Source organism: Wolffia australiana, chromosome 6 (genome assembly GCF_029677425.1).
Source record: "Wolffia australiana isolate 7733 chromosome 6, ASM2967742v1".
Taxonomy (NCBI): Eukaryota; Viridiplantae; Streptophyta; class Magnoliopsida; order Alismatales; family Araceae; genus Wolffia; species Wolffia australiana.
Window position 1 is genome coordinate 2429854 of NC_135840.1, and position 60948 is coordinate 2490801.

The 60948-nt window shown below is 41.1% G+C and overlaps 5 protein-coding genes across 10 annotated transcripts; 3 read left to right on the top strand and 2 right to left on the bottom strand.

Annotated features, from left to right (window-relative positions):
• Positions 1-14512: 14512 nt before the first annotated feature.
• TIC22-IV (Tic22-like family protein) lies at positions 14513-17841 on the top strand. The gene is made up of 9 exons (XM_078576873.1): positions 14513-14917; positions 15145-15207; positions 15990-16064; positions 16767-16817; positions 17026-17085; positions 17150-17221; positions 17301-17336; positions 17412-17557; positions 17656-17841. The coding sequence occupies exons 1-8, from the start codon at positions 14513-14515 to the stop codon at positions 17499-17501; spliced, it is 852 nt and encodes a 283-aa protein (XP_078432999.1). The 3' UTR covers positions 17502-17557; positions 17656-17841.
• Positions 14839-23303, bottom strand: LOC144704448 (Leucine-rich repeat (LRR) family protein). Of its 4 annotated transcripts, XM_078576871.1 has the most exons (10): positions 23038-23303; positions 22435-22975; positions 20262-20731; positions 19450-19585; positions 19294-19365; positions 18891-18959; positions 18722-18793; positions 18569-18640; positions 18409-18480; positions 14839-14949 (listed from the first exon to the last, which is right to left on the bottom strand). In XM_078576871.1, exons 1-9 carry the CDS (start codon positions 23135-23137, stop codon positions 18441-18443), a joined length of 1572 nt encoding a protein of 523 aa, XP_078432997.1. In that variant the 5' UTR covers positions 23138-23303; the 3' UTR covers positions 14839-14949; positions 18409-18440. The 4 variants fall into 4 exon arrangements, 3 of the variants coding, with proteins under 3 accessions (XP_078432997.1, XP_078432996.1, XP_078432998.1); XM_078576870.1 differs by lacking the exon at positions 14839-14949 and having other exon boundaries at positions 17961-18480; XR_013581817.1 differs by lacking the exons at positions 14839-14949; positions 18409-18480; positions 18569-18640; positions 18722-18793 and having other exon boundaries at positions 18890-18959; positions 19294-19379.
• Positions 23304-25390: 2087 nt separating this feature from the next.
• LOC144704447 (protein WEAK CHLOROPLAST MOVEMENT UNDER BLUE LIGHT 1-like) lies at positions 25391-30211 on the bottom strand. 3 transcript variants are annotated; one of them, XM_078576868.1, is made up of 5 exons: positions 29929-30211; positions 28848-28890; positions 28412-28749; positions 28173-28315; positions 25391-27336 (listed from the first exon to the last, which is right to left on the bottom strand). In XM_078576868.1, exons 3-5 carry the CDS (start codon positions 28734-28736, stop codon positions 25480-25482), a joined length of 2325 nt encoding a protein of 774 aa, XP_078432994.1. In that variant the 5' UTR covers positions 28737-28749; positions 28848-28890; positions 29929-30211; the 3' UTR covers positions 25391-25479. The 3 variants fall into 3 exon arrangements, with proteins under 3 accessions (XP_078432994.1, XP_078432993.1, XP_078432995.1); XM_078576867.1 differs by lacking the exon at positions 28848-28890 and having other exon boundaries at positions 29929-30210; XM_078576869.1 differs by lacking the exon at positions 28848-28890 and having other exon boundaries at positions 28173-28306; positions 29929-30208.
• Positions 30212-42119: 11908 nt separating this feature from the next.
• Positions 42120-44603, top strand: LOC144704790 (Homeodomain-like superfamily protein). The gene is made up of 2 exons (XM_078577315.1): positions 42120-42999; positions 43455-44603. Exons 1-2 carry the CDS (start codon positions 42139-42141, stop codon positions 44151-44153), a joined length of 1560 nt encoding a protein of 519 aa, XP_078433441.1. The 5' UTR covers positions 42120-42138; the 3' UTR covers positions 44154-44603.
• A 6072-nt stretch (positions 44604-50675) lies between these two features.
• On the top strand, positions 50676-60716 carry EMB2765 (P-loop containing nucleoside triphosphate hydrolases superfamily protein). Its single transcript, XM_078576438.1, has 14 exons — positions 50676-51159; positions 51255-51344; positions 51731-51793; positions 53059-53145; positions 53225-53377; positions 53477-53625; positions 53789-54023; positions 54146-54256; positions 54653-55711; positions 55798-56046; positions 56326-56511; positions 56765-57916; positions 58723-59073; positions 60392-60716. The coding sequence occupies exons 1-14, from the start codon at positions 50734-50736 to the stop codon at positions 60608-60610; spliced, it is 4530 nt and encodes a 1509-aa protein (XP_078432564.1). The 5' UTR covers positions 50676-50733; the 3' UTR covers positions 60611-60716.
• The last annotated feature ends 232 nt before the right edge of the window (positions 60717-60948 follow it).

Consider the following 60948-nt stretch of genomic DNA (forward strand, 5'->3'; position numbering starts at 1 on the left):
AGCTCTAGGAGAAGTCTAAGAGGTGTCACGCCCCTCTTCTTGCTCTCACAACCAGAGGAAGGTTCCTCCCCCATGGTTCTGGATCTTGGTTGAAAGATAAGAAAAGTGGGGCCATAGTGCCCCTTTTAAGGCCTAGGAAGGATATCCCATTGTCGTCAATGGAGGGGGATGGCCTTTGGGGTCCTTCCAGGCTGTCAGATTTCTGGATGTAGTCCCCCTTCGGGTGGAAACCGCCGCTAGTTCGACGGAGACGACGGGCAGCGACAAAGATGGATAGATTTGCCCCTAGCCTTCTGATCTCCTTAAGAGTAAAACCAACATCACCGATTAAATCTTAACCATGGTCAACTCTTAAGTGGTGCACCCACCACGCCACCTGAGCTGGCCTCATCAACAAACCAGGTTGACGGCATGTTGAAAATCAACAAACCACAATTTATTCACGTTGAACATGTGCATCAAAAACATCATCATAAAGGCATACATCACATTCAAGTTGATTTTCATCAAAATTGTCCTCCTATGATTCTAAATAATGTTTGATCTTAATTTATCAAAAAACATTTTCTTTTTTATCTTGTTCATTTTCATTATAAAATAAAATTTCTCAATGTCATTGCATCGTTCAAACAATATTGGCGATAAAGAACCAACATCTCGCAAAAAGTCCATAATCTTTAAAGAATATTCTTCCTTTTCATTAGTGTCAATTATTTCAAGAAATATGTTTCTAAGCATATTTCATTTACTCAGCCATGGCATATTCTACTAGCTTGCAATCCTCATACTTCCCCCTCTTTGTGGTTGTAGGGAGGTGATGTGTGGCATGACTGCCACTTTTTTTCTTTGGCAAAATCACGATGTCGGGTATGTCCAACCCTGAGGTTGTGCCCGTAGATCGATCCATCCATGCCCTGGACGACACCCAGGTTGTTTTTCATCATTTTTAGGCATGGAGCAAGCGTCCATGTCCCAATTACACACGGACCCTACTCGCCCACGCCCATGTTGCAGGAAAGAAAAAGGTACATAGGTGTTACCTAGTGAAGGCCGGCAGATGATCACTCGTGCCAGCAAGAGTTGGGGGAGCCCTTATAGATGCCAAGTGTGGAGTGGGTAGTCCACCCGGCCTTTCACAGATGTCATCGTGGAGGTGCGCGACTTGAGGAACTATCATGCAAGAGGGTGAGCTCTCCCGCCTCCACCACTCCATGTTATTCGCCACTCCCGCGAGCCTTCCTTCGACAATGTGCGACGTGTACAAAGGGCCGGCAAGCTGAGGTGTTCAACGCGATAATATCCACAAGCTATCAGAGGGAGTGCCTGCCAAGAAAGGAAAAGGGAGGAAGGGGTTTATGTGTGTACCACATGGTTGGCAATGGCATCTGCTCTCTGATTCCCTAGCGCAGTTGGTGACGGACACTAGTTGTGCGGGAGCAGCACCACATGATGTCCTGCCATACACGTTGCACTTGCCACTCAGAGCATTTGCCTGCACGAAGAATGTCATCTAATGCCTATGAGTCCGATTCTACGATGATATGGTGAAGGTTTCATTCCTCGCATAGGAGTAAACCATCATGTATCGCCATAGCCTTGGCTATTGTATTAGTTTGTATGCCGTAAAAAGAGGAGAAAGCAAATATAATACTCCCTGTATGATCGGGTAGGATACCACCTCCCCGTGTTGGCCTTGGGTTCCCTTTGGCTGCACCATCCACATTTAGCTTGAGGATACCTATTGGTAGTGGGTGCCGAAGAACAATTTGTAGCCGAATGCGGATGGGGGTGACGGTCACCAAAATACTCCAAGATCGAAGGAGGTCATGGGCTAGGGCTATGCGACGGGCACGAGGTGGTAAGAGGTGTTGTGTACGTTGTATCCATTGCTTGACTCATCGCATGATATCCAAGGCGCACATGGGAGTTCCTGCAAAACAAGAAGAATTTCACTCTTTCCAAATCTCTCATAGTAAGCAATGGTGACGTGTAGGAGGGGACTTCATTTGGAGTGTGTTGACGAGAGATACATCTTGCCAAAACACTCTAACGATGTTAGAGTATAGGAGGTACCGAGGAGTGGACGCCAATGGTGTGTGATTTTGCGCCAACAATCTAGAGCTGACTCACTATGGAAGAAAAGTGATGTAACACGACAGGTGCCAGGATCAAACGACTCGTGTTACACCACCGGGAGAGTGATGACAATCATGTCATGTAGTGGAGATGACTAATGTGGACGTAATGCGAGTGAGGATGATGCAATGATGAAATCACTGAGAAATACAAATCTGGCGTCGACGGACACCAACGACCATTAAGCTACGGTAAGTGCAATCTAGGAATGCCACTAGGCTCCTGATGATCTGGACGTCGGGTTGAAGGAAGACGGTGCAAGCTCGGGTACTGTCGCTTTTGTGCACGCCTTCGACGGTCTCAACCAAGGACGTATTGAATGAAATCCTAATCCTAATAACGTGAATCCTATCTATCACTAATCTAATCTCTGCGGTGGAGAAAACATTTGGAGGCACTAAAAGAAATAATACAACGCCGAGAAGGAATTGAAGAGCTTTCCAAGAACGGTAGGCTCAGGAGGTTCTGATTCGACAACCATGGAAGGCAATGATGGCGCATGCAGGGGCGGCGGCGCAAGCAGGCGTAGCAGAAGTAGGCGGCTAGGAACGGCAACGGGCGCAATAGCAAGGCACCGCGGTGATGGGCGATGGCGAGGCGCGGCGATGGTTGTAGCCATGAGCACGGTGGCGAAGTGCAGCTTCGGGTGTAGTGACAGGTGTGGCGACGGCTAGGTGCGGCAACGGCGATAGGGCGCGGCAATAGACGCATGGTGGCCGTAGCGTCGATGGCAGTGCACGACGGCGGCAGCAAACAGTTGGCGGCCGCGGCGGTGATGGCACGGCATGATGGCACCGACAGACAGCTGGTAGTCGCAACGGCGATGGCAAGACATGACGGCGGCGGTGGCAGGCGGCTGCTGGTCATAGAAGGCTGGTGGTTGCGGGTGGTTGAAGTGACGGTGTGATGCTACGACGGTCGCAGGCTGATGTTGTAGTAGCCGTAGGCGCCTCCAGCATCCGCTAGCGACTTGTGCGGCAGCCACGGGCGGTCTAGGATGGCCTAGGCGGCCGCGGGTGGCTCTGGGCAGCCGTGGGTGGGCTTGGGGCGGCCTAGGGCTGCCCGGTGGCTGCGAGCGGCTTTGGGCGATCGCGGCCGAACGTGGGCAGCTGCAGGCGGCCGCTAGCGGCCTAGACGGCCTTAGGAGCATCAGCCGGAGCTCCAGTGAAAGTGGAGGCGGTGGCGCTTGTCGGCGGGGTTTTTGGCAAACTCTAGGGTTTTCTTTCTCTCTCCTTACTTCGTAGTGGCATTTTCAAAAAAACTAAAAAATCAGGAAAATCTTTCAAAAATCACACGTTTTCAATCTTTCTTCTCTTCTCTCTTCCTATGGGCGGGCCCCACCTTTTATTGGGCAAATATGGGCCTTCCCCCTTAGAAATAAAGGGGAGAAGGCCCAATTAAAAGTAATTAGGGCCCCCTAATAGGAGAGAGAGACACACACTAACATGCCCACACATGCGCTAACACACTCGCAAACATGTAGGTCCGTACAGCGTTCCAGACACATACAAAAAAACAAAAACAAATACATATGTGACCGACAAACAAGGCCTATTAAACAAAGAAAATATAAGGAAAGATAACACCAAACCTTTGTGGCCCATTGACGAGGCCACGTATTCCGAACGTTGGGTCTCAAGTGTGAGCCATCGCTCGACGAACTAGTTCGACTAGGTCTTCGAAGCTGGATGGTCCTCCATCAAAAAGGTGCTCCATAGTCTCAGCCTGGGGAGATGCGGGGCAACAATAGCAATGTGAACTGAGAGATTGACTGATCTGTGTCACTCGATCATCAGTCGGGAGACCACAATGCAAGAGTCTCCAAAGGAAGGAGACACGAGTAATAATCACCGGATGCCAGATTCGGCGACCCCAGTGCTGGGTGGGGGATTTCTCACGGAAATGCTCCCAAGAAGAGCGGCAAGAGAATGATCCATCAAGGGTAAGCATCCAAATAGGACGATCTTGAGAGGGCACAATGGGAGTACTCAAGGCCTGGGGTAACATGTTGATGGGAAGGCCATGCTGCTCCCAAAGGTGGTGTGTGTCACCTAGAAGTAGCTGCGCCACGGTCAATCTACGGTGATGGGGCTCGAAGTGGGGGTGACGGGCTAGGGGTGTGTTAGTGAGCCATGTATCATACCACGTGTTAATCGCGCCTCGACCGACATGCCAACATGTGACCATGGCTATCTCAAACCAATGTCGCTGCCAAGTTTGCCACTTGAGATGGCCCCGGATATCCATCTCGCTACGCACCCACTCGTCATACTTCGATGAAATGAATCTCCCAAATGGGGAGTGCGTGGTACGCATACGCCACACGAGCTTCTTTTGAAGCATGCCTTGGATGTCCAAAAGATGCCTGATCCCTAGACCCCTCGTTCGTCGACCGACAAGCTTTCTCCCAATAAACCCAATGGTGGCGACTCTCTCCCTCAAGGTGACCGCCAAAAGAAACGTGCGCACAATCACTCCACAGAGCGGAGGATTGTTAGAGACAATAAATGGACTCCAAGGGTATGTAGCAGAATACTCATGAGGACGTGTCTAATAAGTTGGATACGTCCTCTAGGGGATAGAAAATGAATTTTCCATCCCCCTAGTTTCTTTCTCAATTTGGCCAGCAAGGCATCAAAATAATGATGTCTCGCACGTCCGAGAAAAATATAGGGCATCCAAGATAGTCGAAAGGAAGGCATCCTTGTGAGTACCTAGTATAGTGTTAAATAATCTAAGAGAGCTTTATAGTGGTAGATGGGTTGATCATAATGCGGCTCTTCGAGGCATTGACGAGCTGACCAGAAGCCCGCTCGTACGTAGTGAGGACACTCATCCATTGAGGAAAAGGATGGCATCATCTACAAATATAGAGTGTGAGTGGATTGCGCATCCCCTTTTCGTAAAATATGGTTGGATGAGGCTGTGAGCGATCGCTCGTGTGAGTGATCGGCTAAAGGCCTCCTCTATCAATATAAAAAGGGTGGGTGAGATGGGATCACCTTGTTGTAGACCTCTCTTGGACGTGAAAAAACCTGTGGAGTTTCCATCCACCAAAAGAGAGAAATGATTCTCTCTAATGCATGCATCCACAGGAGCAATGAATGCAGTAGCGAACCCAAAGCGACGTAACACTTTGGTAAGGAAATTCCACTCGTCTCGATCAAAAGCCTTCTCCATATCCAGTTTGATGATGACATTCAATCCTCGAATATGAGTATGTAGTGACTTGGCTAACTCATGAACAAGCATGATATTATCTTGGATCTATCGACCCTTGACAAAATTGCACTATTCAAGTGAGATAAGTTTATCAAGGAAGGTCCTGAGTCGATTTCTAATGATCTTAGATGCAACTTTATAGCATACATTACAAAGACTAATAGGGCAAAAGTCTCTAAATGAAGCTGGGTTGTCCACTTTTGGGATTAGCGCCAAGAAAGTGGATTTCCAACTTCAAGGTAGGACTTTGTGAGTAAACATCTCCTTGATAGCAAGCACCAAGTTCATGCCTATGATATCCCAACATGTGATATAGAATTCTTAAGATCCATCCGGTTCCGGAGCCTTGTTCCTGCCCAAGAAAAAGACTACCTCCCTAATCTCTGCTCGCGTAGGAAGGGCTGTGAGTAATGCGTTTTCCTTGTTGGTCAATTAATGAGGGATGGAGGCGAGTAGGTCCTCACTCACGTTAGTCGGTTGTGAGGCAAGGAGCGAGCTATAATATTCAACGTGAGTAGTTGCTAGCTGGGCGGGGTCCTGACTATACATCCTAACAAGGTTGTATAATTGGCAAATCGAAGCGTAGAAGAAACATGTATTTCTATCACCTTCTCACATCCATTGGATACGTACTTTCTGGAGGTAGAAAATCTCATGTCGTCGCATCACATCCTCAAGCTTCTCATGTAGCCTAAGTTGTCGCTCCCCTGCTTCGTTTGTCCAACCATCCTGTAGTTATCTCTCAATAGCAGCTAGCTCCATTTTGAGTGCTTCAACTAGTGCATGTACATCTCTGAATACATGTTGATTCCACCATTTCAGGTGTAACTTAAGGTTCCATAGTCTATAACTGAAGTTCTCCATAGCCGATGCAGAGATCGTTCCATGCTAGTGGATGTGCACAAAACTATGAAAGTCTTTATACTCGAGTCCGTTAGAATGATGATCGGGGAGTGGTCCGAGTAATGTCTTGATAAGAGATCAATCGTGATAATGCAATGCACTAGTGTAGTAGCATTAGTAAAGCAATGATCGAGTTGCTCATACATACGCGTGTCTACTTGACGATGATTGAACCACGTCCATCTCTTGCCTATAGTGGGGGGTTTCACTAGTGAAACCTGACGAAGAAAGTCATTGAACGCTTTCATGGATCTTGACCTGGGCGGCTGACTTCTTTGGCATTCATTGACTGCTCGCACGTAGTTGAAATCCCCTGCTATAAACCATAGGAGATCAACAATACGTAGATGGGTGTGTATATGCTGGACAAGTTCCTCCCACAAGGCCTCTCTCTCGAGGTATCTATGCGAGGCATAGACTACCATGAGTGTATACTTCGTCGAGGACCGAACGGCAAAGGTGACATACTAGGTCCCTGTGCCAAGGAGCTCCAACGAATAGTCTCATGTCCAAAATAACTAGAACTTATTCAAGGAGTGGCAATAGACGTGATCCATTCTGAGTTTCTTCATAATGGAGTGAGTGATGTTCAATGTAGTCATCGGTTCAATAAGCCCAACTATTCTTAGTTTGTGCTTATTAATGAGGGGCAGGAGGTGGGAGTGGGTAAGAGGGTTGCCTATCTCTTGACAATTCCAGACGAGACTAGGAATTACAGTACAATTGTCTCTCGTGGCGCACCCTCGATCGGGTGTCGTATATGCTATGAGTGTGAGGTGTATCTGAGTGATGTCCAGGAGGTGGTGGTGTCCATAACTGAGTCCTTAGATATGGAGGCATCGTCATCCTCCTTGCCCGTGGAAGCGAGTCCACTAATGTCCCACATGTGTCATCACTAGGGAGAGAGGCTTGACAATCGTTCAAGCATTCATCCATAGCAAGTGGTATATGGGATGGGTGAGGATTATGTAGTGGGTCTGACGGGTGGGGGAGAGACGGAGGGGGTATGTCAAGGGGTGGGGTAGTGGTCCAATAAGTGGGGGTGAGTGGGAAGATGGGTGGGAAGGTGGGTGGGGGGATGGCAAGGGATGGGCTAGCTGGGAGGCGTAGGTTGGCTAGGAGATGGGCAAAGAGGGGTACGTGTTGTGGAGGGCGTCGGGACTCATCAGGGAGAAAGTGGAAGGATGGAATGGCTAAGAGTAGCAGGAGATGGGGGTAAAGGACGGGGGGACGGTTGCTGAGTAGGGGGTGGTATGGAGGGCTGGGAAGATATAGGCCAAGAGGAACTAGGGGAAGGGGCAATTGGGGCAACATGTGGGGCACTATGAGTGCATGTTCCATCCGCTACCTCTAAAAGAGCAAAGGCATTCGAGGTTAGTGTAGGGGACCGAACATCTTTCCTTTTGTCAGATAAGGGCTAGTAGATGGGGCACCTGGTGCCCCTAGGTTTGGGGGGCTTATCAACACCCTTCTTCACCCATTGTGTCGATGTAGGAGTAGGTCGAACAGAAATAGGTTTGACCGGCACGGGCCTACTAGATACACCCTGTGGTGAGGTGGTCGGTTGTGCAGTAGGCAACGGTCTCTGGTTAAAGGCTTTTACCTCCACTATATAATCATTGTAGGGCGATGTGGGGAGGTAGTCCATTTGGGGGGATGAAGTGGCATGTGTCACCTTTTGGCGACACGTGTGAATGGTGTGTCCCAAAAGTGTGTAGTATGTACAAAACTGTGGAAGGTTCTTGTACACTATGGTTTGGTGAATCATCTCATCCACATTCCTAATAAGAATTATGCGATGGATAGGGGCTAATAGGTCAATCTCCACACAAACCAGTGCGTATCTCGGGCGATTGAACAGATGTACATCTTGGTCAAGACGTATAAATGTTCATACAGCACTGGCTAATGACTCCAAGGAAGTGGGCATGAAGAGATGAGGTCGTACACTCGGGAAGCCTATCCACACTAGGATAGAATGGGGGGCATGATCACGTGAGGTGCTCAACTGCTCTATAGTTCATCGGTACGTATGCATGATGGAGCCATTAATATTCCAGGTGGTACGGCTCCATGCTTTTCTAAAATCATCTTCCAGTTGGAAGCAAATATAGACACTCTGATGGTTGCACGCCCCAATGACCACTGGTTTGAGAAAGTGCCCCATTGCTAAATATATCTGAGTGATATCATCTATAAGGGGAGCTTGGTAGCGAATCTCCCAATCAACGTGTAGGTGAGTGGTGCTGTCATTCTTATAACCTCCTCTTTGGTGAATGCAACAAGGTGCACTTCCTCAGATTTGGTATAACCTCACATCAGAGTCATGTCATCATAATGAGGGGGAAGTACAAATTTTGGTAGTGGTTGTGCATTAGTCGTCTGTGTAGGTCCAACAACCCTCGTCGCCCATGTCATCGCTGGTGTCAATCTATCTATCTATCCATCCCTCCCTATTCCAACACATGTGGGTCTAGGCTGTGTAGCCCGTTTACTCGTAGTTTGACCTGGTCCACTCGTTTGCCTGACCAAATCAGTAGGGGCGATAGCTAAATCAATCTCAAGAGTGGCATGTACGGCCACGTCGTGCCGCCCCGAGTCTGGCGAGGCAAACTGTTCAGGATAAACCAATTTGACTGTGTCATCCCCAGCCAAGGCAGCGGGTTGACTCATCTTGGGTTGGCCGGTTTGGCCATTTCGGCCAGGTCAATCCGATCGAGGTTGCTCGATTCAACTGGTTCAGGGTCGCCCAATGCAATCAGGGCTACCTAGTCTGTGCCGGCCGATTTGACCAAGTCAACCCAGTCGGGGTCGGCCAGGTCAACTAGGTCAAACCTGGCCGATTCGATCGAGTTGATCAGATCAACATGGCCTGAGTCGACCGAGTCAACCGAGGGGTTTCGGCCAAACAAAGCCAGGTCGACTTGGGCTGACTCGCCTGAATCGGTCGAGATGACTGGGTCGACACGACCTGACTCGATCGATTTGGCTCGGCTTGACTCGACCAGATTGACTGATTCGGTCTCGGGCGAGTCAACCTGGTCAAAGTCGGCCGAGTCAATCTGGTAAGACCAGACCAAGTCGACCGGGACGACCCGGTAAGACTCGACCGAGTCGACTGGGTCGATCCTGGCTGAGTTGAATGGGATGAAACAATCAGAGTCAACGGGGTCAACCTGATTGGACCCAGTCGAGTCGACCGGGTTGACCTAGTCAAACTCAGCCGAGTCGATCGGGTCGATCTCAGCCTGATCAATCGGGTCGGTCCGATAGGACATGGCTGGTCGACCGATTCAACCTGGTCAGAATCTCTAAGGTCGACCGGCTCGACTCGATCAAAATCGATCGGATCGGATTTTTCCCGGTCAATCAGGCTTGTCCCGACCGAGTCGGCCAGGTCGACTCGGTTGGATCTAGCCGAGTTGGCTCGGCCTGACTCCGCCGAGTCAGTCAAGTCATTTTGCCCAGTATCTGCTAAGTCAGCAGATGGGGCCAGCTGAGCTAATGGGGGTTCATTCTATCCGCGTCGTCCGATCCGTGATCCAGAGATGCATCCAACGGCATGGATAGCTTGGAAAAGTCAACAAGTGTGGGCAGCGCCATGGGCAATGCGTCTGACAATGCATTTAATGCATTATCGGCTGTTAAAATATCAAGATTGGTGGCAGCAAATGTGGCAAATCCAATAGTGGCGAGAGGAGCGATCAAGTGTTTCAATTGAATATCATCCGTCGGATCTGACGTGGCCAGATCAACATTTTCAAGGCAAAAAGGGGTAGTTACTGAGCCGTCAGCATTTAATGCCAACGGCTCAATTTTATGAACTGTAGAGCTTGGGTCCACGGGTCCATCAATCGAAGCGTCGCGATTCTGCCACGTGGGCATCGCAACAGCCCAAATGGGCCCGTTGATTGCAGCACTCCCAACATCATTTAATGATGTCAGAGGTGTGGCAGGTGAGTCTTTATTTTGATTTTTTATTTTTCTGTTTTTTTCATTTTTAGTTAAATATGAGCCGTTGGATTCATCCAGGCTGGCGTATCCTGTGGCCTGGACAAATCCCACTGCTGGTGGGGCCGAGTCATAGTCTTCTGATGTGGGATACACGTCAGAAGAATGAGTCGTTGGCTCGACCACGTCACCCTTCATTCCCAGCTGGCCTACTCACGTGTGTGACATGTCAGTCAGCCAACAAGGAGGCACCGCCCCTTCACTAGCCCACATCGGAAATATGCTCGACCGCCGAAATATGCTCAGTAATGGATCTTTTAAAACATAAAAATCTTTGTACAAATCAAAGGATGTAATAGAAAAAATAATACTAATATAGGTACCTCGCCGAGACAAACCAATAGAGCCCCAATTTGATATATTTTCGTTCAATAAATCGTGAGATATTTCCAATTAACCTTGAAGCTTCAATTCCCTCGATCCAGAGCTATACTTCTCTGTTTGAGAGGATTTTGTAGTCGATTCCTATGGATTAAGGCATTAAGCAGGTTGAACATTTTAGATGTTGGACAGAATATTATCATTTTTGAACTCTTAATTAGATCTATCTCTGAGCGCCAGTCCGTGTGGAGACGACCTCACTCATCTCTTGACAACCCAAATAGGTTTAAAAGCATAAAATTTCATTTGATTAAATCCCATTAAAATGTAGCAAGATATGTGTTTGTTTAAATTACACCCCTTAATCTGTTTCTTGAGAAAGTACTCTAATATATACTCAGTTAATTGATGAGTTAAAAATTAATATAAAATAAGGATACTCAAACTAATTGAAAGCTTTGTATTATCCTAATTTAATGGAGGGAATTAGAAAGTTATTTTGGAATTAGTAAATTACTCTGGTCTTGCCCATGGTACTATTAGTGGAGGATTCACAATTGTAGAAGCAGAGCTATAGGGGAGCCTACAAGCGAGCATATCTCGTATGTGCCCCTCTCGACAGGTTTAATGGGGAGAACGAGTGGTACACGTGCCATTGTAGATTTTAGACATAATATTCTTATTATTGAACTCAAATGTTAGACACAAGCACGAGTCCTTATGGAGACAACCTCACTTATCACCAGACATCCTGAATGAGTTTTGAAGAATAAAAATACACTTGATTAAAGCTTATTAAAATGTGACAACGTAAACATTTGGTTAAAATAACACCATTTAGTCTGCTTTAGGTTTGGACATTTAGGACTGAGGATTGGTTGGACCAGACCAAATTGGGACCGTAGGTCCTCCATTTGAGGGTGGACTGGTTGGTTGAGCAGGTTTAGGTCCATAGGTCAAACCAAACCGCAAGTAAGTTATTAAATATTTATTTAATATATATTAAAAGTCTATATAATATTAAATATAACTTTTCGTAGAGGTTTATGTTGAGATCAGCATAGCCACGACACATTTGACTGCCTGGGGACACCCATTTGATGAAGAGTAGTTCTTCTTCGAAGGCGGGCTAGAAGAACCCATCTAAAACATCTTCCTCTAGTCAATGTTTCTTCCTTCTCTATTCCCCCCAACATTCTCTATGAAGAAAGATAGATGTGAAGGGAGAAAGACCCAGGGAGGGAGATAGAGGAAGAATGGGGAAATAAGGGAAGGGAGATGAAGGGGCATTTGTTGTCTCTATTCTAAAGCTGGTTGTGATGATAGTCAGCATAACTGTGAACGTACATTTTCTACTCTTGACTATGACATGTCAACCTGACTAGACCAGGACCAGACTAGTACCGGACAAGACCAGACTAAAGTTTAGATAAATTTTACTTTCTTGCTTAAAATTGGGACCTGACCAGACCATCAAACCCTAATGTGCTTCATCTCAAACAATTCGAGTTTGATGGTTCCGGTCGAGTCTAGGTTTTCAGCAATGACTTAAATCTTACCTAAAGTTCGGTCCAGTTCCATTCTGATATGGATTAACATCAATGACTTAAACCTTACCTAAAGTTCAATCAGGTTCTGGTCCATCCTTGCTCGGTCCCAGTCTGATCAGTTTGACTAGTCAATGTCAAAGTCAAAGTAGAAAATTATGTTGATTGGGTATGTTGAATATCCACATGAGTTTTAGAACAGAGGGAAATGAATGCCTTTTCCTCTGTTCCCTTCTTTCCCTCTCTCTCTTAATCTCCCTCTTTAGAATAGAGGGAAATGAATGCCTTTGGTTCGGTCAAACCGATCCGCGGTCCTAAATCTCCAATCCTAGAAACAATGCTAGTCTATACTAAGTCACTTGATGAGGGTTAAAAATTAACACAAAATAAGGACACCAGGAGCAAATTGAAAATGTTATATCATTATAATTTAAGGAAGGGAATGGGAATGCTAATTTGGATAATATAAAGCTTCAGCCTCATCCATGGCGTTAGTAGGGTTGGAGGGATTGGCGAACGGGTCCACCCTCAATTGGATGACCAACGGTCATGCTTCGGTCTGGTCCTCGGTCCTACATGTCCACTCTTAGAAACAATACTAGTCTATAGTCAGTATTAATTGAAAACTTGTTATTACTATAATTTAATGAAGGGAATTGGAACGTTACTTTGGATTAGAGAATGTCCGTCAGATATCCGATATCCGGAAAAAATCAGGACGGTGTCTGATATCGGATATTGGACGGATTTGTATGGCAGGTGACAACGGATATCGGGGATGGATATCGAATGGCTAAGGACGAGGCAGATATCGGATACCAGATATCGAATTTTGATATCTGATAGGATATCTATTTAAATGAGGTAGGATATATATTTAACGAATTAATATTATATTTCATTTATATATAATACATATATATTTACTATATTATTGACTCCTCATAATTTTTGTTTTATTCCATATGGGATAATATGATTAGGATTTCAAAATTAAACTCTTAATCCTATTGTCCCATATGGAAGAAACCAATAATTTTGAGCTGTATATATTAAATGAGGTATTCATCAAATTAATAATATATTTAGTACATATATATATTTACTATATTATTGGCTCATATAATAAATACACCTCAAAATTTTTATTTTCATTAAATAACATATGGAGGAAAATATAAATTCTGAGTTGTATATATTAAACGAGCTACTAAACTATTTAGAAAGCTCTACGCTTACCTGCTGGCCCACAGATTTCCTCTATAAACCTTGTCACTGTGATAGCTACGACAAATTTAATTTATTTTTACAACCATTCTATATTGGATATCAAAATCCGATATCCAACTCCGATATCTGACATCGTCATCCTTCCCATATGGAGGAAAATATAAATTCTGAGTTGTACATATTAAACGAGCTACTAAACTATTTAGGAAGCTCTACGCTTACCTGCTGGCCCACATATTTCCTCCATAAACCTTGTCACTTTGATAGCTACGAAGAATTTAATTTATTTTTACAACCATTCTATATTAGATATCAAAATCCGATATCCAACTCCAATATCTGACATCGTCGTCCTTCCCGAGAGACGGATCACGATATTGAATATCAGTACTGTAGCAATCGTTATCCGATACCCAAATTAGGGATCTACATGCGTCATCTGTCACGTCGCATGTCAACGTGATGAAAACGTGACAGATGATGTGACGGTGAGGGCGTTGGAAATAGGGGTCTGTGATGGTGACGGTGACGGATTGGTCATGACAGGGGTGTGATTGTGACGGGGTGTCTCGGACGCGTGACGTGATGGAACGGCCGTCACGGATGACGGTTGTGACAGATTTTAAAAGAAGTTAAAAATGGACAGAAAATACATATTAAAATTATTATTTTTAAGCTTTCTGACGCTCGAGATTTTGCCAATTGGCATCGCTATTTCAATTTCTTTGTATTTTGCACAGAAGTCCTTGTTTTTTTTGCAGGCATAAACCGACACCGCATATAAATAATTAGAGATATACCCTCCGATTCTCTGTCCTTTAAATTTCCCTAATAATTGAAAATAACTATTTAGGGTTTTTCACATCGCTGGCGACAGTGACGCCTCACGGAGGGACACATGACGGGAACGTGACGGTTTTTTCTCCATATACTGGGACACGTGACGGAATGGTGACTTTCATCACGTCACCGTTCGTTATGTTTCGTCATCCGTACAAGGCGTCACTTTCAGCATCGTTCACGATACCATAATCCGAAATCCGATGACGGGACGGGCGATACTACTTTGGATAATATAAAGCTCGGGCCTCGTCCATGGCGGTAGTAGGGCTGGAGGGAGTGGCGATCGTCGGAGCGGAGCCATGGCGGAGTCTTCAAGCTCGCAATCCTCGTCCGTGCCCCTCTTCCCCTTCTCTTCTCTCCACGGCCACTGCGCTCGCGCGGGGGCCGAAATCGCCGCTCGAATCGAGCTAGCCAGGCGCTCCGTCGCTCGGGCGGCCGCGGAATTTCGCCCTTTCCAGCCATCTTTTCCCCTCTTTGCGGCCATCTCGCAGCGCCACGCCGCGGCTTCTGAAGTTTCGGGAAGGCATGTCTTCGATTTGGCGTTGAATCCGGAGTTCGTCGCCAAGACGCTGTCGGGGACGAGTGTTTTCACTGTTAGCAATTCGAATAATGAGTTCGTCCTCGTCTCCGATCCGAATAACAGTCTCAAGAGCCTCGGCCTGCTCTGCTTCCGCCAGGAGGACGCGCGATCGCTTCTTGCTCAGGTATCGAGATTGAGGTTTTATTGTTTATTGATCTGTAGAAACTCAAAATCATGATGAAAATTTCAAAATCAGAATCAAAATCAAAATCAAAATTAAAATCAAAACAAAATCAATAACACAAACAAGATTTTGAAAAAGGAAGATCGAATCAAGATCGGGGTATTTGGTGTTTTTAGTTGAATTTTGATTTTTATGCAACAGTTTAAACTGGAGTCGTTGGTTTGCAGGTTCAGCTTCGTCAACCCATGCTTGGGAAAGGTGCCAGAGTCGTGCCCATTACGCTTGATCAGGTCTGTTACAAGCTTTAAAAGTCTGAGGAAATCTAGAAAAAAAAGAATCATTGAAGAAAGAGAAAATCTAGGAAATTACTTCGGACTTGTGCTTTGGATTGTTGCTTTAAAAGTTTTAATTTATGTTTTGAAAGCTTTTAATACTCAATCACCAGGTTTTTTTTTTGCTGGGTTATTGAGCTAGGTGAAGATCGCTGGGGTGGGTTTCAAAGAGGCAATCAATTGCTCTCATTTCTGTGGATTTTGCCTTAAATTATGACTTTAGAGATATGTTTTAAAAGCTTTAAATGTATGTTTTCAAAAGATTAAATGAAATATTTAAACCCTTTTAAATAACTGGTAAAAAAAATTTTCTGGGTTTTTGAGCTGGGTGGGTTTTAAAATAGTCATAAAACACGCCGTCCATTATTTTGGCCCCGGTTTTTCTTATTTTAAATGGATTTCCGTTAAAATTTGGTTTCTAAAAGCTGTGACCATATGTTTTGAAATATGTAAAGATATTTCTTTAAAAAACTTTAATATATTTTTTCAAGGTTCTCGAATTAGGTGAAAATCAATGTTCTGGGAGTGTTTTCAAATTGTAAACTATGGAGCTATTCTTTTTTTCTGGCCCTTGAGTCTCTTTTTTTCCCTGATTCCACCATAAATAATAGGTTCAAATATATCTCAGACTTAAAATTTTTTAATATATTAGAGACATGATCTAGTTTCTCAATTCTCTTTTGCTAGCACTTGCTTGAATCGCCTAGTTGCCTTGTCTAAAACTTGAGATTCTATTGTAGGTTTACATGTTGAAGGTAGAAGGGATCGCGTTCAGATTTTTGCCAGATCCCCTACAAATAAAGCATGCTCTAGATGTTGGTATTTATAACTCTTATTTGATGTTTTTTATTCATTTTATGTGTCGATATCAAGTTGTTAAATCATTATTTTTTTAATAATGAGAGGAAGATCACCGAAAAACAGTGATCCTCCGGGTATGATAGATATATATGATCAATGAACACAAGCAATACCGAGCGGGCCTCCACACCCTCTGTTCGCGTCCATCTAAACCAAAAAGAGGTAAAGGTCAGCATGGCTTGTTCGACGCCATCCAGCGACGTCTCCGTTCCCTCGAAAATAACCTCATTCCAATTCAGCCATATTACCTAGAGAAACAATGAGAAACGACGAAAAACACTACATTTTATCAATAAACACCCCTTGGGTGGCGTCCAGGGCACAGATGGATCGATCTACGGGCATAACCGCAGGGTTAGACGTACCCGGCACCGTGATTTTGCCCATTTAATATATATATATATATATATATTACACAGAGCACTCGAAGGGCCGGCCTCGCCCCGGTTAGATTCCCTGAAGGCCTCCGATTATGGACCGGATCCACTTTAGTAGTCTTAAAGGCCCATATGTGTAGTTTTAATATAATTTTTTGCCTCTCAAGTTATACTAGAAACTTCTGCTTTTCTTTTAAGGGAAAAATTAATTAAATTACTAGGTATGGATATGTGTATCTATTGACTGACTAACTTCTATCAATTCAATTTCTTTTGAAGTTGAAGTCTGTGGATCGTTCCAAAGGATTCGACGGAGTTCCGGTTTTCCAGGTAAACTAACACAAAAATCTCACTGGAAAAGGACAAAAAAGACCTTTTGTTCTTCTTAACAGTATCTTAGCTACGTCTTCGCCAAAACTTCAATTCTTCAGTTGAATGTTCTTGACAAATGAAATATGAACTTTTATCGGGTCATCTCTAAATGGTTCAAACCTGACATCAATCGGATCAATTTCTAACTGATAATTTTAAAATGCAGTCTGAACTTTTAGTCATCAAGAAGAAGAACAAGCGTTATTGCCCAATATACTTCCAAAAGGTCCGAAATTTCTCTTCTCTATCAAAGCAGAATCGTATTCTAATTGATTATTTTTCTCTTGCAGGAAGACATAGAGAGAGAACTCCTAAAGAGCTCAAGAGTGTCAAAAGGGTCGGGTCTCTCGCAGTACATTGTGGTACGAAAGTAGATTTAAGGCTTCAAGGAATATTTTAGCAATTTTCCTTGATGCGGATGAAATATCTTGAATCTCTCAGGTGGGAAGTTTGGAAGATGTCTTGAAGAAGATGGAGGTGATTGAAAATTTTCTCATGGTTTCTGGGTAGTTGGGTTTTGGCTCAAATATAAAAGTATTTTTCGTATTTCAGATAAATGAAAAGAACTCTGGATGGGAAGATTTGATCTTTATACCACCAGGGAAGAACATATCGGAGCACATAAAAGAGGTTGCTGCATGATGGATGCCACAATGGGAGCCTAGTGAAAACCTAACCAACGCCTGCTTCATTCATGGGTTTGATTCTCCATCCCCTCCTATCGAGAATCGAGTTTTGTTCTATGTTTCATGTTCAACTTTGATCTTAATATTTTTGATCCGGGGTTCTTACGCAGGTAAGGTGTCCCCTGCACAGAGGTAGGTGTAAGAAATATCCTCCAGAATTCATTTGGAGGAAGAGTTTTTCGACTCTTAGAATTTTTCCCCAGAGAAATCCTGTAGATTCCGACGTTTTTTTTGGTAAAGTTGGACAAATAATCATTTGTTTTTCTCCACCGATCAGATTCTATCCTTGATCATGATATGTCTATCTCTACCTTTGCCTCTATCTCTGTCTCTATCTCTATTTACATATCCTTTTTCTACCCTTATATCTATCTAGATCTCGATCAACCTCTCCCATTACCTCTCTCTCTCTATACATACATACATATATATATATATACATACATATATATATATATATATATATATATATATATATATTTATCTGCAGGTGTCTAACTTTCTGTTTATGTCCCCATCTCTCTCTCTAAGTATCTTTACCTTTATCTTTGATATCTCCATATCTATCTGCACCTATGTCTGGACATCCATCTGTCCCCATATCTCAATCTCTTTCTCCATCTTAATCCCCTGTTCTACCCTTCTCTCTATCCAATTTCCTAATTTTTTTCCTTTCTTTCTCTAAATCTCTTTTTTTTTCCCAAATCTATCTGTTTGAACTATATTCAAAATCTCCATACTTATCTACGACCATCTCTATCACCACATGCTCAGTCTCCATTCCTTAATGTTGTGCAAACAATAATTGAATATCACAGTAAGATAAACATACAGGGATGAATGCATAATAACGAAAATATTACCATTTCTTGAGATGCAGAATCATCATCCCATTCTATGATCCAACTGTAATTTTATCGTTTCCGGGGGTTATCCTGCGAGGAGTATGTAACCTTGGTGAGACTGATACATTCCAATAGATTACTGATCATTCCAAAGGACGTGGAATTTTGATTTTCTCACTGAAAGTTTATTCCGTTCCTGTCTTTGAGGCTTTTTGGAATGATGCCTTCGAGATCATTATTCTGGAGGAATCTACAGAGATGGACCAAAGAAAAAAAAAAAATTTAAAACCTAAATACTACTATTCATGAATGGTGGTGTTAGTGGGCTTACATTTCCTGGATCTTCTTCAGGCTCCCCATTGACGAAGGGATCGGCCCAGATAGCCGGTTATTCTCAAGCCGCCTTTCCTCAAATTAGGAGATTAATTAGCGCTGAGTTTTATATAATTTGGGTAAATTAAACTAAAAACATATCTGTAGGAAACGGGTGGATGAGTTACAGGGAAACAAGCTGCCGTAAAGAGCTCAAGTCTGGAATGTTGCCGGAGATTTGGTTTCCACTCAACCAGCTACAATTTGTAGAAATAAATTAAAAATAAAGAAAAATGACACCCAAAATTCCTTGTCAGTACATGTTAATAACAGGGAAAAAAACCGAATTATTGTGGGGCGAAAAACTGCTCTGCCCACCGCTCGAAACCACCCCATCACAGGACTAAAATCAGGCTGGGAGAGTCTACTGATGACTAAAATATTTAGCCAAAATTTTAGCCAAAAGTATGACTAAAATCATTCGTCCACTAAATTTTCGCAACTATGCAACCACCCAATGGACATTATCAGACCATCCCTTACATTCGGGTTTTAAATTTTACCCAAAAACCCAAAACCCAAAAAGCTTACATTCGGGTTAATGCGGTCAGGTTATTGATCCCAGCTGGCAGCGTCCCAGTCAACCCTCGGCTGGTCAAATTCCTGCCTCAAGTAAACTATTATTTTCTTAATTTTTTGATATTCTACGTTTCTTCGATTTTTTTTAAAAATATTGGATTAACTTACAGCGATATTACTCGCGATGGCTTGCCCTGAGAGCACTCGATCCCAGTCCAGGCTGTTCCAGGGGGAAGGCAGGGATCGCCGGTCCAGTCAGAAGGTATATTGCTCAGGCTTCTGGCCAGTTCTTCCATGGCGATCACTGGAAATTTTTGAGAAAAGAAAAGTGCTTCAAATAAATGCGACCCATTTGATTTTTTTTTTTTCATTCACTATTTTTCCCCAATCTTGCGACAACTTAGATCACAGGTAAATAATTTCCGGGTTGAATGAAAAGTAGGCAAAATCGATTTCATCTTCAATTTTTTTCCCGGAAGTCAAATCAGATGAGTAACAAAAAATTCAAAAGTTGACTTACATATCTCCACCGAATAACTACAAAAGATACTCTGGAACAAAAAGTAGTCAAATTCACACGTGTTCCAGAATGTGAATTAAACATGAAAACTGGAACAAAAAATTATAACATTCAGGAATAAAATTCCTCAAAAAAAGAATTTGAATGCAGTCGCGGAGAAACATTCATACAAAGCATTACCTTGCATTCATCGGAACAAAAATAGTTAAAAATCACACGTACCCCAGAATCTCAATTGAGCATGTAAACCGGAACAAAAATGATAAAACTCGGGAACAAAATCTCATACAAAGCATATTAAATTCGAGTATCCCCCAAAAAACTCGCCTATATAAAAGAGGGGGCTTCTCTAGTCCTCTGGAGACAATTAAAAAAACAACCCAGAAGGAGAAATCTAAACAAGTAATCATCCAAGTCTGAACCAAAAGAAAAAAAAGGGCAAAACGGGAATAAAACTAACCATCTCTGGAGACAGTCGGTGGATTCCTGGGAACAAGCCGAAGAACTTCACCAGCATTGACGACAGGACCCACAGGAGAATCAAGCGCAGGAGTCAGGGACAAGAAGGTCGGCCCAGAGAGAGGCCAATTCCCACTGAAGAGCATAACCCCATCAGCAGAGGCGTTGACGGAGGGGACGAAGACGGCGTCGTTGACGGAGACGTCGAAGACGCGCCAGCTGTAGGGGCTCGGGGTGCGATTATCTTGAAAGTAGAGGGCAATGTAGTAATTTGCCGGGGGGAGGTCGGCGGGTGGCCAGCGGAGAACGATGGTCTTTCCTCTGCTGGCGGTGATTCCGCGGCGGAACGCCGCCGCCGGTGGAAGGTTCCAGAAGTCGGCGGGGGTGACGTCAGCATGGCTTTCGACCGTTGGAGCGCCGGCCTCGCCCGGGAATGGCGCCCAGTTCCTGTGGTATGGATCTTCCGGGTAGCTGGATTGGTGGAGGAAGAAGGAGAATCAAAGCCGTGGGGATGGAAGAACAGGGAGGAATTTTTGATTTGGCGTGAATTGTGGATGAAGATGGTGTTGATTTCGAAAAGGGATCGTGTTAGTATGGAAGATTGAGGAAGAACGAGAATTGAAGTCCTGGGGATGGAAGAACAGGGAGGAATTTTTTATTTTGGCGTGAACAGTGGATGAAGATGGTGTTAATTTCGAAAAGGGATCGTGTTACGATGGAAGATTGAGGAAGAACGAGAATTGAAGTCTTGGGGATGGAAGAACAAGAGGGAATTTTGAATTTTGGATTTTGGCATGAACAGTGGATGAAGATGATGTTAATTTTTAACAGGGATTATGTTAACAGTGGAAGATCGAGGAAGCACGAGAATTGAAGTCATGGAGATGGAAGAACAGCAAGGAATTTTGAATATAGGACTTTGGCAGGTACAGTGGACGACGAGTATGATAATTTTGGAAGGGGATCGTGTTCCTGGGTTTCGGATTTGGCTTGGGGGTTAGTTGGATGATCGAGGAAGAACGAGAATCAAAGTCATGAAGATGGAAGAACATGAAGAAGTTTTGGATCTTGGCATGAAGAGTGGATAAAGACGATGTTAATTTTGAACGGGGATCGTGTTACTGTGATATGGATTTTGTTTCGGGGGTCGTTGGAAGATCGAGGAAGAGGGATTCAGAGTGATGGACATGGAAGGACAAGAAGGAACTTTGGATCTTGGCATGAACAGTAGATGAAGAGGATGTAATTTTGAACGGGGAGCGTGTTACTGTGATATGGATTTTGCTTAGGGGGTCGCTGGAAGATCGAGGAAGAGAGATTCAGAGTGATGAACATGGAAGAACAAGAAGGAATTTTTGATCTTGGCATGAACAGTGGATGAAGAGGATGATAATTTTGGAACGGGATCGTGTAACTATAATATGGATTTCGCTTCGGGGGTGGTTGGAAGATCGAGGAAGAGAGATTCAGAGTGATGAACATGGAAGAACAAGAAGGAATTTTTGATCTTGGAATAAACAGTGGATGAAGAGGATGTTAATTTTGGAACGGGATCGTGTAACTATAATATGGATTCGCTTCGGGGGTGGTTGGAAGATCGACGAAGAGAGAATCAAAGTCATGAAGATGGAAGAACATGAAGAAATTTTAAATTTTAGATTTTGGCGGAAACAGTGGATGAAGATGATATTAATTTTGGACGGGGATCTTGTTATCGTGGTAAGTATTTTGCTTCCGGATAGTTGCATGATCGAGGAATAGAGATTCAAAGTCACGGATATGAAAGAACGAGAAGGAATTTTGAATTTTGGATTTTGGCGGGAACATTAGTTGGAAGGACAAACAGGAAAATTTCTTGATTTCAGAAAAAAAAATCAGGAAAAAGGATATCATTTTATGATAACAGATCGCCGTGATTCAAATGGATACGGACGGATGAACAGAAAATTTCTTCGTTTCTTAGCCGCCGAGATAATCAACATGATTTTGCGACCACCGATTGCAGTCATTGGCAAGTCATTCAACGGAGATAGAAGGAAACACAAGAAATTTCATAATTTCTCAACTTCCGAGAAAAATAACGCAATTTTGTGTCTACAGATCGAAGTAATTCGACGGAAATCCCGGAAAATTTCGAAAGAAGGCATACGGTTAGGGTTTGTGGCCGAGCGTACCTGGTAATGGCGCCGGAGTGGCCGAATCGATGACGAGCAACAGTGGCGAGGAGGTGACGATCAAGATCCGTGGCATTATACATAGAATCTTCAAGCTCCACGACCTCCAAGGTCGAGATGAACGGCGATCCAACAGTCCTCCCATTCCGACCCAGACAAACGCTCATCTTCCTCCCCGAAGCGCGCACAACGACCTCAAAATACGAGGTCAAATTCAAAGAAAAATCCTCGGCAGTATCCACCGCGCTCCAAATCGATCCGTCGACGATCTGATCGAAGATCGGGGGGGAAACGCCGCCGTCGAATCCGCCGTAGAAGTAGCTCGTTCTGACGAGGTAGATCGATCGGGAATTGCAAGGGAGGACGAAGCAGTTCTTCTTGGCGGCGATTTCGGGGAAGAATCGGAGATTGGAGAGCGTCGGGGCGAGATTTGGAATGGAAATTGAAGATCGATTGCCGCTGGCGATGAATCCGTCGTCGGTAATCCATTTGATCTCGCCGGAGATGATCTCTTCCTCGGCGCCGCAGTTGATGAAGAATCCTGGCGGGGAGGGAAGAAGGTTAGAGAGAAGGTAGAGAGAGAAGTTAGAGAGAGAGATGAACCTCTCGGAGGAGGGAGAGCGATGGCGGATGCAGAGAAGAAGAAGAAGATGGCGATGGCGGAGAAGAGGATGGCGGAAGAAGAAGAAGAAGAAGATGGCATTTTATGAGATGAAGGACAGAGATATGAAGAGAGAGAGAGATGGAAGCAGTGAAGAAGATGGATTTAGATAGATAAATAGATAGAGAGAGAGATGCAGTCATGCAGAGAAGATAGAGAGGTAGAGATGGATAGAAGCAAAGGAGAAGAAAGATAGAGAGATATATATATAGATAGATAGATAGATAGAAGCAGAGAAGAAGAGAGATAGAGAGATATATATAGATAGATAGATAAATAGATAGAAGCAGAGAAGAAGAAAGATAGAGAGAGAGAGAGAAGTTAGATTGAAGCAGAGAAGATAAAAGAGAGATAGATTGATGGAGATATATAGATAGATAAAAGCAGAGAAGAAAGACGAAAAGAGAGAAAAGTAGAAGCAGTGAAGAAGATAGATGGAGAGAGAGAGATAGAAAGATAGATAGATAGAAGCAGAGAAGAAGAAAGATAGAGAGAGAGAGAGAGATTGAAGCAGAGAAGATAAAAGAGAGATAGACTGATGGAGATATATAGATAGATAAAAGCAGAGAAGAAGAAAGACGAAAAGAGAGAAAAGTAGACGCAGTGAAGAAGATAGATGGAGAGAGAGAGATAGAAAGAAGCAGAGAAGAAGATAGATGGCGAGAGAGATAGATAGATAGAAACAGAGAAGAAGATAGAAAGAAAGAGAGGTACTAGAAGCAGAGAAGAAGATAGACGGGTAGAGAGAGATAATAGAAGCAGAGAAGAAGGTAGATAGAGAGAGAGAGAGAGATAGTACTAGAGAAGATAGATGGGTAGAGAGAGAGATAGTAGAAGCAGTGAAGAAGATAGGTGGATTGAGAGAGATAGAACTAGAGAAGATAGATGGATAGAAAGAGAGATAATAGAAGCAGAGAAGAAGATAGATAGATAGAGAGATAGAACTAGAGAAGATAGATGGATAGAAAGAGATATAGTAGAAGCAGTGAAGAAGATAGGTGGATTGAGAGAGATAGAACTAGAGAAGATAGATGGATAGAAAGAGAAATAAATAGAAACAGAGAAGAAGATAGATAGAGAGAGATATGAGTAGAGAAAAAGATAGAGAGAGAGAGAGATAGAAGCAGAGAAGAAGCTTGATAGATGGATGGATGGATAGATGGATAGATAGATAGATAGAGAGAGAAGCAGAGAAGACGGTAGAGAGGGAGAAAAGAATTTGGAAAGAGATATGAAGAGAGGGAGAGAGAGGAAGATAGAGAGAGAGAGCAGAGCAGAGCGAGAGTTAAAAATAGAAGCGGCGCGTCGGCTTGCCAGAAGGAACGGAATAGGAGGAAATAGAACGATAGAGAGATGGAGAGAGAACACAGAGAGAGAGAGAGAGAGAGAGAGAGAGAAAAGGAGAGAGAACGAAAGAGAAAGAGAGGAGAGGAGCGAGAGAACAAGAGAGAGGGAGAGAGAGAGAGAAAGAGAAAGAGAAAGGGAGGAGAGGAGCGAGAGAACAAGAGAGAGAGAGAGAGAACGACAGAGAGAGAAAGAGAAAGAGAAAGGGAGAGGAGTGAGAGAACAACGGAGAGAGACAGAAAGAGAGGAGAGGAGCGAGAGAACAACGGAGAGAGACAGAAAGAGAGGAGAGGAGCGAGAGAACAACGGAGAGAGAGAGAGAGAAAGAGAAAGAGAAAAAGAGAGGTAGAGAGAGAACAGAGAGAGGTAGCGAGAGAGAGAGGGAGAGCGAGCGAACGAGAACGACAGATACAGAAAGAGAGAGGTAACGGGAGAGAAAGGTTGAGAGATCAGAGATAGAGGGAGAGAGAGAAAGAGAAAGAGGTAGACAGCGGGAGAGAGAAAGAGAAAGAGGTAGACAGAGGGAGAGAGAGAAAGAGAAAGAGGTAGACAGAGGGAGAGAGAGAAAGAGAAAGAGGTAGACAGAGGGAGAGAGAGAAAGAGAGAGAGGTAGAGAGAGGGAGAGAGAGAAAGAGAGAGATATAGAGAGGTAGAGAAAGAGAAAGAGAGAGAGGTAGAGAGCGGGAGAGAGAGGTAGAGAGGGAGAGAGAGAAAGAGAGAGAGGTAGAGAGAGAGAAGGAGAGATAGAAAGAGAGAGGTAGAGAGAGAGAGAGAGGCATGCAAAGATACGTAGCTAAGAGGGCTGGCCATGCAGGTATGGGTCCCGCATCACTTTCAATACTACCGGGCAAATTACATAACCATCACCCGCATAATTAAAAATATCATTTCCCCGAAATTAATTCAGCATCAAACATCACTCTCCACCCTCTCTCACTCCGTCGACCAATATAATTACACACCGCTTTTAATTATTCTCAACAGCACAAATAAAATAAATACATGAATCAAGATATAGCAGAGGGAGAGGAAGCAGGCTTTCAAGCCTTCTTCTTTCCCAGAAGCTTGGACAGTTGTGGGAACAGCGACTTCTTCTTCCTCGCTTTCGTCTCCGGCGAGGCAGCCGCCACGTCTCCTTTTCCCTCCTTCGCAGACGCCTTCTCGTTGCCCCGCCGACGCCGCGGCGGCGACGGCGTCCTCTCAACGACAACCGCCGCCGGCGCCGGCGTCAACTCTTGATGCTGCTCGACAATTCCGGTCGGGCTTTGATCTGTTGCCGCCACCGCCGTCACTTCGGCGAGAGCTGCCGACGCCGAATTGGCGGCTCTGGCGGCGCTGCTGCTCCGTCTCCGCTGCTCGTGCTCGGCCCGCCACATCCTCAGCTCTTGCTCGACCGCCAATTTCCCTTCGTTGGCCTTGTCTGCCTTCTCCGTCGCCGCCTTGAGCGCCTCCTTCTTCGCTTCGAGCTCCGCCATGGCCTCCGCCAAGCTCGCCAGGGTCCTCGCCTCTGCCGCCTTGGCCGCCTCGATCTGGGCGACGGCGGCGTTCACTTTCTCACTGGCCAGCTCCTCCGCCTCGCGCGCCCGCTTGCTGAGCATGAGGTAATCCTCCAACGGCAGAGTCACGGAGGCGGCGGCGGCGTCATCGCCGGGCTCCATGATCGCCGCCTGCTCGCTCTCCTGCAACGCCCTGACCGCCGCCAGAGCCAGCCTTTCCGTGGCCTTTGCGGCTTCAATCTCCTTCATGGCGGCGAGGACTCTGCTCTCGACCGTGCCCACGCTGGCCTTGACCTGTTCAAACTCCTCCTTGACCTTCTTCAGCTCGTCTTGGGCCACCAGCGCCGCCAACTTCGCCTCGTCCGCCTCCACTGCCGCCTTCTGCAGGGCCCTGGGCAGCTCCACCATCTCCTCCCGGGCTTCTCTCTCCTTTACCCGGGCCGTCTCTATCTCGGCGTTGACTCTCCCGAGCTCCGTCTCGAGGGAAGAGACGGCGACGGAGGCCATCCCCTCCCTCTGCTTCATCGGAGTCAGCGCTGCCTGCTCCTTCTCGAGCTCCGCCGCCAGCGACGCCGACGCCACCTTCAGAAAGTTGACTTCTCCCTTTGTCTTCTCTATGCTGCCTCTGACCTCCTCCAACTCTCTCTTCATGGCTGCCATCCCCGACTGGGCTCCGTCCTCGGCCGCAGACTCGGCCGTATACACCGCCAGCTCTCCTTTAATTTTGACCAGTGTTTCGGAGGCAGACTCGAGAGTCGACTTCAGCTCTCTGGCCTGGGCAAGCTGCTGAGCTAGACGGTCCACCTCCGCCTGGGCTTCCTTCAGCTCCTTGTCCCAGTTGAAAAGGTCCTGGTCTCGCGCCATGGAAGTTCCGATCCTGTGCTCTTCGGCCTCCAAGTGTGCCGCCTGAGCCGCCTCGAGCGCCTCCCTCGCAGAGATCAGCTCCATGGTGAGCTCCTCGGCCGCCTTCTCGGCCTCCCTGGCAGAGAATTGGGCAGTGGCCGCCTTATCTTCGGCTGCCTCTTTCTCGTAGACCAGGGACTGAAGTTGGGCTTTCATGGTTTCCAGCTCCTCCCTCGCTGTTGTAAGCTCCGACTCGGCCTGAGTGTGACGGGCTTTTGTAACCTCAAGCTGGGCCTTGGCGGCGGCGCCGGCTTCGGTGGCAATCCCTTGCGCCATCTCTGCCGCCTGGAGCTGAGCCATCTCGGAGTCTTGCTTAGCTTGAGCCTCTTCCCTCTGAGAGCTCTCCAAGCTCAATCTGAGCTCTTCAATGGCGCTCTTGGTGGTCTCAAGCTCTTTCAAGACCTCCATCTTCGCCCTCTCGGCCGCTGCTGACTTCTGTTGAAAGGCAGGGATCACCGCCACAGTCTTCTCCAGCTCAACCTGGAGCTGTTTCTGCCTCTGCAGATAAAATGAAACAAAAACATTTATCCCCTCGGAATTTCTCACATTTTTAAAAAAAAATAAAATAAAGCACCAAATTTAATGAGTTTTTTCTAAGTTTTTTTTTGACAGGTAAACCTCAAATTTTGTAAGTGTCAAAATGTGCATATCTTTGGATTTTACATGTCATACAAAGGCTGACGCCTGATAAAAAAAAAATAATATTAACTCCCCTCACAACGTCAACAGTTCTTGAGTTTTGAGATTCAAGGTAAATCAATTAGTTTCAGATAAATGACTTCCATTGATTCGAAAGCAATTCACTGGTGGCAGGATCTTATTTTTCAAAGATATGACGAATATAGTTTCTTCTTATACAAATTATGGCACCTCACATGTGACAAGTAAAACTAAAAGCTAAGTCAAAATAATATTACATCAATACCCACAGGCATTTGTTCAAAAATAAATAACCACAGGCAATCGCCTAGTTAAAGTCATAATAATTGAATTCCAATTTAAATCATAAGAAATCCACAACCGACAGCATATTTTTTTTCAAAAAGTATACAAATAATAGCACAGAAGAGAAAAAAGTAAATTTACCAAAAAATTATCAATAACAATCATTTACATTACCGCCTACTGGCTGGCAATCACTAAATTTCGAATAAATGACTTTCACTAAATCAGATGAAACCCACAGGTGGAACCTAACATATGAAGAGTGAGATTAAGAACATATCATCAATAGAAATCATTTTCATAAACGCCGACTAGCATAAACTCGGGTTTGAAAATGGCTAATGTCAGTGGTCACCCATAAAACTAAAACTCAGTTCCAAAAAAAGTACCTCAATAACAACCGCTCTGTGAGCTTTCCAATCGACAATACCTCCAAACTTAGACACAGCCTCTTTGACGGACTCAAATGGTGCCGCAGTATCAATCAGACTCCTGCTATTCAATTTTTCATCACCCGAAGCTCCTGCAAACTCTAACTTTCACTTAGAAAAACTATCATACCCTCTCACATTATTTCAATCAATGATATTTTAGTCCGTATTGATCGACATAAATTACATGTTCTTACCTCCTTTTCCCTGATTTTCCAAAGTAAAGTTACTATTTTGAGATAGTTTGGGAGAGTCCACCTCCGTTGCCGCCTGGAGTCCTTTCAAAGCATCAGATAAGCTGGAGAGGCTTGGCAAGAGAGTTTGACCCAAATCACTGATGTCATTCAGAGATTCTTCTGAAGATTCTGTGATCTGGCCGCCGTTAATGCCCTTTTCGTCTGCGATTTTTTGTTCCTTGACTTCTTGATCTTCATTAGCTGAAGTGGAAGAGTTTCTGATGCTTGAGTCGGATGGGGAAGAGATAGAAGATAAAACTTTATCCGCTTCCTTGGGTTCCTCCATTTAGTTAAGAATTCTGAAATCATCAAAGTGACGTGATAAATCAAGAAAATTCTAATTCTGGACAAGTTTTCAATAAATTGGAGATGTGAAATCATAATTTCTGTGACATACCATCGTCTAGCAAGGAATTAATCATATTTTCAGTTTCATTGAGCTGCGGGAGTCACATAAACTTTCAATTAAATTTCATGATTTTAATTTAAAATTAACTCGTCAAAGAATGTGTAAAAGAGATCCATTGGGTTAAATTTCAATCAATTTGAACCGTGAAGTTATATTTTCAGCCACATTCTGTCATCTAGCAAGTTATTGAGTCATATTTACACGTATCAAAAAGCGGTTGTTACAGAATCTATGCAAAAAAATCAGTCATCGGGAAAAAAAATCAGTGATATTATGGGTTTTAAAAATTAATTTAACATAAAATGCGTGAAATTAATTTTCGAAAAAAATTACCCACATAGAACCAAATGGTGATCGAACTCGCTAATCAATTGATTAAATTATTTGTAGCAGCTGAGGAAATATCATTTCATGCTCTTGCCTGTTCAAATATTATCAAATTCAACGAGAACCAATAAATAGCAATGTTCCATGGCTGGTCGCGACAAAAATATTCTCATTTAAAAATTAAGTAGCATTCTCAGAAGAAGAATCAATAAGTAAAGGGTGATTCAATGGAAATCGATACTTACAAAAAATCCAGTATGCGCTCATCTATCAGAGAGAAATATTGACAAAAAAAAATAAAAAGATCGCCACAGTGCCATAAACAGAAGAGAAATCTATGCAATGCACAACTGAAGAGAGATGAAATTTTCCGAGGCCATAATTTATGAATCACCAAACACCAGCCACATTCATGACTATCAAAAACTTTAGACCGAGAGAGAACATTAAGACGCATGAAATAAAACAGTCGTATGACAAAAACTCTAATGCCAACCGGATTTCGTCCTCAATTCAAGAGTGAGAGAGATATATAGTAATAGAGATAGAGAAAGAGATGGATATAGAGATAGAGATACAGAGAAGCACAGAGAAAAAGAGAGATAAACATAGGTGCAGAGAAGCACAGAAAGAGAGAGAGATACAGAGACAGAAAGAGAGATAGAGAGAGAAAGAGAGAGAGATTGCCTGGTTCAAAGATGGATTGAGAAATGGACTGAAATAAAGAGAGTGAAGAACGCACTCTGAGAAGTCGGAGTTGCAGATCAAACTGGGTTTCAAGCAAACGAGAAGATCCGGAGAATTGCAAGGTGGAAACGCCTTCTGGAGGGGAGATTCGATCTACCCTTCTTGTTCTTCAGCCCTTCTTCAAATCCCCTCTCTCTCTCTCTAAATACGCCTTTATCCTCCTTTTTCTTTCCCCTTTCTCTCTCTAACTTCCCACCCACGGAGGGGTCATAGAGGTGAGAGAGACGAACGACGACGACGACCCAGGATCAAGAACAGGCAACCGGGAAGATAGGGCGAGGAGAAAATAGGCGAAGAGAGAAGATGAGAGAGAGAGAGAAAGAAGAGAGAGGTCGGGTGTTGACCAGTACCCATCAGCCACCACAATCCTCTCTCTTCTCGCTGTTCTTCTGGGTAATAATCTCTCGTTTATTATTTTTTAATCTTCTCTCAAAGTTTGTTTCTTTCCCAGAACAGATTTCCCACCTCAAGATCGTTCTTTTACGCCACTAAAACAGCTCCTCGATCGATCTCCGTTGAAATTGCGAAGTCTATGAGAAATTAACAGAGGGGGGCGCTTGGAATTCGCCGAAGTTCGCTCTTTTCCGGTCCGATTTCGATCGAACCCTCAAAACCCGGAAGATAATCCTTGAAACCCAAATCGGGGAAAGATCAAATTTTCCGTCTGAATCGACAGTTATCATCAAATCGCGTTCAATTCTTTCACAAATCGTATGATTTTGACCTTAATACTTGGTGAACTTTTCAGGGTGCGTGAATTAATCGTCTAATTCTGCCCAACAAACGATTTTTTTCCTGATTAGGAGGGAAGGCCGTTCCCCAATCGGCTCAACCGGTAAATTCTGGGGGCAACGGACAAAAACGACCGGATATAGCCAGTTGACCCCTTAACGACTATTTTCGGATAATAAGGGTATTTTCGTCTTTTCATATATTTCTGTACTGTGCGTTGAGACAACCGCATGTTAATTACTTTTTTCCCTTTTCTTATTTTAATGAAGTGGCAGAAAGGATCCGTTTAGCCGCCTTATCGGATACATTGGGTATCAATAGTGGGTCTCCTGGGACCCGTTTATTCTACAAGCTTTTCGGATTTATAGGGGTATTTTCGTCTTTTCGTATATCAGTTTTCGGACCACCAGACATTATTTATTTTTATCCTTTTATAATTTTAATGACGTGGCAGAAAGGATCCGTTTGGCTTCCTTATCGGATACATTTGGGAATAAATAATGGGTCTTTTAAGACCCGTTTATTATAATAGGTTTTCAGATATAAATGAGTATTTTTCATCTTTCGTTATATCCTATTTCAGATATAAAAGAGTATTTACTTTTTCCTCTCTTCTCATTTTAATGACGTAACAAAAAGGTTTCTTATTTTTAAATAGACTTAAAATTAAAAATTGGACGTTTTAGATCCGTTTAGCTTCCTTATCGGATACATTGCGGATCTCGTATGGATTTGCTGAGACCCGTTTATTCTAACATTTTTTGGATATTAAAGGGATACTTTCGTCTCTGTATACCCTGTATACAGAGCGATGCATAATATTTTGTTTTCCCCCTCTCTTTAATGTTACAGATAAAATTTTCCATGCACTGTGCAATTTTAAATAACCTTACAAATAGGATCCAATAAGGAAGTGATCCGATAAGGATGCATACCGGATCTATAATGGGTCTTCAAGGAGTCATTTATTCATACAACTTTTGTCGCATGTTGCGAGATGTTTGGTCAAGTCATGTGACGAGCAAAACTTTCATTGCGTGCTGCATTGATATGTGCCTAAGTAGAAAGTACTCGCCATCGAAATTCACCGAGTTAGGTGCTAGCACTTCGACTTGATTGTAGGGTTGGTCCTTTCGTGCGACCAATGCGGAAACTGTGTGATGTGCAGCCTCGTTCGAGTTTTCAGACCGCACTTCAAACATGTCCCAAGTAATTTGCAATGCATGTCACGCAAAGCCTTGTGTGGTGCAAATGTGCGAATTGATCCAAATATTTAAATAAGATGAAAAAAACTAATGGGGTGTGTGTTCTAACATCAAATTACTCACTCCAAATTAGTTATGAGAAGATTGAAATCTAGATTCTTCACGGAGTGGTGGGTGTTTTAAGGGGGGTTCAACGAGCGTTGCCTAAAGCCCTGACTTATGGTTTGTGAATTGCTACAAGAAGAATAGTAATCTTGTTTGACTTTTGGCATTTTATGCCCCTCTTACACAACATGTTTTTCTAGCAAGAGTTTTGTAGTGACCATAAAATTTAAAAGACAATGGGTTACAAGTTGTTTAATAAACTGAAGGAGGCCGATCTGAAGCATTAGATCAGAAGTTGTATGATCTGGTATCTAATTATATTTTATCACTGATCTAACGCAAACACGGCAATCATCTTATGATCGACACAGTTTTTACCCATTATTACTATGGTTAGGTGTGATAAGATTCCACTCAGAATCAGGTATCTAAGTATGATCTACATTTGGTCTGACATCTGATCAAATTGTGATGATTAATCCAAATTAGTATGATCAGATTTGGATATGCTGATCCGGTTCGAATATGATTTGATTCTAATCAGGTTGTATATATTTTCTATGATATTTTTATTTTTACCTTTTTATGCTGATAGTTTTAAGAGAGAGAGAGAGAGTTGTTACCCAACACATGCATGTCATGTAATGCACCTAGAAAACTACTTATTACAATAGCTCTTTTATCAAGGAGGTCATAGTGCACATGGTACAAACCTGCATCTTTGGCAATAATATTGGTCGATTGAAATTATTGTTTTATGAGGAGGAAAGAAGATAAGCTATGATGAGAGGAGGACAGGAATTAAGATAGAGGGATCTATTGGAATGTAACCTTTGGAAAATCCTTGGAAATATTGAATTTTCCTCAAATTTGGAAGGTTATTAAGATATGATGATCAGGAGTTGTAAGCCATTTGTCAATGCCCTATGATCCAGGAATTTTCTAGGTATTTCATGGTTGTAAAAGGGCAGGAGACTTTTTTGTAGAACCCTAGACGAATAACACTAGAACTCACGGATTGGACGCACTAGTCAGCATAAATGTTGCGTCTGTCTTGTGTAAAATGTTGGGTTTTGGAGACCTTGATCTGGATGAACACAATGTTTCGTTGCAACGGAAGACTTAAAATGGAATTTTTATGAGAACAACAAAGTCATGAAACAAATCACATCGGCACAGATCGTATCCATGATTTCTTCAATCCTCGAATGAGTAGTGTGGAGTTGCTCATGTATGAAGCCTCTAGAAGTATCCACACGATCCTCGGCATATTGATTCTCCTCCGTTCACCTTCCATCATCGTTGTGATGGGGAGAAGGAAGAAAGAGGATAATGCTCCTGAAAATCCTGGTCCGGGTGAATTACATTCCCGGCCTTCCCGTATTTGTACTGTGTATTTTTCATAAGAACCCCCAAACATTAAGTATATCTTCTAACATCCAAAAGGTCACTTGGGTGTGACCCTTTACGGCCATTTATCAATATGGTTAATGACTCTAGTGGCCTAATAACCCTTATTGGCCTTTGAAATTAGTTAATCATATTATTTATAGGTTAATTAATGCCAGATCAATTTTACCCAATGATAGGTCGAGTCTCCAACCCGTGGGTTGCAACCCACAACTTGTGTTTTAAAAGATTCCAAGGATTGTGTATTGAATCACTTATGGACCTGTGATAACATGCAAATAACCATGATAATTCATGTTTATTTCATGTTTTTAGAGCATAATTAAGTTAACTTTATGCATGTTATCATGAATGTTATGTAATTTTCACCAAAAATACATATGTCCACTAAATAATCATTCTCGCATTAAAGTCAGTATATTTTGATATTTATAATGATTTAAACGGATAGTATATCTAAAAATAATTGATTTGGTAAATTTTTTATCCAAAAAGGAGTTTTCGATAAAGAGATATTTAATTTTGAATTTTGGATAACTTTTTGAATTATATTTGATATTTTCCAAGTATTTTTTTAGGTTAAAAAATGGCAAAATCAAGGCCCACTAAGGAGGGATGATGTGGAACAACTGGTGGCTCTCTTTTATTGTGGAACAAGTCAAATTTGTGGCCTACAAGGATGGATGATTTGGTATGCTCTGGTGGCTCCCTATTCTGGTGGAACTACTCAAACGAATGAATGGTTACAAATGCTCAAAATTGAAATGGCCATAACTGCTGATCCCATGGGTATTTTGGCTGAAATTTTGCGGGGAGATCCACCTATTATTTCTCTTTCCACAACTCATGACTGAGCCTATAAATAGATCCCGACATTAGGCTCTTCTTGTACTTTATTTTTCCTTTCTCCATGCAGGAGACCTTGTGAAACAAAGGTTTATGAGTACCAATTCAGAGTTTTTCCTCTTTCCAAAAGGGAGTTTATTCCCTCTCTTGATCTATCTTCATGTCTATTGCAATATGCCAAGGCACCGAGCGCAATATACAGGTGCATGAAGGGAGATTAATGCTTGGGAGCATCACCAAAGGAAGAGGTAAGTCTTAAATAACTAATTATGATTTTTATTCAATTTCCCCCATCTTTTTATCCAGTCCACATTCTTATATCACTTCATTCTCTGTTATAAGTTATTAAACCCCATGAGTAGGGATTAATAGCTTATACCACCCATCCTAATTAGGGTTTTCATAGGAAACCCCTAATTAGGGTTTCTTCATCACATCCATTCATTCCTCTCATCCTATCCTCACTCCACAATTTTAATACTACCCTAATCTCTGTTATGAGCAAATATTATGAACTTACACATATAAATAAATTCAATTAAAATCAGAATATAGATCTAGTATCTCTTCTTTGCACGCTCTCCCATCTTAACCACTTTCTTAATACTTAATTTGTTATAAATATCAATCTTAATCACAAAGCCTTCTATGTTGTTCGACCCCTTACTCATCAATTTAATTCAGTAATAAGTGAATTAGGGTTAATTATAAATTTTATTATATAAGTCTCAAAATTACACATTGACTTAGTTAACCACCTAAATTTCAATATCAACCTTTCCGTCATTGGTCCTCATCCACTTAATGCTCCTAGGGTGACTTAGGGTATAGTCAATTGTCAAACCTTAATCGGTTATCTGAATGAGTACTAATGCTTTCAGAAATCATAGAAGAACTCTTCTCTAATATTTTACTACCTTTGCCAAAGACATTGATCATATCGTCTTCCTTGAATTGTCTCCTCTTATAGCGAGAGTGGACGATCCCATCTTGACCACTCAATCGTCTTCACGAACTTCTTGATGCACCTGAACTAAGACTATTTAGAATCTCATGATTAGATACTTGTTAGTCATAGTCAAAGTACAACTTTCCATCCACAGGATGTCTTTGGTGTCTTAGGTCCAAGGACCACTTACACAATAGCGACGTGAATAAACCTCATTGATAATTTGGTATAATACCATTCAAGGATTCGTATGGATCAATTCAGTGAGCTCTTTCCACTATAGAGCACCCATTATCTATCATTAGTGTGTCCACACTAACGTCTATGGGACCGACCATACTCATCATATATGAGTTAAGATAGACAATGTTATTCTATCCTTCTACTTTAATATCCTTCTCAAGTATCCTTCAAATATGAATATTTAGAACACATACTTAAAGACTAGTAATCTTCATATTACGACAGAGTCATAATTCACTAAGTTCGATCATGTATGCATGGACTTCATTGTAAGCATCACAGATATATTAATGAATATATCTATTAATGAACATGGAATGAAATATGGAATGTGTGATTGGCTTGTGGGTCACACATATTTCCATAAATACATACCTTTGCCATAAAATTTGATCATTGGAATATATCTTGAATACCCATAATGTGTCGTAGCACCGTTGGAGACTCATGGTGTATCAATTTCTGAATGAAGCATAGAGAGACCTTCACTTTGAATCCTAATAATGTTAAACACTTGTTTCAAGGGTGAGCAAGAGTAAAATACTGATCTCAATGGTAGAAGATTCACTTCTCTTGTTGTGGTCGAGATTCTACACATCTCAGTCATAAACTTCAGTAATTATTTGGTCTTTCAATACTCCAAGAAAATGAAACATTTGGTGACATAAGGCGAGTATTTATTCCTCCTTTTGGATGTAAACCAATTTCCTCCTCATACAATGAATTTGGAAGGTTGCTGATGTTGCCATTTTGGTTTTGGATCTAATGCACAACATACTTAATAATTAAACTTTCAATTGATCCATTGGAGGAACCAACTGAATTTGTGTTACCATGCGAATACGCAAACCAGATTCCATGTGAACATTTGAATGCATCATACTCTCCTCTCCCGGAGCTCTGCCAACACATTATCATGTGTTTCTATCTTTCCATAAAATTGTTGACGATCCTGAAATTTGATGATTCATTTTCCCTTGATTTAGATCAATAGATCTTTGGAAATGCCTCGGTAGAGTCTTCTGTAAGAGAAATGTCAAAATATGGGAGACAATATGTCTGAATTTTTACCAAACCCTAAACCAAAGAGAATTTTGCAAAACCAAGAGTCTTTTTTTACTCATTTTCATATGTCATATCCACTAGATGATTGAAAAAGGTGTTTTGATGGTGTAATAATAGTGTTGGTATGCAAATTTTAAAAAGATCCCTCCTACTAATGATGGAATAAGATCTGTTAGTAAGCACCTATGATGGAATATTTAAAAAATTGGTATTGATAAATCACTTAAAAAACACTCTCAGTAGCATTAAGTACGCTTTAGCCGTATATGTTCCACATTTGAGATTTGGTAGACATTGAAGATATTAAGTAATAATTTTGGATTCTTCATTATATAAAAATTCTAGTCCCGAGGTGATGACGCGCCCTGGGCGTGTTTGTGTGAATGTCCCCCAAGCAAATCACTTGGATATTGGGCTGAAAAAGGATATCAAAATAAGGAAAAACTCGATGAAGCTTTGTCGTCCTCAACCCCCAAAGTGTTTCACAGAACGACGTCGTTTGACTTACTTCAACTTGGCCCCAAATCCGTCTTCTTATCATCCTTAAGCCTTAACCTAACTGAAAACATATATCTAGAAATAACAATATATTCATGAGCAATATCTTCTCCTCAACAACATAGTATGACAATTCCTCAAGTAGTATTCAAGACATGGCCTAATTTTGTGTATTTCAACAAGAATATTTTTAGATCATAAATTTATTAATTCAAAGATAAAATTCATAAATATAATTATGACTTCTTGTGGTAATACCTCCCTGTTTGTGGTCATTCTTTCATTGAGTCCTCTTCTCCTCCACGTTTGTCTTTGGATTAAATTCCTTGATTCGTGTTTGACCTTTGGTATTTAAAAATAACATATATTTTTTATTCCTAAGCCAAATGAGACAATTCTACGTGTAAAAGTTTTAAAACACGATTTTGTACAACTTTTATCTCCCATCAAAATTAAACCAGATAAATCTCTAGAGATCAATCTTTCCACATCCTTGGTGGATCACCTGATTTCTACGCATCCAAGTTCAAACCCTATAACTCTTTCAAACTCAACTAAAAGATATAGTTATAAGTTATTTGGATTTCTATGTATGTTAGAAATTATTCATAAGTTGAAAAAAATCTCAAAATCAATATAAAAATTATGTTAAAGATGTCAAACTTATCATGAGGTCGAGGATGTGCGAATTTCGGAGGCCAGACTTATTTCCTTTGAATCTTAATTCACCCTGCACCAAAAACACGATTCCAAGTTCTTTGGACTTGGTTTGATGTTACTAACAAATGTTCTCTTGAAAAAAATGTTAAAATTTTTCTTGAAAATTGCGCCAGAGATTGAAAGATCTCTCTAGCTTTTGGATTGCGATTATTGAAGGGCAAGGAGGAGTTTGAATTAGGGCACAAAATTGTAGATAGGACTGAGAAATCTAAAAGAGCATAATGGTAATTTTAAAAAGTCTGACAGTCATATGAATTGATTATGATTAAATAATAAAACACAGTGATTATTTTAATTTTGAATTCATATTTATTATTTTTCTATAAGTTTAAAATACCTTTCTAGTGTTAAGCGTAAAAACCAGCCATTTTTCGAAGGATTTCAGTGTTAAAATAATCTGAAACTTTTAGGTATGTTTACCACGTTAATCAAGATATCAACATTGGATAGTACTTTCTTCGTGTAATTAATTTTCATCAAATTATCAGTAAATTCAGAATTAAATACTCAAAGGTAGTAATTAGACATTTAAATAAGTTATTAAACCAGTAAAATGAGGTCAAATTCAGACAAATATCTGAACACTGTTGGAAAATAGGTTTATCTTAATGTCATCGAAAATCCAAGTCCTAAATACATGATTAAACTTGTTCACCATATGGTCAAACTAAGTCGCATTTTAAGATAACTAAGGCTGTTATTTTACTTCACTTAAAAATAATCAACTAGTTGACTGATGACCTATTGTGCTTTGATGACAACCCTTATCAAGGCGTGCATTAATTTGAACATTCATCAAAACACAATTTAAAGCATTTTATTAAAATGCCCTTAAATCTTAATCTTCAAGATGTTTAGAATTTGAAATGATTTCTTACACTAAAATTTTGCTCCGTAAACTATTTTGAAGGCTAACCAGAACTACATTTAGTGATGCACTAGTATTCAAAGTAAGTGACGCATCTCATTTTGATGTGAAAACTTCTAAAATAAGCTGATGTCGTCCTTGTCTTGGGAAGAAACTTTATTTATATTTTTATACATGTTTTGTTCTTCATTTGGAAGAGGTATCCTCTAATTCAATTTTTTTTTTTCATTCCTCTTGGGTGGAATAGGTTTATCGCGTAAAAGATCGGGTAGAATACTTTTTGAATAAAATAAGAATAGGGGAGGTGTTTTTCTTCTCAACTGAGCCATTATTATGTGAATCATGTGTCCTTTTTATTTCTCATAAATCATAATTAGTGTTCCACCGTGCATCTACATTCATTTCATAAACTTCAAATTGATAGTATGGAATACGGTTGTCTTTACACGGGCCAGATATGGGCATGTATGCAGAAGATGAATCTAATAATATTAGACTAAATATCAAACATAAAATAACTCACCTTAATGCCAGTGATATGCTAAGGTACTACATATTTTTGGGATGACAGAAGTTCAAGTGCAACTTATGTGGTGTCATTGTAGACCACATCGGATATCAAAGTAGCACTCCTCTCTAGAGACATCTAGAGAGGTTTCATCGTGAAGTGTATGCTACCTTGAAGGGCAAGGGGAGACTAGTTATAGAGGAGAGGTCAGTAGCTGACTACTTTGACACAACAAGTTGTAAGAAGCAGTATTATTGTGGTCGTACAATAGAGAATGCAAAAGAAGTGGTGCGATTCAAATGTCTTTTTGATTCATCGTGGGAATTTGTTAAGCAGAAGAACTACATTAGAGTTCTCTGTCATATTGTACAAGAAGAGATATCTATCCCATCATTGTGAGCTATTAAAGATATGATGAAGAGAAAATGAAGAAAATTAGCTGACGTTTCTCGTGTATCATTAACACCAGATGTGTGGACTTCGGAGAACAGAATTGCATTCTTAGGGGGGAGTGTGCATTGGGTGGACATAGAGCGAACATCGTGTGAGTGAACATTGCATTCTTAGGGGTGAGTGTGTGCTTGGCATACGCCAGTTGAAACGCCCCTGCACTAGGGAAAACATGAGGGCAAGCATCCTCTAAAGTTTGACAGAGTTTCACTAGAAAATGATGGTATGCATCACAATGTTATGAATATCATATTTCTTCTCAAATCATGTTTATCAGGTCTATGCGGTGACTATCAACAATGCATCAAATAGCAGGAAAATGAGTACTCTAGAAGGGGAATTAGTCGGTAAACCATCATTTACGTTCTATGTATGGTGCACATAGTAAACCTTGTTCTCTAGGCCAGATGAAGCTCCTTTTGTGTGAATGAGACACCATTAGAGCATGATATTATAGATGCTAATGACATCCTTGGAGAAAATGACACTAAACAACTCAAAGTGTATAATGATGTTAGTTCATTTATGTTGGACAATGTAGTACTTTGGCTCATGGACATAGTCACGACAATACATGGCTCGACACAATGTGATGACGACATGTATCATTATGCAAGAAATTTGGCCTATCTAACTAGAGAAATGTTCCCTTAGAAACTGCCCAACGAGGTAGAATTCAATGCATGAGATTCTGGGTGCAAGCGTCAAGAAGAGGATGTTCTTGACATTATGGCATTGAATATGTTGAAGAAACCTGTGTTGGTTGACGAGGAGTGGCAGATGTTCAAGGATTTCATAGGTGTATTATAGACCCTTGTGATGGCTAGTGTCCTCACTTACCAATCAAAGTCGCAACAACAAACAGACCAATTGTCATCATAGTAGCTATAAAGAGATATCTCAATAGTGAGATGCAACCATGTTTCAAGTAAACAATGTCATATCGTCACGAAAACAAACATTTGTCTATAAAGCTCCTTTGACGATGAAGACAAGGATGACTAAATATGCAACACTCATCACACTCAACCAGACTTTCACCACTGCTGCACATAGATATTTGTCATGGATATGTAAATATCTATCCATAAAACTATGGATATCTGACCGTGAGTACCAGGATGGAGTCATAGTTTATGTAAAAAAAATAGTAATTACGCATGGGGTCACTAGAGATCAGAGCACATGGTTAATTAAGTTTCTTCCAGATGTTTTCATCCGGCTTGGGACAGAACCATTGCACTGATGGAAGGTCACATGTGAACACTTGTATATATGATTAACAGTGGTTGCGAATGAATTCATGTCAGTATCAGTGACAAGTGCACCCTCAGAGAGATTTTTCTCCATCAATTATGTCATCATCAACTACAAGCAATCCCGCTTGACAATGGAGATCATCGAGCTACTCATGACACTGAAGTGTTGGTGGCGAGTGATGACGATATCAACAATGAGACTAACAAAGGCGACAAAGATAGTTGCAAGGACCCAAGAGTTGATTAGGCTGACCTTATTTTTTTTCTTGAACAAGTCAAACTTTCTTAACAATATTTAATATATTGATGGGTGATGTGCAAAGACAAATGTTCTTTATTTCATAAAGCTATATTTGACATTCATTTCTATTGTGTCTATAATTTTTCCTCGTAAATATTTTAGAAAATACTTCAAGCCCGCATTAAACCTTATGGTCTTAAAACATTTATCACAGTGCCTTTATTATAGTTATTATCTACGTAGTGGTGTGAAATCCAATAATTATAAATTTCTAAAATATTTGTAATTTTATAAATGTATAATTTTTTTAAAATACTAAATGCCCATGTTAAACCAAATGCGCTTAAAATATTAATCGTAGTGATCGTAGTTTTGACCAACATTATACTCATTGTCTTCATAGTGATAGAATCCAATAATTATAAATTTATTATATAGTAATAATTTTATAAAATATTTATAAAGCACTGCACGCACGTGTTAATGATAATGTCCCTAAGTTTGGATAATATTATAATTATAATCTAGGCAATGGTGGAATCCCATAATTATGAATACTATAGGTTTCTTATTAATAAATATTTTACTAATAAATATTTATTAATTTCTTATTAATAAATATTTTACTAGCTTCACTGTCTGAGGTGATATCAAACCATGGTTATTTAAATATTTTTGCATGTTAATGTTATTCTATTATTAACAATATTTTAAAATAACTATTAAGGGCATTTCTTTTTGCGAATTTGTGAGATGTGCTATGCAAATTTTCGCACAAATTTGCACCAGAGCAGTGTTATTGGCCTTTTGAAGCACTTTAACTTGTGAACCTAACTTATGTTAATAACCTTCCTTATTAATAATGACTTCTTAATCTCACTCGTCCCTTACTTTCGGACAACCACATATTAACTAGTCTTCCCTCCTTTTTTCTCATTTTAATAACCTCACAAAATAGGATCCGATAAGGAAGCGAATTACGTATCGGATACAAACCGGATCTAAAATGGGTCTCTTAGGACCCGTTTATTCCTGAAGAGTTCTCCGCGCTCATTTTTGAAAATTCTTCTATCGGATCGAAGATGGGGAGAGAGAGGGAGAAGGGTATGGGAGCAAAATCCAAAGCGAAAGAGAAGAAGGGATCAAGAAGAGAGGCCATGAACGCGCCTATTCGAAGGTCTCCTCGCCTCCACTCCCAAAAAGGTGACGACCCACCTGCCCAAGAAACCCATTCAAGGAAGAGGAAGGATCCAATCAACGAAGTCGCCGAATTTGGAAGATCCGCGGCAAAAATCTCTTCGAATTTCTCATCAGACGGCGAAATAGAAGATGGGTCCGAGAGAAAGCCGTGCAGGAGGTCTCAGAGATTGATGGCAGTCTATGGTGAGAGTGTTCTTCGCTCTAATGGGTCGTGTTTGTCTCCTCGCCTCCACTCCCAAAAAGGAGACGACCCACCTGCCCAAGAAACCCATTCAAGGAAGAGGAAGGATCACATCAACGAAGTCGCCGAATTCGGAAGATCTATGGCAAATATCTCTTCGAATTTCTCTTCAGATGGCGAAATAGGAGATGGGTCCGAGAGAAAGCCGCCCAGGAGGTCTCAGAGATTGATGGCAGTCTATGGTGGGAGTGTTCTTCCCTCAAATGGGTCGTGTTTCTCCGTGGGTTCTTCTAATTGTTCTATTGGAGATGAGGATAGCAGCGTTTGTTTGGATGAGCGTGCTCCTGGTGAAGGAAAAAAGAAAAAAATTGAAGTTTCTGCTGCTCCGATTATTGAGAAGGGAAGATTGGATAAGCCGAGTAAGATCACGGAGCTGAAAGAAGGGATTTCCCCCAAAAGGGACAGTTTAAATGGGACTGGTGTTTCTGAACCGCTAGATTGGACGTTGGAACAACAGTTGGCCCTTCGTAGGGCTTATATTCTTGCTAAACCGTCCCCACATTTCTGGAAAAAGGTTGCCAAAATGGTATGTCTCTTATCCATCCATTCTGAGCAGAATTCAATGCAGTTCTATCCTTGTGAACTGGCCTTAATGTTTTAATTTACAATTTATTCTAGCATTTTCCTTGTGAACTTGTGAAATTCGAAGTTTCAAATGGGAAATTTTCTTGAAGTTACAAATGTTCGGATCATCTAAGGCGAAAAAAGAACTGGCAGTTTATTTGCAAGAATCTTCAAATTTTATCCTATTACAAATTCTCAGACTACGCCCAATTATCCAAATTTCGAATCTTATGACACCAAAATCCATGTGAATTTAAGTGAACCGTAGTTTTTTTTTGAAGAAAAAATGGACGATCACCTTTTTTTATGAAAAAGAGGGAAGATCACCTGAAATTAGTGATCAACCCGATCAACCTAGAAACCTTACATTTATTATACTTTTAAATATTCAGCACTCCATTTATTCCATGTCTGCAGGTGCCTGGAAAGACTGCTCAAGAGTGCTTTGATAGAATGCATTCCGAGTTGGCAACACCTGCCCAGCTTCCCCCTCGTTCTAGATCAAAGCTTCCTGTTGACCACTCCCCTGTCCCCTACAGTGACCTATTTAAGAAAAACAAGAAGAAGACAAAGAGTGGAAGAAGAAAAGACCATCTTGCCCCCAAAGCAGTGAGGCATATTCTGAGGAAACATTCTGCTGTTGACCTTGCTGAGGAGGTGGACTTGTTCTCTGTTCTTGAGAAGACATCCCAGAATGGATTTCCAGAGGTCCCCCAAATCCTTTCTGGGAATGAGATTGCTTTTAATTCTCCAAGCCCACTTCAAGTACCAGCAAGGGAAAGGAAGGTGGTTTTATCAAGAATGTGTGGGCCGAGCCCGGATGTTCTGCGGCCGATTAAGAACACTGTGTTGCATGAAAGGTATATTGATCAGCTCCACAGCAGGGAGGCCAGGAGGAGAATGCATTCTGAGGGGAGAGTTCTTCCTGTTGGTTTTAGAGGTGGAAAGGAGAATGTGGTCAACTCTGCAAAGAATGCCCTGATATGTGAGGCAAATGATTTCATTCATCTTTTTGGACATAAATTGGCAGATCCCATGAAAAACTATGAAGTGGGATATGAAGGGATTGAAGGGGAAGAAGAAGAAGAAGACGAGGAAGAAGAAAATGAGTTATGAGTTCAAAAGAGGCTTCTGGTCAGCCCCTTGAACCAAAGATAAGACATTTTTCTTCTCTCTTATGTTTTTCTCCAAATCCTGTTCAGTCTTTGATCTTTAGAGAGGATCATTTGATATCAAGACTAAGGCCGCCTCTGACGAGAGTTCTCTCATCTCTCACTTTGACGAGGTCATTACAGTCTGGAGGTTTAGTGTTGCACAGCCAATAACCATCTTCCTGATTGACTCTTTGAGATATGATATGGAAGAAGAACAACAAGAAGATGGATGGCGAGGGCGATGATGATGGTGATGGGGGGGTGAATGACGTCTCTTCTCTGGAAGATCATTTATATTGATCTTTTCCTGTGTTTCACTAGTTGTATTCTCGGAATCCGAGGTTTAGTTTGGGGTGTATCTCCCAATGAAATTTCTCCTGTTGGAATGATTTCCATCGGATGTGCTTTGATATCTTGGGTGTATCTTAGAAGTACGCTGGCTTTATCTCTATGTGAAATACGTCGGAGTTGCTTGGACATAATGGGCATGAAATGTTTCTTTAAAGTTAAAATTAAGCTTGTTCGTCGAACTTTTAGAGTTTCTTTAAAATTAAGCTTGTTTTTTAATCCCCGTTTCTTTTCTTGAGAGGTGTTTTCGGAGAGTTTTCTTTTATTGCTGTCCACAGATGTGTTTGATTAGTGATTTGTGTTTATCTAAGATAATATTGGTGTATGATATCAAGTCTATAGTGCGATAACGCTTATATAAATAGAGAGGAAACTAAACGTAGTCATCCACACTGTAATGCTGAGACAGAATCTCGTGCGTATTTATCTACTATGGTAACATTTGAATCTCATGTGCACATGTTAAAAGGTAGATAAAAGACTCTCTGTGATTCTGCATAATACATGAGAATGTTAATTTATGAATTTCGACCTAAGTTATTGATTTATACCCATTTAGGTGGGAAGCGGTCAAAATGTTTCTTGGTATAACCTTAGCTTGGTGGCCAGGATTGTGGGACAGTATCATTTTTACAATCTTTTCCTCCCTTTTGTCTCTTGTGCTCTGAGTCTTCTAATTCTTTCCCGTCCATTATCGTATTGGTTATTGATATGTTCTTCTCAAGAAAATACAAAAGAAGGCGATTTAACCAAAGAAAAAAGTCCATCTCAGCTCAGGAGGACTAAGAGGGTCAACGAACCCTATAAATAAAGACAAGGACAGACCTACAGGTACGAATTTCCAAGAAGTTGTTGGGGTCCCGTCTAGGATCATGGGGAAAGTCTGGAGAGCCGGAGAAGCCTGCATCCAGAAGAAGGATCTCGCATCCTGGTTCGTGTTTTCTTTTATTCATTCTCGCTGAATCTACATTGTACACATTTCGTACATTTCTCTCGTTCTGCAATTGTCTTGTGTAATGAACTGATAAAGATCATAGTTTGGATTTCATTTTCTTGATCTTATCTGTTATCTTCTGATTTGAATCACTTTTAGTTCATAAAATATCTTTTCCTGAGCTTGTGAATGCGGATATACAGGAATATTTCACACCGAATGAGACTCATCTGACATGAAAATATATGCTCAAATATGGCATCCTAAAAATATGGAAACCAAGAAGTTATCTGAAAAATAATTGCCATCTTTTTTTGAGTACACTATTCTGTGCAGCATATTATGCAGAAGTGTTATCATAATGCTATTTCTTCTTAACGGGAAGGCTACTTAGAAAATGAATTTAATATAGGGCTGCTCTTCTCTCCCACTTTCCTTTGTCTCCATTAACATGAATTTTGTCATTTATATGGAAATTTGATATCGATACAGGCAAGAGCTACAATATTATTATTTATATCTTATATAACTTACACTTTTTTGATTTTCACCAATTGAAATCCTTAACGTATGGTTCAAATTTCACAATTCCACCGTACCACTTTTATAATTTATTGTTCTTGCTGGTTTGTCATGCGATTGGAGAGATGGTTAATTTGATATTTGCAAGATAAAACCTTTTCCTCTTCCTATCTATGCCTTATGTCTATTATGTTTTGAGATTGGGAACATTTTGAAGAAAACTATTTCAAGTTACCAAGTTGGGAAGTTGAACTAACTTTAACCTGTTGGGAAGTCGAACTAACTTTTTCCCATTTTGAAACCAACTCAAAATTTTAACATCAATGTATATCACAATTAAACAGTCTATCAAGAGATAAAAAAATGAAGAATACTGTGGTTATAGCACGTTATCAAGTTTTGAGATATACAACATGATTTTTAGAAAAGGCTATGGAGGTACAATGTCGATTTGATGATAATAAATATGCATAATATTCATGGCAATGGGAACTCAATTATTAATTATCATTAAATATAATTAAATTTATGTAAACACATATACGCAAAAATTCTCTTAAAAATGATATCATTAATTTTGAGGTATTTATGTGCACGGATTGGTTTTTAAGATGGTTTCTATAAAAAATGAAGGGTTGTGCTCATAGAGCGAGTGTACAATGTTGATTTGCTGGTATTTCAATTAAATTAATGTATACACGAACAAGCTGCTGGCAGTTGAGGTCTCCATAGTAACATGCATTGGTATCACTATTCTATCTTTTTCCTTTGTGTCATAGGCATGGGCGAGTGCGGTTCATGTATAATTAATATATTTATATTGATGTTAAAATTTTGAGTTAGTTCCCAAATGGAAAAAGTTATTTCGACTTCCCAACAGGGTAAAGTTAGTTCAACTTTCCAACGTGGTAACTTGAAATAATTTTCTTCAAAATATTCCCAATCTCAACACACTATAGAAATACATGATAGATAGGAAGAGGAAAATTTTTTATCTTTTAAATATTACATTAACCATCTCTCCAATCGCATGACAAACCTGCAAGAACCATAAATTATAAAAAGTGGTATGGTGGAATTGTGAAATTGGAACCATGCATTAAGGATTTCAATTGGGGAAATTTGATACTGATACAGGCAAGAGCTACCATATTATTCTTTATATCTTATATACCTTACATTTTTTGTTTCTCCGTATCTCCTCAGGTTGAGACTGTAAAACATCTCTTCTTCCATAGTGAGATTACTACAGAATGTTGGCGCCAATTTACTCACCATTGGCGTTTTATTTTCCATTCCCATACTACACTAACACCGCATCATCTTATTTGATTGCTGTTGTCTCAACATGACACCCTTAAGGAAGAGTGGAACTAGAAAAACTGATGCATTAAGGCAACCAACAATGTTTTCAGACAGAATTCAAGGATTGCACGCGATGAGGGGGAAGATGAGTCTAATAGATTAAACCTGATGTTCTCAGCCATTGGATTTAATTTCAGGAAATGAGGGGGTTGTTAAATCTTGGATTTAATCTTTATCCACATTTTCTTTTATCCTCCAATAGGAAATCAACTTCTAAAACCAAATTTGAGTTAGTTCCACAAATCATGCCTCATTTTGACATGGTCTCTACTTAAAGGTTAAGTTGGGCCTTTCTCCTCTTTCTTGAATAGTGGACCCTCCCATTATGATCCAGGTCATGGCTTAGGCTTCTCCTTATCTCCCATTGGAATCCATAATTAATGTGATATATTTGCCTTTGTATGTTAAAATAAAACTCAAATATAATAGTAAGGATAATCCACTTTATTGAAGAGAGTCAAGTGGTATTAGTCTAGAAAACCAATAAGTGTAATAAATCAGGACTCAATAGGTAATTTGTATTTTTTTATCTTAATGATAAATAGTGCATAACATGTAGAAATAAAAATAAAAAATTAAATAATCCATATTCATACATTGTTATCACTATCTACATGATATTATCAAGGAGAGGGATAATCCATAATAGTCGGACATAATATATCAAAGGGGATTGATCAAACTTTATTGCTATCTTATTTTAAGAAATATAAATTAGAAATGAGAAGTTTTTCCCAAAAACATTAAATGAAAAAACTAAATCTACAATCTTTCTACATCATACTCATAGCAGACACATGGACAACAGAGAATTGTCGTGGGCTTTTGGGTATAACTGTTCACTAGATCGTTGGACTTGTCATGATCGTGGTCTTGTTATTCCAGAGCCTTGTGGGAAGCATAATGAGGAGTCAATTGTAGAAATAGTTGTCGTCATGATGGAGGAATTTAACCTGGACTCAAATGTGAGTAATGTTAAATGTTTAAAGATATTTCAATTGCCGGTATGCACAATGGTGATTGACAATGCATCAAGTAAAAAAGAATTATGGCCGTATCTGGGATAAAATTACGAGACAAAACAAAGGATTCAGCTAGACGACACGTGCCATGTGTCATATAGACAGTGAACATTGTTGTTCAAGAAACATTGAAGAGCTTTGCTATCTCTGTTGTCGCATGAATACACTGAATATTTGAGATATGCGGTGACTAAAGTGAGAACAATAGTTTGTTGATTCTTTGAACAACATACCAACATAGATATAAAGTGGATATCTGTAGACACATAAATTGAAGCCAATATTACCTACACTTAATTGCCAGACATGATGGAATAACACACACGAGATGCTAGAGGAAGCTTTTGAAAAGTGATGTGTTATCAATGCATGAGCTTAATTCTTCACGTCATGGGGAACTAGAAGAAGATCTCACAAAAAGAATGCAAGCTATTCAAGGAGTTTGCCTTCATATTGGGTTCGTTTGTATACATAATAGATCACGTGAGCTGATTAACATATTTAATTGTTGGAGAGGGTTATTGAATTGACGTTATTCGCTGGCTGGAGACTACCGTAGGATGAGCAAGCATCATTGACAGCTTCGTGCATCACCATGCAAACAAAACTGACCAACTATGAAAAGCAACTCTATATAATTACACCACCATAACTGCCGCTTTACCTGCCCCATTTATCAAGGGTTCAATGTTTGATGAATCATCACATTCAAATTTGGTCTCTTATGTTGGAGGTATTCTCCCTACCGAACCGACAACCGTAAATGACACTTGCGATACACACATGCCACATCAATAACCACCATCAAGGGCCTAGGTTTATCAGGCCCTTAGCACTGAACTCAATATTAGAACAACAACACAAACTCCACCTCTGAAAGAATTCAAGACCTTCCCACGTACTACACCCCAAGAAGGGGGTGGAACTACGCAAAGATTACATGCAAATTTTTATCTGTGTTCACCGTAAGTGCTCCATCGGAATATTTATTTCAACCGTATGCGGCGATTATCGCTATTAGTGATCTCGATTGGAGGAGCCGAGTATCGAGGCACTCGTTCGTGTAAAATATTGATGTTGAAATGAAAAAAACAAAGTGGTATGACATTTGTCTTCAGGGAGACATCGACACCTATCTAGAGACATCACGTTTTCGACAACTTTAACTATCTTTTATGCTCAACGTACAGATTGTGCAATAATTCCCTAAACTTTTTTTCAAAATTTTGACTATAATGTCATATGTCTCCACACCTTAGTCGGCAATAGGGTTTCTGAGAGAGGAAGGCCATATGCCTTTACTATTCTGCGAAGCCTCGTGTTAGAGACACACCATTCTTTTTAATTTGCAATTTTAATCACCCTGAAGGCGCAACAAAACATTCTCTTTCGTTCATTGACGTCATACAAACAGTTCTCCATCATCATCATCATCATTGTCACTGCTGCCATCATAGCCGGATGATGCTGCCGAACGACACTGCCGGGCGACGCTGCCGGAGGACGCTGCTGGACGATGACAACCAATCCTCAGTACTAATTAGGGATCCGCACGCGTCATCAGTCATGTCACTTGTCACCGTGATGGTCACGTGACGGATGACGTGACCGTGACGATGATGGTTTTAGGGGTCCGTGACGGTGATGGTGACAGAAGACGAAGTGGTCGTGACGGGGACGTGACAGTGACGGGGTGTTCAGAATGCGTGATGACCGTCGGGGATGACGGCCATGACGGAAGTTTTGAAAAGTTGAAACAGACAGAAAATACATATAAAAATAATTATTTTTAATCATTCCGACGGCTGAGATTTCGCCATGTGACGTGGCCATTTCGATTTCCTGGCATTTTGCACAGAAGTCCCAGTTTTTTCTTTGCGCGCGCAAACTGACGCCGTATATGAATAATTGGAGATATAACCCTCCGTTCAAGTAGGGTTTTATTCACGTCACCGGTGATGGTGACGCCGTCAGGTGACAGGGACACCTTATGGAGGAACGGTGACGGGAACGTGACAGTTTTTTTTGCATATGCTGGGACGTATGACGGGATGGTGACATAATGCAAGTTTCGTCTCGTCACCGTCCGTCACGTTTCATCATCCGTTCCGTCACGTCCGGGCCCTCACGTTCCCTAGTACCAATTAAATCCAAAATTTCAAAAAAAACAAAACCAGAGTAAATCTCTTAAACTGGGCAACAAAAGCTAATTTGAATTTCTGCCAGAGAGGTTTTAGAAAAAACCCTAAAAACCCCATTTTTTTTCTGCCCTTATATTTCTGCTAGTGGGTTCTTCACTTCAGTCTGTGTTCTTCGTTCATAGTCAAGCAAGGAGCTCTGCGAGAGGATCGATGCCGAAGGTCTATGGCGTGGGAACCTACGATTTCCGACGGCATCGCGTCGCCGAGTACCCCCTCGACGATGATCAGGAGCTCCGCGGCGGAGAGACGACCTCGGCGATGGCGGCGCCGCCGCCTACGGCCCCCGGAACAGCCCTCGCGGGTTCGATTACGCTTTCCGAGATCCAACGGGACAGATTGACGAAGATTGCTGCTGAAAATTGGGCAAAAGGGGCTGGCGATTTCAAGCCTGAGCTCGTTCGGGAGATTTACGATACTGAGATGGTTGTGAAGGGTGGGAGGAAGACTGTTCCGCTTCAACGGGTCATGATGCTCGAGGTCAGCCAGTACCTGGAGAATTATCTCTGGCCTCATTTTGATCCCCAGGACGCGTCGTTTGAACATATTATGTCAATGGTACTCATGGTCAACGAGAAGGTACTCGCTTGAGTTGATTGTTCCTGTTCTTTTGTTTGTTTTTGAGATGCGAAGGCGGGTTTTAAATGATTTTTTTTTTGTTGTGTTTTATGAAGTTTCGGGAGAATGTGGCGGCCTGGAGTTGCTTCCACGACAGGAAGGATACGTTCAGGGCTTTCTTGGAGCGAGTTCTTCGTTTGAAGGAGGTGGGTTGAGAGAATTTTTGCCTTTTCGCTTTCATTAATCTTGTCAGCAGAATTAAGTTTACAAGTCTAAGATATGAACAACAACAAACCAAAAATTGGGATTTTTTTTTTCTATGTCAGTGAAGAGAGGATGCCAAATGAGATTTAGTAACTGGGGGATGGTGTTTGCTTCCATTAGTAGACTTCTTGCAAGCCTGAATTGTAGTTGAACTTGCTTTACTTTGATATGTGATGATCAGATATTTTTGTTTAGCGTGTCGGCTCAATCGCTTCATGGGCAGTTCTTGTATTCTATAAGACGGCCTGTGAGATATTTTAATTGAATGTTATGTGTATTATGATATTGAGTCATCGGCGTTTGTTCTTGCCGTTTGATCATTTTACAGGGAAGAGAATTAAGCATGGCGGAGAAAACCAACTACCTGCTTTTTATGATCAATGCTTTTCAGGTAACTATTAGTTTACATCAGTAAATATGCTAAACGTATTTTTTATTTGTCTCTGGATCATTTCTTTCATGTTTGTCTTTATTTTACAATTTTAACAGCAAGAAAGCTCTGAACTTGGGACAATATTCTTATCTTGATGTCTCCCCCTTTGCAGCATTTTTTTTTTTGGTAAAAAAAAATCCTTGTCGTTTTAAAATACCTCGTTGCAACAAAATGGATCCCTTCTCAAATCCTTGTCATTTTCCATCATCTTATAGTCCCCTTGCTGTTTGTCCGACCTGTTGTTGTTTCTCCCATTTGTATCGTCTGCCTGCCTTTATTTACCATCGTCTGATTTGTGTAAAACACCTTACCGGCAGCGCGCTTCCCAGACCATGATAGGGAGGGCCTACAAAATGGAAAAAAAAAACTTACATTAGCTAGGGAGACATTGGCTTAAATACTAGTTACGTCATTAAGTCTCATTATGAGAGTACTTCGCATGTGGGCCCCATTAAAAGTAAAGTAACAAATTAATAGAAAGGGGATCTGGCTGTAATTTATAGCCCAATAAAGATTGCAAGGGATATGTGGAGAAGTAAACAAAGGCTGGGAACCCTGTGTTCAACAATTTTTTCTAAAGTTCTTAGATATCAGCTGAGTTTTAGAGTCCCATTGTGGGGATAGCTCCGTCAGAACATTTAGGATTATCTTCATCGTATTTCCGCGTAAAGAGCCTATTTCTCAATAGTGCACCAAGTTGGTTAGTGGGTCCAGAAAGACTCATGATATAGGTAGGAACTGGAAAGAACTCTTTACATCACAACTTGTATCACACCTTAGACCTCTCTTTATATTCACAACTTATTTTCAGCAGCTAGCGCCAATCGCATTGGCTGACACTTTTATCACAACTTATAGCTCTTTTTACATCATAACTTATCTATTTCATATCGATCCTCTCTCATCATGACGTATCGGCGCCTGCCATTGAGTTTGCTGGCCTCTTTCATAAGGTCCTCATTTGGGCTTCCTTGTGCGCTATCTTTGTGGGAAGCCGGGCCTAGACATCTTGTTTATCAATAAAATTGAAGCAGAATAGCAAGACCATCAAGAAAACGTAAAATTTTCATTGACAATATCCTGAAGCGATAGAGTTTGTTCATTTGAGAGGATGTCATAGTTATATGGATTATAGCTGATGAATTATGGTCATGCTGTTTCTTTTTTTCACATTCGTTATCTTTCACATTCGTTATCTTTAAATCCTTTCTGTATCTTTGTAGAGTTTAGAAGATGAAGTTGTGAGCGAAAGAGTGTTGAGACTGGTCAGCTTACAGTTGTGGCACAGTTTGTCGTATGGCCGATTTCAGGTTCGTTTGAATCCAACTTCTGAAAGTAATTTCATATTGTCTGAAAAAACTCGCTTCATTTTATTTCATCATCTAACAGATGGAGTTATGCCTCAATCCCCATCTGATAAAGAAGTGGAGAAAATTGATAAAAAAGGAACAGAAAGAATCGAAGAAAACTGGAAAGCCATTTGATCCGTCCAGTTCTCTTGAAGTTACGTTCTTGAGAAATCTCATTGAAGAATTTTTGGCGGTACGTTAAAATTTTTTTTTTTTTTAGGTGTCATCCCATCATCAGTCGTGACCACCTTAGCTTTTAATTATTCGCTTGAATGAGAGTGTCCTCGTGCAGATTCTGGATTCGAAGGTTATACCAGATAATGAAGACGGAGAGAACATGAACAGTTTTGACTCTGAGTTAGTTGATGCGAGCTGTATTTTGTACTGTGAAAGGTTTATGGAATTCTTAATTGATCTGTTGAGTCAGCTCCCGACAAGGAGGTACAAGAGAGTTTTTTCCCTCGAATAGTATGCACTTGCCGTTCTCTTCGTTTTTCCTCGTCAGGATTAAAGTGCTTTTTCACTTTTTCCCCCTTTTGTATTAAATTATATGGTTAACTTTTACTTCGTTCATAATAACGTATTGATTTTATTTTTGTTTTAGGTTTTTGAGACCTCTTGTTGCTGATCTCGCTGTCGTCCCAAAATGCCACTTGAGCTCTCTGTACTCTCATGAGAAGGGAAAGCTTTTTTCTCAGCTGGTAGACTTGTTACAGTTCTACGAAGGTTTTGAAATCGATGATCATGTTGGTACCCAATTGAGTGATGATGACGTATTGCTGGGCCATTATTCTCGTCTTCAAGCCTTTCAGTTACTCGCCTTCAAACAAATTCCTAAGGTTCACCTGATATTTCTTTGATGTTCTGACATTTTCTTACAAAATACTGAATAGTCCAGACTGAATTGACTATTCGAGTAGCTTTTTGATGCCGTCATTGAGCTCACCTTTCCGTTTTGTAGTTGAAAGATCTTGCTCTGGCGAATATTGGTGTGATCCATAAACGTGCTGATCTCTCCAAGAAGCTCTCAGTATTATCTTTCGATGAACTGCAGGACCTGGTCTGTGGAAAGGTTTGTGACATAATGTTCCATTTTCTTTCTGTTGTCGTTTCCTGAGTAAAGCTTTCACAGTGATTATTTCGTCTTAAAACTATTTTTGGTTGACAGTGGTAGTGAATTCCGAGCTTTTATTTTTCAGTTTTCTTTCTTCCTTCCGATTTGGAATATGAGTGCCATGAAATATATAGGTTAATTTTGGTTACCAACCTTGAGATCTCATGTGGACGAAGTTACCATATGACGCCACAAAGGTTCTTTTGTTTTTTTTTTGAAAAGTCACAAAGCTTCTTTTGTTAAATCCAGTTACTTGAAGAAATATAAATAAAGGCTTTTGATTAGTGAGGATGTCATCACACGATCAGTGGAGCTTTGTGTTGAATTTTCAATCATGTAATATTCATTGTGCAGCTCAAATTGGTATCCTCTGAAGACCAATGGGCTTCACGGGCTGATTTCCTCATTGAAATAATGGCTTCCTTTTTTGGGAAACGCCAGTCCCAGAAAGAAGCAATCAATGCTCTTCCTCTCTACCCAAACGAGCAGATAATGTGGGATGAGAGCCTTGTTCCCAGCATCAACTACTCAGGCGAAGGCTGCCTTGCCCTCCCAAAACTTAACCTACAGTTCTTGACACTTCACGACTACTTGTTGAGAAATTTCAATCTTTTCCGGCTGGAGTCAACTTACGAGATCCGTGAAGACATACAAGAGGCCATTCCCCACCTCCTCGCGTATGTAAACAAAGAAGGCGAGAGCGCCTTTCGTGGATGGTCTAGAATGGCTGTTCCTATTAAAGAATTTAAAGTAACAGAAGTGAAGCAGCCAAACATTGGGGAAGTCAAACCCTCTTCTGTGACTGCTAACATCACCTACAGCATTTCCAGTTACAGGTCTCACATTAGATCAGAGTGGGATGCCCTTAAGGAGCACGATGTCTTGTTTCTATTGTCAATTAGGCCTTCATTTGAACCGCTTACTGCAGAGGAAGCGGCAAAATCCTCGGTTCCGGAGAGGTTGGGCCTTCAGTACGTACGTGGCTGCGAGATCATTGAAATCCGGGACGAGGAAGGGGGGCTTATGAATGACTTTACTGGGAGAATCAAGAGGGATGAATGGAAACCTCCGAAAGGAGATCTTCGAACTATTACGGTGGCTTTGGACACTGCACAGTACCAAATGGACGTTGATCGTATTGCAGAGAAAGGCGCTGAGGATGTTTATGGAACTTTTAATATTTTACTGCGGAGAAAACCCAAGGAGAACAACTTCAAGGCGATTCTAGAGTCGATTCGGGATCTGATGAATGAATGTTTTATTGTTCCTGATTGGTTGCATAACGTATTCCTTGGCTACGGGAACCCGTCTGCTGCCCTGTGGACCAACATGCCAGATCTCTTGGATGTTGTGGACTTCAAAGACACGTTTCTTGATGCAAAACACTTGGTTGACAGTTTCCCGGAGCATGAGGTTCGTGACTTTGTTTTTTTCCTTTTTTTTCAAGTTTGAAATAGAACCCTCGTTTTTACTGATGTTAGTTTGGGTTGGTTTTTTAGGTTTGTTTTGTGAATTCAGATGGTGCAGAGAACCTGAATCCAAAGCCTCCTTTTAAGATAAAGCTTCCAAAAGTTAAAGCGTCTGGTTCCCATGCTCTTTCTGATGCTACGAACCCTACAAATTCCGCAGATATGGAGGGTAGTTTAAACAAGGGGAAGATTGTTGTTGAGCCGTATATTCCGATGGATCCAGGTCCTTACCCCCAAGACCAGCCAAAGCAGAATTCTGTTAGATTTACTCCTACTCAGGTATTCTTTTTTACCTTATTTTAATATCACTTCTGTCTTTTCCTCAGTCGTTCCTTTTGGAAACTCAATCGTTCCTTTTGAAAATCTTGTTAATTACTACGTGAAGAAATATACTTATCATCTGACAACTCTTATAAGTTTATGAAAATTAGTTTGCTTGTTTCGATTCTCGACAAACTAAAATATCTGATTTGTTGTAATTCATTTTTTTTTGAGGATATATAGTTCGTTTTTCACATACAACAAACTAAAACTGGGCTTTATGCTTTTCCTCTGTAGGTCGGTGCAATTATTTCTGGTGTTCAACCGGGGCTGACAATGGTTGTTGGTCCTCCGGGTACGGGAAAAACTGATACAGCAGTCCAGATTCTGAATGTCCTCTACCATAATTGCCCCTCCCAGAGAACATTAATCATCACGCATTCCAATCAGGCACTCAATGATCTTTTTGAGAAAATCATGCAGGTACGCCTTCACTTAATCCCTAAACCCTTACACCGCATTGCCTAAACCCCCGACTCTAAACTACCCCAAACCCCTAAACCCTAATCAATACACTAAAATCCTTTGCCCTAAATGCTTAATCCTAAGACGCAAAACTTAACCTTTATGTTCTAAACATTAAAGCACTAACTGCTAAACCATGAACCCTTTATTTCTGTGCACTGTACAACATTTTCGAGTGTTTTATTTTTATCTTGGAAACCTGTGTCTTCAGCGGGACGTTCCTGCTCGGTATTTACTTCGTCTTGGACAAGGAGAACAAGAGCTGGCGACTGACCTTGACTTCAGCCGTCAAGGGCGAGTCAATGCAATGCTTGTTCGACGTCTCGAGCTCCTTTCAGAGGTTGAAAGGCTTGCCAGATCTCTCAGCCTCCCAGAAGACGTGGCCTACACGTGTGAATCTGCCGGCTACTTCTGGCTGATGCATGTGTACTCCAGGTGGGAGCAGTTCCTTGCCACGTGTGCCGCAAACCAGGAAAAACCGGCTTTTGTCAGAGACAAATTTCCCTTCCATGACTTTTTCTCCAACGCTCCTCAGCCAATCTTCACCGGAGAGTCCTTCGAAAGAGACATGAGGGCGGCCCAGGGCTGTTTCCGTCACTTGAGCACTGTCTTCCAGGAGCTACAAGAATGCCGAGCATTTGAACTACTCAAGTCAACCGCTGACCGGGCTAACTACCTGATGACTAAGCAGGCAAAGATTGTTGCCATGACCTGCACCCATGCGGGCCTCAAAAGGAAAGATTTTCTCCAGCTGGGTTTCAAGTACGACAACTTATTAATGGAAGAAAGTGCCCAGATTCTCGAGATTGAAACCTTCATCCCCATGCTGCTTCAAAGACAAGAAGACGGGCATGCCCGGCTAAAACGTTGCATTCTAATTGGAGATCACCATCAGCTGCCGCCTGTTGTAAAAAACATGGCTTTTCAAAAGTACAGTCATATGGATCAGAGTCTTTTCACAAGGTTTGTTCGTTTGGGAGTTCCTTATATTGAACTTAACGCTCAGGGTAGGGCCAGGCCCAGCATTGCCAAGCTCTACAACTGGAGATACAGAGATTTGGGCGATTTGCCGGTTGTGAGTGAGGAGAGTGTTTTCCACAGGGGTAATTCTGGGTTTTCCTACGAGTACCAGCTTGTCGATGTGGCGGATTATCATGGGAGGGGGGAGTCTGCACCATCGCCGTGGTTTTATCAGAATGAGGGGGAGGCTGAGTATGTTGTTAGTGTGTATATATACATGCGTTTGTTGGGTTACCCAGCGAACAGGATCTCAATCTTGACTACGTATAATGGTCAGAAGCTTTTGATCCGAGATGTTATCAATAGAAGGTGCATGTCAAATGGCATCGGCCCCCCAAGCAAGGTACTGATATAATCCTGGGTTCTTAATTCCATTTCATTGATAAAACCTTGAATTAGAAAACTTGATACTTTTGATAAACTTAGCATTTAGATATGTTAGACTTTAATTTTAACGAGCCTTTATTCGTTGTCGTTTTTTACTTTGTCACCCTCTATATCTGAAATATTAGAGTGTATTATAGTTACATAAAACGATTTTATACATTGCACGTACCTCTTAAACCAATCGTTTGGGCTCTCTTCCTCTTTGACTTAGTCCCGCATTTGTGCTGTGCTGTAGTTCCAATTTAAATTATTTGATTAAGGGTGTTAGAGAACATGAACCTGAAAATTAATGTGTGCATCTAAATCAAATTTAGGGACATATCGAATTCATGAATAAAGCTGTGAACTCATAAGCATATTTCAACCATCTATGAACTCATGTGCGAGCGAAGTTAAACATAGACTTTCTTGAAAGATAGGTCAGACGACGTTTAAGAACCATGTATTGGAAGAGAAATTTGGGTTTCTACTTCAAATTCAATAACACGTGAATAGTTCAAAAATAATAATAATAAAATAACACATGATCATTTATGCATACATATGTGAAATCATACACTTACTTCGAATTAACGTGCATATATCTGCAAACTCAACACGAACAAAAATAAAAGAAACTTTCATTAAACATATAAAATCGTCTATCTGAAAATTAGCAGGGGCATCCACTTCAAATTCAGGGCCCCATATTTATTCCCGTGCAAGAACTCATTTCAACTTTTCGAGGTTTCATATAATTTTGTGCGATGTTCATATTCACAGGTGACTACAGTGGACAAGTTCCAAGGACAACAAAACGATTTCATACTGCTGTCTCTGGTACGGACCCGCTTTGTGGGCCATCTCCGAGACGTGAGGAGGCTTGTTGTGGCCATGTCTCGTGCTCGGCTTGGGCTTTACGTCTTCTGCCGGCGTGCTCTCTTCGAGCAGTGCTACGAGCTTCAGCCCACTTTTCGGCTTCTGCTCCAGAGGCCTGATGCTCTGGCCCTCAATCTCCAGGAGAGCACTCCTTACACAGACCGGCACGTGGACGACACGGGGACGCCCTACTTTGTCAGCGGTGTTGAGGAAATGGGAGACATAATCAACTTTAAGATGCACCAGCTGTATGAGGTAACAGGTTTCTTCTCCCAGTCATATTATTTTTATACTCTATGTTATACGTTTTCATTTCTGTTTATTATTGAAGATTATAAGGTATGGAACTGTCCACTGATCAGCTAAATCAGTATCAGTATTATTATGACTTATTATGAAGATATAGTGTAAGACTGGGGGGTTAAAATGTCTCTCCCTTCTTTATTAGGGGGTTTTCTGTTTCAATATCTGTAATCATCGATATCTTTCCTCAAACTCTTTCTAAACATTCTTGTATTGGCCACGTCTGTCAGAAATCATGTCGAAGATCTTCGTGTGGAGTGAACAGTCATGAGGAAGGAGGTTGACGATCCTGATAGAGCTCCTCGTTCAATCCACAAAGATTTCTCATTATCCTCTTTAGGGTTAGATTGACTGACGATGGAAACAAGGAGAGGAAGTTTCAACTCTTAATCCCTAGAACTAGACTTTATGTTCTGTAACATTTGTTGCAAACTTCCAATTCTTCTTGAAAATTCCGTAAAAACTTATGACCTTGTAGCAATCGATCCAGACATTGATTCCAAGTGAATTCGACTGATATAAAAGAATATACGTTCGTCATATTTCTGCAGCCTCGGATGTGAACTTTCAATGCATTTGTCGTGGGATTTTTTTCAAAACTTGGAAACATGAAATCTTTGCTCTAATTTTGGACCTAGTCCTGGTTATTCTTATTTTACTAACATCAAATTTGAGAAACATCCGTGAACATCAATATCTGTCGTCATGTTATTTAATAAATTATTTTAGCCATAGCTGGAAGAAATCAAGAAAAGAACTCATCAGGTTTCGGTCAGTGTCTGATGCAAATTTCCCACGCTTTTGGAGATTCTTCTGAAAACTTGCGAACATGAAAATCTTTGGATCTATTCCTAGGTTTTTACAGCTATTTGAGTCCGGGCAAAATCCATGATCATCGATATTTAACTATTCGTGTTGGCCAAAAGTGACAGAAATCTGGTAAAGTTCGTCATGATTCTGCAACATCTAATGAAATCTTTTTATGCCTTGTCAATTAAAAGACTTGAAAATTAGAGAACGATAAGGTTTGCTGTGGTATATCAAAATTTTAATTCAAGAAATGTTTTCTTCCAGTATCATACTTCTCTTTCGCTCATTAAGAGTTATTACTGGGAAACCCTTTTTGTGTTTTCCCTGAAAATATCTGACCATTATTTTCCGATCAGTAAATAAAAATGGAAAATCTTAATCTCAACTATTTCATCTCAACTATTTCACTAGAACAGGAAACAAAAGGCAATCATCTTAATCTCCTTCTGGGCTGTTTCAGGTGCAAGCCATGAGCCATCAGCTGCATGACGTGGCAGAATCTGAGCCGATGGATGCCGAAGAAGAGGGTCGATCATCACCAGATCAGGCGCCACGTGAAGATAATGATAGCCGCATGATCAATGGGACCGAAGATCAATCAGATGCGGCGGAGGGCGCAGAAGAGAAGGGAGATCTAACAATGGAAATGGGTGAGAAAGATGGGGCCGATTTGCGTTAGTATTTTTTTCTCTTTTACTCTTTGATTTGTTGAGGCCTCTTGTGCATATCTTGGATTTATAGACAGCCATAAAATTCAGCTATCCTAGGCTTTCAGCTCTTATTTATATCTTGTTTTTTATTTTAGAGAGAGGCAGATAGAGATGGTGAAAAACATACACCTATTTTATGACCAATGTTATGTTGATAGAAATAGGGCATTGTTTTACTCTCTCTCTATTTCTCTCCATTTTGTCACCTTTGTGTTATGCACTTTCCTTGCATGGATTTTTTGAGACAGCTTACAGCATAACATAGTGCAGGGCTCTGGTCAAAATCATTAGGAGAAAATGTTAAGAA

Excerpts from the sequence above, each read along its gene's own strand:
- LOC144704448 (XM_078576871.1), bottom strand. The coding sequence starts at position 23,137 with ATGCCATCTTCTTCTTCTTCTTCTTCCGCCATCCTCTTCTCCGCCATC. Across the intron at positions 19,366-19,449 it reads CCATCGCGAGTAATATCGCT|GAATTTGACCAGCCGAGGGT; the intron begins GTAAGTTAATCC and ends TACTTGAGGCAG. Across the intron at positions 18,794-18,890 it reads TTACGGCAGCTTGTTTCCCT|GCGGCTTGAGAATAACCGGC; the intron begins GTAACTCATCCA and ends ATTTGAGGAAAG.
- TIC22-IV (XM_078576873.1), top strand. The coding sequence starts at position 14,513 with ATGGCGGAGTCTTCAAGCTCGCAATCCTCGTCCGTGCCCCTCTTCCCC. Across the intron at positions 16,065-16,766 it reads AAATAAAGCATGCTCTAGAT|TTGAAGTCTGTGGATCGTTC; the intron begins GTTGGTATTTAT and ends TTTCTTTTGAAG. Across the intron at positions 17,222-17,300 it reads GTCTCTCGCAGTACATTGTG|GTGGGAAGTTTGGAAGATGT; the intron begins GTACGAAAGTAG and ends TGAATCTCTCAG.
- LOC144704790 (XM_078577315.1), top strand. The coding sequence starts at position 42,139 with ATGGGAGCAAAATCCAAAGCGAAAGAGAAGAAGGGATCAAGAAGAGAG. Across the intron at positions 43,000-43,454 it reads GGAAAAAGGTTGCCAAAATG|GTGCCTGGAAAGACTGCTCA; the intron begins GTATGTCTCTTA and ends CCATGTCTGCAG.
- EMB2765 (XM_078576438.1), top strand. The coding sequence starts at position 50,734 with ATGCCGAAGGTCTATGGCGTGGGAACCTACGATTTCCGACGGCATCGC. Across the intron at positions 51,345-51,730 it reads GAGTTCTTCGTTTGAAGGAG|GGAAGAGAATTAAGCATGGC; the intron begins GTGGGTTGAGAG and ends ATCATTTTACAG. Across the intron at positions 53,146-53,224 it reads TGTCGTATGGCCGATTTCAG|ATGGAGTTATGCCTCAATCC; the intron begins GTTCGTTTGAAT and ends ATCATCTAACAG.
- LOC144704447 (XM_078576868.1), bottom strand. The coding sequence starts at position 28,736 with ATGGAGGAACCCAAGGAAGCGGATAAAGTTTTATCTTCTATCTCTTCC. Across the intron at positions 28,316-28,411 it reads GGAAAATCAGGGAAAAGGAG|AGTTTGCAGGAGCTTCGGGT; the intron begins GTAAGAACATGT and ends AGTGAAAGTTAG. Across the intron at positions 27,337-28,172 it reads ACAGAGCGGTTGTTATTGAG|AGGCAGAAACAGCTCCAGGT; the intron begins GTACTTTTTTTG and ends TTTTATCTGCAG.